Source organism: Callionymus lyra, chromosome 9, assembly GCF_982586985.1.
Source record: "Callionymus lyra chromosome 9, fCalLyr1.hap1.1, whole genome shotgun sequence".
Classification (NCBI taxonomy): Eukaryota; Metazoa; Chordata; class Actinopteri; order Syngnathiformes; family Callionymidae; genus Callionymus; species Callionymus lyra.
This window is the reverse complement of record NC_141826.1, coordinates 15620316-15678075: the sequence shown is the minus strand read 5'-3', so window position 1 is coordinate 15678075 and position 57760 is coordinate 15620316. Positions and strand designations below refer to the sequence as shown.

At 37.7% G+C, this 57760-nt stretch overlaps 1 protein-coding gene across 2 annotated transcripts; it reads right to left on the bottom strand.

Annotated features, from left to right (window-relative positions):
- Positions 1–7570: 7570 nt before the first annotated feature.
- pde6a (phosphodiesterase 6A, cGMP-specific, rod, alpha) lies at positions 7571–57524 on the bottom strand. Of its 2 annotated transcripts, none has more exons than XM_087798509.1 (23): positions 57508–57524; positions 41892–42228; positions 41685–41826; positions 32946–33098; positions 32202–32291; positions 31975–32115; positions 28858–28932; positions 28644–28708; positions 28241–28307; positions 26482–26529; positions 24330–24479; positions 23447–23590; positions 22079–22354; positions 20402–20509; positions 19510–19619; positions 18176–18263; positions 18009–18109; positions 17148–17255; positions 17019–17082; positions 12018–12092; positions 10129–10212; positions 8437–8605; positions 7571–7639 (listed from the first exon to the last, which is right to left on the bottom strand). In XM_087798509.1, exons 2-23 carry the CDS (start codon positions 42218–42220, stop codon positions 7596–7598), a joined length of 2631 nt encoding a protein of 876 aa, XP_087654635.1. In that variant the 5' UTR covers positions 42221–42228; positions 57508–57524; the 3' UTR covers positions 7571–7595. The 2 variants fall into 2 exon arrangements, with proteins under 2 accessions (XP_087654635.1, XP_087654636.1); XM_087798510.1 differs by lacking the exon at positions 57508–57524 and having other exon boundaries at positions 22079–22225; positions 22289–22354; positions 41892–42231.
- Positions 57525–57760: the final 236 nt, after the last annotated feature.

Below are 57760 nucleotides of genomic sequence, written 5' to 3'. Positions count from 1 at the left end.
CCTCAAAGAAAGTTGAAAATTCGACATTTCTCTTGACCCCGGGGGTGAAAAAATGCTGGAAAGTCAACGTCTCTGAAATCGGGCAATAATGTCTTTAAATCATAGTTTATCATCAGGCGGATCATGTGAACGCAAATAAATGTTGCCTAAATGTTAAAAATGTTGTTTTCTGAAGCCTCAAAGAAAGTTGAAAATTTGACATTTCTTGACCCCGGGGGTTGAAAAAAGTGCTAAAAGTCAACGTCTCTGAAATCGGGCAATAATGTCTTTAAATCATAGTTTATGATCAGGCGGATCATATGAACGCAAATAAATGTTGCCTAAATTTGAAAATGTTGTTTTCTGAAGCCTCAAAGAAAGTTGAAAATTTGAAATGTCTTGACCCCGGGGGTTGAAATAAGGGCTAAAAGTCAACGTCTCTGAAATTGGGCAATAATGTCTTTAAATCATAGTTTAAGATCAGGCGGATCATGTGAACGCAAATAAATGTTGCCTAAATGTTAAAAATGTTGTTTTCTGAAGCCTCAAAAAAAGTTGAAAATTTGAAATGTCTTGACCCCGGGGGTTGAAATAAGGGCTAAAAGTCAACGTCTCTGAAATTGGGCAATAATGTCTTTAAATCATAGTTTAAGATCAGGCGGATCATGTGAACGCAAATAAATGTTGCCTAAATGTTAAAAATGTTGTTTTCTGAAGCCTCAAAAAAAGTTGAAAATTTGAAATGTCTTGACCCCGGGGGTTGAAAAAAGTGCTAAAAGTCAACGTCTCTGAAATCGGGCAATAATGTCTTTAAACCATAGTTTATCATCAGGCAGATGATGTGAACGCAAATAAATGTTGCCTAAATGTAGAAAATTTTGTTTTCTGAAGCCTCAAAAAAAAGTTGAAAATTTGACATTTCTTGACCCCGGGGGTTGAAAAAAGGGCTAAAAGTCAACGTCTCTGAAATTGGGCAATAATGTCTTTAAACCATAGTTTATCATCAGGCGGATCATGTGAACGCAAATAAATGTTGCCTAAATGTTGAAAATGTTGTTTTCTGAAGCCTCAAAAAAAAGTTGAAAATTTGACATTTCTTGACCCCGGGGGTTGAAAAAAGGGCTAAAAGTCAACGTCTCTGAAATCGGGCAATAATGTCTTTAAATCATAGTTTAAGATCAGGCGGATCATGTGAACGCAAATAAATGTTGCCTAAATGTTAAAAATGTTGTTTTCTGAAGCTTCAAAAAAAAGTTGAAAATTTGACATTTCTTGACCCCGGGGGTTGAAAAAAGGGCTAAAAGTCAACGTCTCTGAAATCGGGCAATAATGTCTTTAAATCATAGTTTATCATCAGGCGGATCATGTGAACGCAAATAAATGTTGCCTAAATGTTAAAAATGTTGTTTTCTGAAGCTTCAAAAAAAAGTTGAAAATTTGACATTTCTTGACCCCGGGGGTTGAAAAAAGTGCTAAAAGTCAACGTCTCTGAAATCGGGCAATAATGTCTTTAAACCATAGTTTATCATCAGGCAGATGATGTGAACGCAAATAAATGTTGCCTAAATGTAGAAAATTTTGTTTTCTGAAGCCTCAAAAAAAAGTTGAAAATTTGACATTTCTTGACCCCGGGGGTTGAAAAAAGGGCTAAAAGTCAACGTCTCTGAAATCGGGCAATAATGTCTTTAAATCATAGTTTAAGATCAGGCGGATCATGTGAACGCAAATAAATGTTGCCCAAATGTTGAAAATGTTGTTTTCTGAAGCCTCAAAGAAAGTTGAAAATTTGAAATTTCTTGACCCTGGGGTTGAAAAAAGGGCTAAAAGTCAACGTCTCTGAAATCGGGCAATAATGTCTTTAAACTATAGTTTATCATCAGGCGGATCATGTGAACGCAAATAAATGTTGCCCAAATGTTGAAAATGTTGTTTTCTGAAGCCTCAAAGAAAGTTGAAAATTTGAAATTTCTTGACCCTGGGGTTGAAAAAAGGGCTAAAAGTCAACGTCTCTGAAATCGGGCAATAATGTCTTTAAACCATAGTTTAAGATCAGGCGGATCATGTGAAGGCAAATAAATGTTGCCTAAATGTTGAAAATGTTGTTTTCTGAAGCCTCAAAGAAAGTTGAAAATTTGAAATTTCTTGATCCCGGGGGTTGAAAAAAGGGCTAAAAGTCAACGTCTCTGAAATCGGGCAATAATGTCTTTAAACCATAGTTTATCATCAGGCGGATGATGTGAACGCAAATAAATGTTGCCTAAATGTTGAAAATGTTGTTTTCTGAAGCCTCAAAGAAAGTTGAAAATATGACATTTCTTGACCCCGGGGGTTGAAAAAAGGGCTAAAAGTCAACGTCTCTGAAATTGGGCAATAATGTCTTTAAACCATAGTTTATCATCAGGCGGATCATGTGAACGCAAATAAATGTTGCCTAAATGTTGAAAATGTTGTTTTCTGAAGCCTCAAAAAAAAGTTGAAAATTTGACATTTCTTGACCCCGGGGGTTGAAAAAAGGGCTAAAAGTCAACGTCTCTGAAATCGGGCAATAATGTCTTTAAATCATAGTTTAAGATCAGGCGGATCATGTGAACGCAAATAAATGTTGCCTAAATGTTAAAAATGTTGTTTTCTGAAGCTTCAAAAAAAAGTTGAAAATTTGACATTTCTTGACCCCGGGGGTTGAAAAAAGGGCTAAAAGTCAACGTCTCTGAAATCGGGCAATAATGTCTTTAAATCATAGTTTATCATCAGGCGGATCATGTGAACGCAAATAAATGTTGCCTAAATGTTAAAAATGTTGTTTTCTGAAGCTTCAAAAAAAAGTTGAAAATTTGACATTTCTTGACCCCGGGGGTTGAAAAAAGTGCTAAAAGTCAACGTCTCTGAAATCGGGCAATAATGTCTTTAAACCATAGTTTATCATCAGGCAGATGATGTGAACGCAAATAAATGTTGCCTAAATGTAGAAAATTTTGTTTTCTGAAGCCTCAAAAAAAAGTTGAAAATTTGACATTTCTTGACCCCGGGGGTTGAAAAAAGGGCTAAAAGTCAACGTCTCTGAAATCGGGCAATAATGTCTTTAAATCATAGTTTAAGATCAGGCGGATCATGTGAACGCAAATAAATGTTGCCCAAATGTTGAAAATGTTGTTTTCTGAAGCCTCAAAGAAAGTTGAAAATTTGAAATTTCTTGACCCTGGGGTTGAAAAAAGGGCTAAAAGTCAACGTCTCTGAAATCGGGCAATAATGTCTTTAAACTATAGTTTATCATCAGGCGGATCATGTGAACGCAAATAAATGTTGCCCAAATGTTGAAAATGTTGTTTTCTGAAGCCTCAAAGAAAGTTGAAAATTTGAAATTTCTTGACCCTGGGGTTGAAAAAAGGGCTAAAAGTCAACGTCTCTGAAATCGGGCAATAATGTCTTTAAACCATAGTTTAAGATCAGGCGGATCATGTGAAGGCAAATAAATGTTGCCTAAATGTTGAAAATGTTGTTTTCTGAAGCCTCAAAGAAAGTTGAAAATTTGACATTTCTTGCCCCCGGGGGTTGAAAAAAGGGCTAAAAGTCAACGTCTCTGAAATCAGGCAATAATGTCTTTAAATCTTAGTTTATCATCAGGCGGATCATGTGAACGCAAATAAATGTTGCATAAATGTTGCCTAAATGTTGCCTAAATGTTGAAAATGTTGTTTTCTGAAGCCTCAAAGAAAGTTCAAAATTCGACATTTCTTGACCCTGGGGGTTGAAAAAAGGGCTAAAAGTCAACATCTCTGAAATCGGGCAATAATGTCTTTAAACCATAGTTTATCATCAGGCGGATCATGTGAACGCAAATAAATGTTGCCTAAATGTGGAAAATGTTGTTTTCTGAAGCCTCAAAGAAAGTTGAAAATTTGAAATTTCTTGACCCTGGGGGTTGAAAAAAGGGCTAAAAGTCAACGTCTCTGAAATCGGGCAATAATGTCTTTAAACTATAGTTTATCATCAGGCGGATCATGTGAACGCAAATAAATGTTGCCCAAATGTTGAAAATGTTGTTTTCTGAAGCCTCAAAGAAAGTTGAAAATTTGAAATTTCTTGACCCTGGGGTTGAAAAAAGGGCTAAAAGTCAACGTCTCTGAAATCGGGCAATAATGTCTTTAAACCATAGTTTAAGATCAGGCGGATCATGTGAAGGCAAATAAATGTTGCCTAAATGTTGAAAATGTTGTTTTCTGAAGCCTCAAAGAAAGTTGAAAATTTGACATTTCTTGCCCCCGGGGGTTGAAAAAAGGGCTAAAAGTCAACGTCTCTGAAATCAGGCAATAATGTCTTTAAATCTTAGTTTATCATCAGGCGGATCATGTGAACGCAAATAAATGTTGCATAAATGTTGCCTAAATGTTGCCTAAATGTTGAAAATGTTGTTTTCTGAAGCCTCAAAGAAAGTTCAAAATTCGACATTTCTTGACCCTGGGGGTTGAAAAAAGGGCTAAAAGTCAACATCTCTGAAATCGGGCAATAATGTCTTTAAACCATAGTTTATCATCAGGCGGATCATGTGAACGCAAATAAATGTTGCCTAAATGTGGAAAATGTTGTTTTCTGAAGCCTCAAAGAAAGTTGAAAATTTGAAATTTCTTGACCCTGGGGGTTGAAAAAAGGGCTAAAAGTCAACGTCTCTGAAATCGGGCAATAATGTCTTTAAAACATAGTTTATCATCAGGCGGATGATGTGAACGCAAATAAATGTTGCCTAAATGTTAAAAATGTTGTTTTCTGAAGCCTCAAAAAAAGTTGAAAATTTGAAATTTCTTGATCCCGGGGGTTGAAAAAAGGGCTAAAAGTCAACGTCTCTGAAATCGGGCAATAATGTCTTTAAACCATAGTTTATCATCAGGCGGATCATGTGAACGCAAATAAATGTTGCCTAAATGTAGAAAATTTGGTTTTCTGAAGCCTCAAAAAAAAGTTGAAAATTTGACATTTCTTGACCCCGGGGTTGAAAAAAGGCTGGAAAGTCAACGTCTCTGAAATCGGGCAATAATGTCTTTAAACCATAGTTTATCATCAGGCGGATGATGTGAACGCAAATAAATGTTGCCTAAATGTTGAAAATGTTGTTTTCTGAAGCCTCAAAGAAAGTTGAAAATTTGACATTTCTTGACCCCAGGGGTTGAAAAAAGGGCTAAAAGTCAACATCTCTGAAATCGGGCAATAATGTCTTTAAATCATAGTTTATCATCAGGCGGATCATGTGAAGGCAAATAAATGTTGCATAAATGTTGCCTAAATGTTGCCTAAATGTTGAAAATGTTGTTTTCTGAAGCCTCAAAGAAAGTTCAAAATTCGACATTTCTTGACCCTGGGGGTTGAAAAAATGGCTAAAAGTCAACGTCTCTGAAATCGGACAATAATGTCTTTAAACCATAGTTTATCATCAGGCGGATCATGTGAACTCAAATAAATGTTGCCTAAATGTTGAAAATGTTGTTTTCTGAAGCCTCAAAGAAAGTTGAAAATTTGACATTTCTTGACCCCGGGGGTTGAAAAAATGGCTAAAAGTCGACGTCTCTGAAATCGGGCAATAATGTCTTTAAACCATAGTTTATCATCAGGCGGATCATGTGAACGCAAATAAATGTTGCCTAAATGTTGAAAATGTTGTTTTCTGAAGCCTCAAAGAAAGTGGAAAATTTGAAATTTCTTGACCCGGGGGTTGAAAAAAGTGCTAAAAGTCAACGTCTCTGAAATCGGGCAATAATGTCTTTAAACCATAGTTTATCATCAGGCAGATGATGTCAACGCAAAAAAATGTTGCCTAAATGTAGAAAATTTTGTTTTCTGAAGCCTCAAAAAAAAGTTGAAAATTTGACATTTCTTGACCCCGGGGGTTGAAAAAAGGGCTAAAAGTCAACGTCTCTGAAATCGGGCAATAATGTCTTTAAATCATAGTTTATCATCAGGCGGATCATGTGAACGCAAATAAATGTTGCCTAAATGTTGAAAATGTTGTTTGCTGAAGCCTCAAAGAAAGTTGAAAATTCGACATTTCTCTTGACCCAAGGGTTGAAAAAAGGGCTAAAAGTCAACGTCTCTGAAATCGGGCAATAATGTCTTTAAACCATAGTTTATGATCAGGCGGATCATGTGAACGCAAATAAATGTTGCCTAAATGTTGCCTAAATGTTAAAAATGTTGTTTTCTGAAGCCTCAAAAAAAAGTTGAAAATTTGACATTTCTTGACCCCGGGGGTTGAAAAAAGGGCTAAAAGTCAACGTCTCTGAAATCGGGTAATAATGTCTTTAAATCATAGTTTATCATCAGGCGGATCATGTGAACGCAAATAAATGTTGCCTATATGTTGCCTAAATGTTAAAAATGTTGTTTTCTGAAGCCTCAAAAAAAAGTTGAAAATTTGACATTTCTTGACCCCGGGGGTTGAAAAAAGGGCTAAAAGTCAACGTCTCTGAAATCGGGCAATAATGTCTTTAAATCATAGTTTATCATCAGGCGGATCATGTGAACGCAAATAAATGTTGCCTAAATGTAGAAAATGTTGTTTTCTGAAGCCTCAAAAAAAGTTCAAAATTTGACATTTCTTGACCCCGGGGGTGAAAAAAGGGCTAAAAGTCAACGTCTCTGAAATCGGGCGATAATGTCTTTAAACCATAGTTTATGATTAGGCGGATCATGTGAACGCAAATAAATGTTGCCTAAATGTAGAAAATGTTGTTTTCTGAAGCCTCAAAAAAAGTTGAAAATTTGACATTTCTTGACCCCGGGGGTGCAAAAAGGGCTAAAAGTCAACGTCTCTGAAATCGGGCGATAATGTCTTTAAACCATAGTTTATGATCAGGCGGATCATGTGAACGCAAATAAATGTTGCCTAAATGTTGAAAATGTTGTTTTCTGAAGCCTCAAAGAAAGTTAAAAAATTCAACATTTCTCTTGACCCCGGGGGTTGAAAAAAGGCTGGAAAGTCAACGTCTCTGAAATCGGGCAATAATGTCTTTAAACCATAGTTTATCATCAGGCGGATCATGTGAACGCAAATAAATGTTGCCTAAATGTTAAAAATGTTGTTTTCTGAAGCCTCAAAAGTTGAAAATTCAACATATTTTCACTACAGAAAGTAATAGTAGTTTAATTATCATATATATATATTTTTAAATTTGACATCAACTTTTGATTGAACTTATTTAACATTTGAACATGGAGAATAAGTCGATAACAAAAGTGATTGACGGCTTCAGTCTGATTAAAAGAGGCTCCCGTGACTGATTACGACGAAGACAAAGATTCGACTCACGGAAGCACGAGACACCTTTAATTAAACGCCAGGTTCTCAGATGAAGCTGAATCCAGGGGTCAAAGGTCAGCGCGAGATACACAACGGTAATATGTTTCTAATCTCACAGATCTGCTGCCACAAATGGAAAAGCGCAAGGCCTGCAGGTGAGGACGAGATCCGCTGACGTCAGCGAGTGTGTTGCCGACTACAGTGATCACGGACCACAACCGACTTCTACGAGCGTCCAGCATGTCGTCCAGCAGTCGTCCAGCAGTCGTCCAGCAGTCGTCCAGCAGTCGTCCAGCAGTCGTCCAGCAGTCGTCCAGCAGTCGTCGGTGCTCTAGCTGACAACACAAGTCTTGGACTGAGACTGAGCCGCACTCGCTGGGAACACACAAAAAAAATATTTTGCTTCATTCAATTCATCAATCAATATCAACTTTTACATGTAAGACTTTTTAATACTTATTTATTATTATGTTTCATTAATACAGCCAGTTACCTTTTTTTAATTTAAATTCTAACTTTAATTTAAGCCATCCTTGATCCTTATTCTAATTCTAAGCCTGACCTTTGACCCTAACCCTTGCCCTTGTCTGGTAGACTAGGGTTTGAAAAATGTTTTTTTTCAGGGAGGAATCAAATGAAAAAAACTATAAGAAATAAATTGTAGATAAAGATAAAGAAAATATAAAGAAGATAAAATAAAAGATAAGGTTCTGGGATCTGATTGTTGGGATTATGTTAAAAAGAAATGTATAAAATTGAGTCAAGTTGAAAAATAATATATATAAAAAAAAAATCTGATAGACGTTCAAGAGCTAGATTATTTTAAATGCATTTTAATGACAGATGTTTTTATCGTTACTGTTCATTTTACTAATATTTTTTACATTGGCTCCTGCCTTGTTAAGTGTTTTACGTTTGGACGAACGAAACCGCCAACAGTGAATCTGATTCGTACTTAAGTACTTATTTAGTACTTGCATTTTAAGTAAAATGATTTTGTTTATTTAATTAATCTGTCTGATCTAATCTGATTTGTCTTTTTTCAATTTCAATTTAAACTTGTACTTTATATATTTAATTTGATCCTAGACCTTTTTTTTTTTTTTAATTCTCGCTTCAAAGAAAACTGGGACGAACAAGCCTTGAACCCGCGACCCTCGCCCCCCACAGACCTTGACGTGCAGCCGCAACACTCTCCGCCGCCTCCTCCTTGGCCTTCTTGGCGGCCTCCAGTTCGGCCACCTTGGCCTCGTGCACTTCCTTCAGGGCGTTCCACTCCTTCCTGTTGTTGAGCAGGCGGTCCAGCATGGGCGTGATCTCCACATGGAAGCGGCTGAACTCCTGGCGACGACAAGATTAATCCACCAGACATTTCTTTCACCTAAACCACGTCGAGTCATTCTTCGTTAAGATACTAAGACGAGTGACGCTCTCTGCCTCCCTCTAGTGGTCACCATGTGAAGTGGCTCTGTTGATGACAGCGCAAGTGTTGGCTCGACTAAGATCCGAAGGACATGCGGAGACAAAGTAATTGAGGACGGATGTGGCGATGACTAAGATTGTTGGAGACGAATAAGAGATGAACCAATAATGAACGACAGAGATAAAGAATCTAAACTAGGACTTAATAGGAAATTCATCAATCGCTCCACATTAATCCCCGCTGAGAGTGTATTGTTGACTTGGAGGAGTCGTGATCTTAATCCGACATAATCTGTCGTCACCAACATTTCAGTCTTGAGTCGCAGGAAGGTTTGACGATTATTTGTCGTTTGCCAGTCAATTGTTTTAGCCACTAATGTGTTGATGAGGCCTCGTGATTGTCCTTTTAAAATAAAATTAATTAATAAAATAAATGATACAGCTTCAGCTTTTCCATGATCTCACTCTCTGCTTTAAAATATTTGGTGCTGATTTACTAATTCAATGAAACTTAGAATCATTTTCACAGAGAGGGACATCTAGTGGCCTTTCAAAACTAAGACACTGTAATATGAAACAGCTGACGCCGTATGAAGAGGCCTCATCAACCCATCACTAGTTTTCACGTCATAAGTCTTACAAAAACCAGACAAACCCGGGTCTGATCCATGGTAAACTTTGTTTTTGGTGTTTAATTAATATAAAAAAAGAAAGAAAGTAAGACGACTTAAATCAGTGACAATAATATTGAGTTTTCATTCACTTGAAATAATTGTATAACTTATTCTATTTAGATCTTTTTTTGGCAGACAATAAAACATGATGAAGAATCTTTTTTGGTGACAAAAAACAATTATTAAATGTATTAAAACTATTTATTTGACCCCCCAAAAAAAACATTTTCTTGTTTAATAAATAAAAAAAATATATATAGAGAAATAAACAAAAACAAAGTTAATGTGATTCAAATTAATATCCAAACATAATATGAAATGTAAAAATATAATAATAATTAAAAAAATGTTTATACAAAATTGCAAAATATAGGATTTTTTAAATATTAAATTAAGAAATATAATTAAAGAAATAATACTCAATAGTATTAAAACAATTTGTTTGAACAAAAAAATGGGGGCAAGAATAATATTTTCCTGTGTAAGAAATAAAAAATAAAAATAAATAAAATAGAGTTAAAGTGATTCAATTAAATATCCAAATATAATAAGAAAAGTAAAAATATAATAATAGTTAAAGATATCAGAAAATAATATATTTCTAATGATTAAATTAAGAGAAATTATTGAAAGAACAATTTAATAATATAAACTAATATTTCATTGATGTGCCAGAATTAATTTTCCTCTGTTCAACCAACGACCATCGATGTCAACGTTAACTACAAATTCATCTCAGAAGTGGTTTTACGGAGGTTGACCTCTGACCTTGTACACAAAGGTGCAGACGAAGTCGATGAAACCGCACTGGAGCTTCGGCAGATCTGCCGCCTTGTTTCTGTCCATCATGGGCTGAAGAAAAAGAAAGTAAACATCTATTAGCCATTAATGGATTTAAGTTCTGACAGAAGAAAAGTCAGTTCATATTTTGATTTCAATCAATTGTCGTTCAGGTTCAGCGTTTGAGGTTCGTCTGAAGGACGGGAGACCAGGAGCTCGGGGAGCGAGTGTCCAGCTGCCTCTGGATCACACTGACCGTTCTTTCTGTATCAGTGCTTCACATAATGCTCTCCACCCTGCCAGCTAAAACTGTCTCGTCCTTCCCTCTCCTCCATCATATCCCTTTTCAGAGGCAATTCTTTTCATTCTCGTGGCAACAAAATCCTCTTCTTCTCTCATCTTATCACAGCTCGAAAGAAGCCGAGACCGGGAAGACGATGGGAAGATTTTGGAGGGGAGAGCGAAAGGTAATTCTTCAGTCGAAGAAGATTCTTCAGGGACTAATAAAAGTCGAGACTAGTCTTTAAACATGTTAAACCATGAAACATCATCAGTGCCATCAGAATTAAACATTTACACCTTTAACTTAATATTTTAAATTGAAATGTTTTTTAAGGAATTCAATTATCGTTTTTTTTTATTTATAAAATCTGATAATTTTCCATTTTAAGGTTGAAAATATATATTTTTTAATTTAACAAAAATATTTATTTTCAAAGTCAATTATTTGATATTGAGTTTAATATTGATATACAAAAGAAATCTATATATAGTATATATATCTTCAATTAATTGCCTTTAAAATTAAATATAAAAATGTTAGTATAAAAGTGCAACTACACAATATGTAATTCAACAAGCTTCAAATTAAAAATGATTGAGTTTAGAATATATATATTTTTTATTTATATATTAGAATATCAAAATCTACGTATAATTTTTTTTTTTTTTTCACATTTTCTTTTTTTTTTATAGAATTATCAAAACCAAAAAATGGAACTTTTCGATGTAAAAATAATGAAAAAAAACGACCTTTTAATACTGATTTCTATTGAAAAGTTTTTCAAAAAAGTCAAGACTAGTCTTTATATATCTTAAACCTTTTTATAAGTATATCAGTGCCCTCAGAATATCTTGAAAATAAGATTTACAATGTTGAACTAAAGTTTTTCATTGAAATGTTGTTTTTTGCATTCATTATTTTTTGGTAAATTCATATATTTAATAATTTCAATATTGAATGCTTGAATTCGTTATCGTTTTTAAAAAATAAATAAAAAAAGGTTAATATTTAAAAATATATTTTTTTCTTTAATGTTTAGCCTTTTGAACTCAATATAAAAATGTAAGTATAACATAATATCGAATTTAATTTAAATGAATTATGAATTATATAAATTCAACTTAATTTATATGAATAATAATTAAATATATTCCCTTTTGAACCATTTCAAATATACACATTATTAAATAGAATCAAACAAATTCATCATTTCAGCTTTAATTAAATTATTTCATAAATAAATAAGTTTCAATATAAAATTCAACATTTAAAAATGTTTATTCAACCAGTAAATATTCTGATTACACCGATATCTGATAGAAGAAAAGATGTGTTGTTTAAAAATATTATACACTTCAATGACCTTGTAAACCACTATGCCGTGACCTTTAAAAAAAAAAAAAAACTCGAAATGGTCCTTGAAATTTTTACATTTACAAAAAGCTATTCTGGAAAAGACCAGAACATTTTGTCTTTCTTTTATCTGGAGGGACAGGAGAAGGTCTGACTCATCCGTCTCTCCATCCAGCCCTGACCTCCCATCTACCCATCATCCATCTTTCATGGCTTCTGAGCTCTGCCTCCGTGCACTTACAATGGGCTGCTGCTCCAGAACCGTCCTCTCCAGGTCTCCCTGCTCCCAGAACTCGGCAGCGACTGACAGCGCCACCTGAAAAATGCAGGTCGGATTAAAAGTTGATCAGCAGCGCATGCAATTTTCATGTGGGTGCTATGAACTAAGTTTACCGAAGCAAAGTTGCTGACGTAAAAGCAATATTGATGACGGTCATAATTGGAGGTTTATTCTTGGCTAACACTTTTTTGACTAACATTGATTATTTTTATTTTTACAGACTGTACTTTCTGTTTTAACTGTCAACAGGGTTTTCACATGGTTATGGAAGTTAAAACTGGTGGAACTGTTTGAGTGAATCCTGCCTGCACATCGTGACACAAAAAGCACAAGGGAATGTCTTGAGCGTTTATATATATTTTACGCTCCAAATCCCTTCCAGCCTTATTTGAGTAGCCCTGGTCAGATGCTCTGTTAAACCATGATGTTGACTGATGAAAAGGGCTGTGTATTGGCAATGAATCTGGCAACACAAAACGTATGACGTAGGATACAGAGGCAATAATACGATACACGATGAGATACTGTAGGTACAAGGATATATTTGTAGTATTGTCGAGTACTTGACTCTGGTGTTACAGAATTTAAAAGACAACATGACTCTTGTCGAAGTCGTAACTGCTTTCATTTGTTTTGAAACCAAATTGTATCCTCTCATCCTCAGTCATTGCCTGAATCTCATGGCATTTCATTGTTCCATTGGCGAGGAATTAAATAAATTAAATTCATTTTAAACACTTCATTGAAATGTAAACCATAACAGAACTATGTAGAACTGCTTATTAAATATATACTTATCGATACAAAGCTGTTGAAGATCGATATGGTATCTTGAAAAATAAATTACAATATTTAACTATCGATTTTTTTTTCTCTTCTTAAACCCCAACATATGGTGATATATGAGGAAAAATTAGGTTAGGATGAGAGGAGAAGAAGAAAGAGTACAGAAGAGCGAGTGAATACGTTTCAGGTTTCTGCTTCTTGGTTCCGTTTGTGTTTCTCAACCTTTACTGTGACACCGTTCATTGGATCTTCAGTTTATTTACTTTTATTCTCTTAAGTTTATAAACTATTAATCTTGAAAAACAATCCGTTTGCTACTCGACATCTGCACTAGATCTGCATGTGACACATGGATCCCACCTTTCTCAGGTCGTTAGCTACACCAGGGAGGATGGAATTCTCTTCACAGAAGTATGTCACCCTGGAACGATCCGTCAAAACATCAACAGCAATGATTCCCTTTAAGTTATTAACCACATTCTCCTTCCCCGATTCCAGCTGTGTGTCGACGCATTGTCAGTCCGTGCAAGCCTTAAATGGAGCAGCGCGAGACGCGATGAATAATAAGTGACTCCAGCGTTCAGCGAGGGAAGTTCCTTTTAGATTCGGCTTAGTCATCAGGCCAATTTTAGGGAACGAATTTCCGAGATTTATTCCGTGGGTCTATGAAGGCATCAGGCAGCTGAAGGCGTCGACTCTCAATCATGTTTTTCTGTTGTATTTTTGGATGAATTGTGTGCAGAAAAATCGTAAAATCTGATCGTCTTCAATCATTGTTTGACGGTGAAATACATCTCACTGACTTCTGGATCTATAAATAAACCCAGTCTTTAGGGTTCATGACGACATTTCATTGAATGCTGAAGACATGGTGGAAGATTAAAGACTGTGATTGACAACACAGACTTTAGACCAGGCCTCATTTTGCAGACGTTTTACTAAAGTTCCTACAACTGCTGAACCGTGGTCAGCCTTAACTTTTGCAGTAAATGTACATAAATGATCAGCCACATAACTTAAGTTTGCAGCTTTCAGTTAAGGATTTTGTCATTTTACAGCTCTCACAATCCCTTGTTTTTCCATCTTTAAAGGGCACGTTTATATCCTAATCTAATTTTAGAAAGTCAAACCAGTGATGGATAATAAATTATAAATCAATATAGTTTGTGTGCTTATAACCCTTCCCAACAACGTTCTTTTTTTTTTTCCAACCATATACAGAAACAAAAAAGGATGCTCATTAATTTGTGAAAAATATCGATACAAATCTATGATGTTTAAATAACCGTCTTGTACATGTATGGGATAGATATTTAACTACACAACGACTAACTTCATCAAAATTGTCCTGAAAGATGAAGAGGTGCATCGGAATTTAAGGGCCAAGGACTTTTCTTATGGCGTAACATAGGCTTATCTGCATTCACGTTTTATCTTATTTGCAAGGATTTTTGCCCTTTTTTAAAAAATGTAACCCACAACTGGTGTGAGTAAGCTGCGACACAGGGAATAATTGTCTTGCTCAGGGACACAGTCTCATCCAGTGTCGAGATTAAACCCAGAACTTCTTAGGCCACAAGCACTCTAACATCTGAGCCAAGTTGCCCTTTTTTTTATTTAAAACTTCTCTAAATGCTTTGTATATTCTTATTTTAATTAGGTTAATCAGGACCGGAAATTGTTTGAATTTGTAAAGGATTGTTGAATTAGCGGGAACCTGGAGCCTAAATATCTTTGTAGTCGTTGTCACTAGACTTTTAGGCAAGACTGCCCCACCCGAGACCGAACGAGACCACAGGGTGATCTAGACCAGGGGTTGTTTATTGCACCATGGAATCAGTGTTATGTCGGCATTATATAAACAGTAAAAAATAGTTTGTATTTGACTAATTTTCAGTAGTTTACAGATACAATAAAAAAAAAAAGAACTGAAACAAGCGTCTTGACATAACAAGAGTCACAAGCTAATTTCACTTTGGAGAAAATACTATTTTTGTCAAAACAAAACACATTTAAGACATCAATAATCAATAATACAATAGCTATTATATTCAGTGCTGCCCGGTAAGAAATACCTCACGGACTGGTACAAATGGGGGACGACTGGTCTCGACCGAGAAAAGTCTAAGATTAAGACACAATAACATAATTGAAGGTGAAGATCATTATCACCATATTAGAGTCCACTTTGATCCATTTTTCTTCAAGATTACTATCATGGCCCAGGACTCTGCAAAACAGAGAACCTGAGACAAACCAAGACAAAAAAGGTCGAGACCCAAGACCATGAATAAGTGATCTCGAGATCAACAACACATCTTGTCAGTCTTGTTGAGCTTGGCCACTTTCGTCGACTACATTTACTATTGAGAACCATGAGATGATATTTGAACATCAAAACAATGTGGTTTATAGACCATCAAAAAAAGGAGCAAAGATAAGGTCTTTCCTGTGGAGGATTCAGCTGGACCTGTCATTTACAGAATTATGTTCTCCATTTTCACTCTCCTCTTAACCACACAAGTGCTGAAGCTACCATAGAGAGACTCTGACTACCCTGCTGACTCATCAAGTGCAGACAAAGTTGACGTCAAACCTAAACTAAATCGGGATGCTTTGTGTTGTGCAGTCGAGTCGTGAAAAAACGTCTGTCTAACCGTCTCGGTTGGATTTAAGAGCATCTATTTCAGAGCGGATTACAAGCTGTTTGGGGTTCATTAACTCCACAATATTAACGAGCCGCCGCGCTCGTCGGCTGAGAGGTTTCTGGCAGCAAAGTGAGCCTCGGTTATACATCTGCGCTGTGACAGAAGATCCCCGTTGTCACCGAGAATAGACCTAAATTAGCAGGTTCAGGAAAGAAAGTTCCAAATGATGCCTCAGGTCTTCCATCACACGGCCTGCTTAGAAATGGTGACACTTTAAGAAGAGGGCGTCGAACCCATGTGTCCTTGGTCCAAGTTTGAAACAATCTTTTGTCACGATGAACGATTGTTGATGCAAGAGATTGATCGATTGTCCGTGCAAGGCTTTAGAAGGAATAATCAAAGGTGAAATGCAAATCTCTCATTATTACAGGTCCGTTGTTTATCCTGCTCGAGATTATAAAGTCACTGTGACCTTCATTTTAAAATGACACATAGAAAACTTGATTTTATGTTTAGATTAATCGCAGAGAGATTAAGGAACTTTTTTTTCTGACCAGCGAACAACATGACAGGAGAGGTGAATTTCCAAGTCCCTCTTAGAGAATCGCTAAAGTGACTCACAGCTTTCAAGTTCAATTGTCAATAAACAGATTTATTTACTTTTACTTTATTTGGAACAATTTTAATGTTGAGGCTTCAATAACAGAGGGATGTTACAGACAAGGTTTTTGGCTGTTTTAAGGGGTCTTTTTGGACGAATATAAAGACAAAGACCACTGAGCTCTAGTCTGCCTTTAACTCAAAAAAGGAACCAATAATCTGAAAATAATCCCAACCGTTAGTCGATATGAGGGCAAGTATAAAATGAGTAAAATTAGAAATTTGGCTGAACTATTACTTTAAATAAACATCAACGTTTTCCATTCATCAAGTCCTCTTTTATAACTTGAGAAATACATTAGTGAGAGCAGACGTATACCTAAAGAAAAACATGGATATTTCGATCCCACATCGATGTGCTGAAGTAGGTAATTGTGGCGTGACAAAAAACACAGTCTGTAATAGGAATCATTACTGGAAGTGTTAATAAAACTACCACCGATGATGTTCCTGCAACAAATATGGAGCCGGACGAGCCTCCATATATAAATGACAATCTGTGCGAGAGGCTGAGGGACACATTACGAGGAAGGAAACATACATCCACAGCCTATTGCCGACACTCGGGCGGCGCCTGTTGAATGGATAGAGATGTGTATTTTATACTTTGGAGAAATAAGATGCTGCGGCTGCCAGGCGGTGATGAGGGGAATGAAAAGCAGCAGGTTGCCTTTGATGCATGAGCCCTTCAGGAATCACTGCCGAACGCTTCTGAGAGAAATGGCAAGGCTGACAAAATGTCACTCCCTTTTTATTTTATCATCTGTGCCCTTCTCAGAGAGGAGAGTTGTGTTCAAGTATGTGTTTTATCAAGGGCCAACAGCTGCGTGAGGGATAGGAAAGGGTGGCGACTAGATCACAGGGGTACCTTGCTTTGGATCTCCCAGGGTTTGGCGATGGCCGACAGATCACAGGCGGTCATCATCATGGCCCTGCAACACGAACGACACCTTGATTACGTGAGCGACTATAATCTTGAAAGTGTGGCGGCACCTACATGACGATCTCTTTGCGAGTGGTCTCCAACATCATGTACTTAGTCCAGTCGTTCCAGTTCTCGTAGGTCTTTGATTGATCCACGATCTTCTGGAACATTGTTCTCTTCCTGCACGCACAAAAACATGTTTGTGATGCTTCAGTGTGTGTATTTTTGTGTTGAAATTCTCGGGAAATTAACATTGTGTGTTGTTAGAGGGAGGCAACATAGCAATGAAAAAGACACCGGCTCTGAAAGCGACTTGTAGACCAAGTTGTCCATTATTAACCCTGGGTCAAGGTGAACGACCTCCACCACTGAATATGTATTTTTGGAAGCCAGGGAGGTCATTGACCTCGACCCAGAGATAGCACAAGGGACACTACGCGCACATTTGTTTACGGGCCCTTGGGGTCACCTTGACCCGGAGATAACAAAAGGGTTAAAGGTACAGAAATTAACATAATTATCTGAACATTACATCTCGACCAACAACCCCTGTCCTAGTAACAGTAACCAGACAATCTTCCATTATTCTTTGCCGCCCAGCTAACCAATCATAGCCATTGATCACTTTTGACAAAGCAACAAATAAGATTCAGGATTTAAGCGAACAAAATAGATGCCTGTGAAGAAAGGCATCATGGGAGTTCTCTGTTTTGTTGGCACTAAAACAAAGGAGGTTGCGGTAAATGTGTGCCTCCCACTAAGTGCTGTACTTGTGTTGAAGTTTATCTGCCGTTACAATAAATCATCCGTTTCTAACTGTGAGGACAAAGACAAGTACTGTGTATAAAATAAGTAAATTCTGTGAAGCAGCGAGACCGTGGAAGGTGAACCCGCGATGTTGGCAAGGGACCAATGTACATTCGTCATACTGACTTGAAGTAGAGCGCGAGGTCGGTCGCGATGATAGCGATGTCCATCAGGTGGATCACGAGGTCGTGCTGCCGGCGGTTCAGGTTCTGGTAAATATTCAGCGCCTGGGAAACAAAGAGACATAAACGCTCTCAGAGACAGAGTATCTTTCAAAAGACAAAAAAGCATACCTCATCCCGCAGAAGAGTCTTGCCGAACTCCAGGTGGTGCCTTTCCAAGATGGAGGAGCCGTGCAGCTTGGCCAGAGGATTACCAGACCTGGAACCAAGAAGCACGGATGAAGCTGGGATGTTCTGTGACGATACGTCACGCATATTAAGCTGGATGAGTTTCTGCTATTAGCTCATCCATCAGCAGTTCAGCGCAGCCTGAGAGCTTCATCTGGTCAATACCAGCTCATTATTGTTGCCGCTACACCTTCACCTGCATGACAAAGGTCAGCGCAGAGTGAGTGATGACCCTCACCTCGACTGCAATGTGATATTAGAGATAAATATTATTGAAAGTAAAACTCCTTTACAGATATTTATTTTGGTAGAAATCTGAGATTCACTTCGTTCTTGAATCACAGCCTACATAGTGCCCCCTGTTGGGCCCTAACATCAACACATCTACAAAATTGAATGTATTTAATTGATAGAATTAGCATTTTTAAAAGGAATTATCTTGATTACAATTAATGAGAACACACACAGACACACACACTTACAAATTGCCTTGAAAAACACACAAACAAAAAAAATCTAAACAAAAGCAAAAAATGAAACGCATAAAGTAATAGAAAAGAACATTAAATAACAGGAATAATGACAAGACGAGTCAAACAAGCGTATAAACACGCAACAAATAAAAACAAAAAAACGGGAAAGGGAAAAAGGCAATAGCGCTAAAATACATTGAGAAACACATACAGAGCCGAGACAAATATTCATGTTAATTAATAAAAAGACAAACACAAAATAATTCAAACACACTCCCTTTAAAGACCTCTCAGCCACAAACACACAAATAATCAATAAGCAAACCCACAAAGAGAGACTCTTCAGAGACCTACAACCACAAAAAGATGCACACACCAATATATGCACACAAAAAAAGTCATGACTAGTACATGTTATACAAATGAAAACTATATAAACACACAATCCAAAAACCACAAGTTGTCGAGGGGGTGCAAACACACATGAAGAACACACAAAAATGTGTGTTTATACACAATAAAGGTTTATTTTACAATACCAAACAAAAACAAAGTAAATGATCCAGAAACAAAGAAATGACAGACGCACACACCAGCCACGCAAACAACACACATAAAATGCTGACTAGGTTAAAATATCTATTTCCAAACGACCCATGGTGTCATGTTTCCACCTGAGAGAGCGGATCTCGACTCGGGATTCAAACATTTGGGGTTTCAATTTCTCACTAACCTGGAGGAGGCCAGAAGGAAAATGTAACACCTGATTAAACGCGCATCTCTCCGGGGCTCCGAGTGACTCACTTCATCTGGTACAGGTTGTTGGTCCCCCTGTGGTCAATGTCGTGACAGAAGCCAGCTGTCACCATCGCCATGCACTCCAGGTCTGTGTAGTACCTTTTCAGGTCGCCTGTCTGAGGTACAAACACGACTCAATGTCGACACACGGCGAGTAGACGAAGACCCAAAATACTTTTTTTTTGTAGCAGAAACTTTGTCTTTTGTAAAGTGTTAGCGGTGCTGTGTTGAAATAGTTAAACCCGGCCAACAATATGAGCGACTCATGTCCACTTGGAATCTCTAAAACGTCCTAATGTTCCAGATGATCCACAAAGCACAACTTTCTGTTGAAATGAATCTTTAGTGCGTTTAATTTTGAAGAGTCCTAACCACTTCCTGTATTGAATCCCGACACACATAATCACAAAAAGTAGATTTGTTTTGAATGCTCGTCTATGTAGCTACAACTTGTGCTGATTTAGCATAAACGGAGAGTTAGTTTCAGGAGAGAGAAAACGATCCTAAATGTGTTTTTAATGGACGTGTAAAAAATGCAGCTCAAACATATTCATCCTGACTAAACCATGTCCTGACGTCCTCCAACGATGTTTAATCCTGAATAAATGTGTTTCCTCCTCGACGTCGTGTAAGTGGAAGCGCATTAAAGTTCGGAATTGACTTCCTTCTCACGGCGGCATTTTAAACTTCGCAGCACTTTCAAACAATTAGTGCCTGTCAGGTCGGCGAGGTCGATGGATGATGCACAATGATGTGTCAGCAATTTCTTTTTTTTTTTTTTGTAAAAGAGGTAACCGAAATTAATCACAGCCGAGCGGAGCGTGGTGCTTTAATACAGCCTTGTTTCCAAAGGGCGCTCATGAATGCATGATGTCGACGCGCGAGAGTGAAGTCGTACCATGAGCAGAGTGAACATGGTCTGACCAACGTTGAATCCATGTCTCCAGTTGTGGTACGTGATCTTCCTGTAGCCTTTACTCAGCGAGTACATGAACCTCACCAGAGCCTGGAACACACACACGGGCACAGAAACTTTTAAGACAAAATGGGAAATAGACCTGAAAAAACACACACACTAAGTACATAGACATGTACACAAACGCATAGACACGTAAAAAACCAACACACAATAAACACAAACACACACTAAACCGCAAATACACCAAACATGCACGAGGAAATGCAAAAAGACAAGACAATACAATAAGAAAAGAAAGACCTTTCAAAGACACAAGATAAACAAACTCACAAAGATAAGACGCTACACAATATACAACAACATTGGACCATTAAAACTGTATAGCCTGAAAACACACACAAAAACACCTTCACACCTAACATCCAAATAAAGTTTAAAAGTATTAATAAAAAGAAATGAAAAAGGCACACAAAAAAATACACACTCATAGCATGCCTCAAACATGGCAGACATAAATTAAAGTGGCTGACTCACAAACAACAACAGAAACACAAAAAAGCTTGTTCGGAAAATACACAAAGAAGAAGTATTAACAGTAATAAAGAAACACACACAGCATACAAAAGATACACACTGACAATACACACTGACAACATCCACTCTAAAAAGGATTGAAGGAAAAAATAAACGCTCATGCATACACAAGCGCCAAAACAAACACAAAGAGCATGCATACACACATGACACGCACAAAAGACCAGTCGGTGACTTACAAAATACAGAATGAAAATGAGAATGAAAAAACAACAATATTGATTAACAAAAAAGACATACAAACAGAAATAAGTAAGATAACGATACAAATTCACAATCTTAGCTCACTTTTTTTTTGTACCACACATTACGAAAACTACAAATAATGAACCTTCTGTTTGTGAAACACAAACTAACCAACAAATACACTGTAACAACACAATGATGAGTCTAAGATCAAAAAACACTAAACAAAAAACAACACATGGTTGACAGAACAGGATTTAAAGGAAACAAAAATAAAACACACATTCATGCATACACAAAAATACAAATTGACACCAATTAAAATCATTATTTTAAACACACACATGTATTTTTTTTAGCAGCTCTTCTCTTGGTCGAACATGAATCCTACCAAACTTCTACACTCAACACAAAGAGAAGACAGTTTGGGCAAAAACTTTAAAGAACTTTGAAGAGGAAACTGAAGCTTCTTCATCATCATTAAGCAGATCCTGCATCCGAGCGCTCGCTGCACCTCCATCACGAAAACCCTCGCAGTGACGTCTCTCTTCGGGGGATAGAACGCTTGAGCAATCGTGGACTATTAATGCCTCGCTTCAGAGACGCTGGTCCAGGTCCACAGTTTTTATTTTTTTATTTTTGTCAAAGCATCAGTTAAAGTGGGCCAATTATTTTGTTCCGAGTTTGACACGCGAGTCGACCGTGGACGATAGAAAAATGTGGAAAGTTGACATTGATTCTGGACAACAGCTCTCATGATTCAGACGTGGGTGTCACAGCGTGTCAGGCCCGCCAGAGTTGGCGTGGACGGGTTGTAGTCAAATATAGACCCACACACACACACACACACACACACACACACACACAATCACTCACCTCTCTGGGGATGTGGAACTTGTCCACAACTTTGAGCTCATAGTACATCTTGATGCCACATTTCACCAGGTCCAGCTCGCTGTGCTCAAAATCACAGAAGTGGAACTCCAGGATCTCAGACTTTTTGGAGTTTGGTAGAACTTCGGCCTGTGGAAGAGACGCGGTTCCTATGAGTCGTGAAGGCGCCGTCATCGTTCGCCCGTCACCTACCAGAATCTCCTGGAGCTCCTCCTCCTCGCACTCGTCCGGCTCCTTCCCCCACCGCTCTCTGGTGTTCTGGAACATACAGTAGATATCACGCCAACATCAATTCAGATTTGAGGGTCAACTGAGGTCGTCTGCTTCCATTATCTTTACCATCAATCGCCTCACTGACGGATTACCTTGTCCCGAATCTGACAGCTTATCTCACCTTGTAAACGATATTCTGCCCGTCAACCAAACCGGATCAGACTAGTTTGTGGCAGATGTTGGCTGAAAATGTGTTTGTGGTGAACGAGTCTTGATGAATGACTTGTCTCTGGGAGTGATTCATTTGGCCAGTGGGTGAATGGTCATGTCATGAACGACTCTCAGCTTTCTGTTGAGCTACTCCTCTACCCTAACCGCCTTTCACACCTTCACCTTTGAGCCACAGATCTCATTTAATTATCTTCTTCTTCTTCTTCTTCTTCTTACAGCATATTATTCCAAACTGTCTCTTCACACGTCCAGATCATCCATCCTCCCTAACCATGTTTCTCGATGGCATTTTTCTATGGCACATTTCTCCGGAATTCTTCCCTGGGATACTTCCCTAGAATGTTTCCTCGGTATGTTGAATTGCGTCTATTGCATGTTTCACATTTGTGTTTGTTCTGCAAATTTCCCTGGCATTTTTCTACGGCATGTTTCTCCAGTTTGTTTCAGTGGCATATTTCTTTTAACTGACATTTTTCTGTGGAATATTACTGTGGCATGTTTTCTGGCACATTTAATCAACATGTTTCTGTGGCATATTTCTACAGCATCTTAACCCTGAACATTTTACCGACTTTTTTTCTGTGCCATGTTTTTACAGCATGTCACCCGAGGCTACTTTACTGACTTGTTTCAGTGGCATATTTCTATGGCATGTATTCCTAACACATTTTACTGACATTTTTATGTTTAATATTTCTCTCGTATATTTTTATGGCATGTTTTTCCGGCAGGCTTTGATGGTATGATTCTTCAGCACGTTTTCCGCAGCCTTCTTCCCTAACATGTTTCTCTGTCATGTTTCTTCAAGAAAGTACCTCCTTATGTTTCTTGTATCAAACAAGGTTCTCTACAGCCATAAAGCACATCATCCAGTTTAATAAAGAAGTGATATTTGGATTTACAAACCAGTACGTTCTGAATTTCATCCTTGCGACACTTCACGTGATACAACACCATGTCCTGGAAAATGTCCTTCCGGTTCTCCAGCTTGTTCATCTTATCGTAGGTGTCGGTGTTCAGTACCGACCAGCCTAGGAACTGCGTCAGAGACTGGTGGATGGGAGAGAGACAAGGATTTCAATAAATAGAAACTCCTTTACCATACAAACATTGTGCTTTCAGATGTGTTATTGAGTGTATTGAGGTAAAAACATGAAGGAGCTAAATGTTAATTTATCAGGTTTTGTATGGATGGATATATAGATGATGATGTGAGGAAGAGGATCAGCTTTTCAATGTAAATAATCATGAATCTCAGGATGGAATTGGATTTGGAAAAGAAATCTTGTTCCAAGTGGAGTTCAAGTATCTTGTTCACGAAAAGAAAAGCAGAGGGAAGGAGCAGAGCAACAAGTCAAAGCTCTCCATTGACAGAAGGATTTCTACTCTCCTTTATGATCACCAGCTTTCAAGAAAAATCCCAATTGCTGCAGTTCTGATATTGACTTTATCTTGTTGCTCAGCCGTCCAACAGAGACTCAAAGTAGCACCGCCTCTACTACAGCCTGCTAAGATGACTTTCGTCTGGTTGTGGAGGCGCCTTTGGTATTTTTCCTAAATGAATACGACTTTAACTGAATATTAAAGTTAATTGTTTCATCTCCAGGGTCACCCAAACAAACTAAAACGTGAAATGAAAGTCGTGGGCTTGAAGGCAGAGTGGAGCAGCGAGGTGGTAACTTCAGCAGAGAGCCTCCAGGCCTGATGATAAATAATGCAGATGCTCTCAATGGCCGAGGGTATTTTTAAACCAATGACTCATTGTTGACACACACAAACACACACACACCTCCATCAGTGTTTCATCCATTTCATCAAAGGGTTTCCCGTCTTTCCTGTTATAGAAAGTGGCCACGCCCACGATCTCCTCTTTCTTGTTGACGATTGGCATGGACAGGACGTTCTTAATGGTCCAGCCGGAGTCGTCCAGGGGTTCTTTCTGCAGACACACAAACAGAAAAGCTTAGAGGAAATGGTCAGTCGTGGTCCAAACTTATCATACATGGCTCTGCGAACGAAGCAAAGATCACTCTGCAGGACCACTGTTACACATGGAAAGTGTAGCAGGATCGATGATGATCAGCCGAGAGAATAATGCTGGAATAAAACAGGAATCCTGACGTCTGTAAAAAATAGTCGAAAGTACCTCTCGAAAGTACAAGTTGTTCTCGTATTTCCTTTCTGTATTATTTTCAACTTAAACACATCAAGCTTGTTAAAATTGGTATTTTCAAAAAAGGATCGGCTAGGAGTCGTAATCTAAGTGAAGGTATCAGTATCAGTACCGATATTAAAAATTATCGATCGATACCCTGCCTTATTCAAACAATCAATGATAAAAGTCAGGTCAAGGGGGAAACGGCCAAAGAAAAGAAAAAAGGTAAACAGTGACACTTTGCTCGAGGGCACTACTATAAAATGTACGTCAAACAAATAATAATTAAGCAACATGGTGGAATGTGGAAAGACAAACTTTTATTTGTCTTTTTTGGCAGAATCAAAAAGAGCACAGGTCAGGATCGTCATTTGGAAATACATCTCTGCCTTTTAGTCCAAAAAGACACAGATTACTCAATTAATCTCAACCCCCGAGTCGACATCATTGAGAGTAGAACATTTTTGGTGAACCATCATTTTAAGGAGAATTTTTCTTCAACCACCTGGCAATAGAATATAATAACATGATATATACATACAGTTAAATAAGATGAATTGATAAATACATTTTTAGCTAGTTTAAAAAAAGATTTTTACATATTCATATTTAAACTGTTTTCCCTTCTTTTTTTTGGGGGGGTTGTTCCCAAAAAACATAGTTTTAGTGGCCCCTTCGTAAATGTATTTACCAATCTTGCTTAAGCAAGCGAGTGAACCCAAATATGTGACTCGGACACAAATAAAAAGTTCATAAACAACTAGAAGAAACTGGACCTGGGAGGGAAACTTTCACAGGTAGTCATAACGTTACAGTCCATTCGTATCCGGACATCATGTTCTCATTTTGGAATCCCAGATGAAGAGATACAGTCGTCGGGATATAAATCTCATCTCCGAATTCATGCCAAACAGGCATCAGTTCCTGAGCTACGGTTTACCGTCCGCAGCCAGCGGGATCGATGTGGGCGCAGCGTCAGTCTCCACCAATCAGGAAACGGCTACAATAAAGACGAGCATAATGGAATCTGCACGGCTCTCTGGAAACCAATTTGAAATAAAGAGAGCATGTGATGAAGAGACGTTTGACTACATTCACTCAGGACAATACGCGAGCTGCTGGATCTCATATTCTCATTATGTAAGCGCTGTACAACATTATCTGCACACATTCTCTTCACCTCCGAGAGACTCATGAATAAATTCCCGTCTCACTGCCCTGTAATAAAAGCATGGTGATGTCTCTTATAGAACATACATGAAAAAGCATTTTAACAGCATTAGCAAGGACAAGCTAACAACGTGGAGCGAACAGGCTCCGGCGGAACACTTGTATTATTCAACAGAGAATTAGGTCATTAGCGGAGACAGAAATACAAGAATTCTTAAGTACTTTGGGTCGGAACTGAACTTCTGACTCAACAACCTTGTGACATGAGAACATAAGGAGAAGCTAAATGAAGCTAAACGTAACATAAGAACTCTTTTTTTTCGGCAGCTGTATTTTCCGGGTCTTTTTGTCCCTTCTTGGTGTTTTTTTTGTGCAATTTTTTGGCAAAGGCCAAAGGCCCAATGCTGGATTCCCTGAGTATTTTTTTAACGGATTATTGCCGTTCTACTTCATTTATTTAGTTGCCGATATATTTTGATTTATTGAATTATTTATTTATTGATCTGTGGTATGAGAAAGGTCTTCACCACAAGAAGATCTCCTCATGTCATGGATAACCGATAAATGAATGAGTGAATCGATCACAGGCTGCTGAGAGAAGTTGAAACCAGCTGACCTGGAAGGCGAAGAATTCATCCTGGGCCGCGTTCATGATGTTGCAGATCTGTAGAACAAACAGAAATAATTCTCAACAATCTACAATAAATACAAGGAAACATGCAGAGTAAAGGTGTAACTTCCAGCCTCCCCGACACTAAATCCCTTTAAAACCGCGGGTGTCGTATCACGAACCATTACTGTCAATCCGCCCTGACTTTTCCCTCACAATTTATGACGGCAGTTGAGAGCAGAAATGAAGTTTTCACCTTCCGAAAGGAGGCGGGAGAGGAAGGAAAAATGGCAGCAGGAGAGATGATGTGGGGCTGAAAAATGACGGGCGATGAAAGGCCGGGACAAGAGGAGGACAGGAGGGGATGGATGGATACATGGACGAGGCAGACTTTTTCTTTCGGGCTCCGTGATTAATTATAAAGACTCCAGAGAAGTACAATTATACATCACGGCGGCGAGTGCTTGAGTGCATCTCATTTCCACGCCGACGTGCTCTCTGACAACTGTGTAATAAGGTCTAATGGTGTTCTGCTCATCTGATCGCAGAGTTTTTTCACTTAACACTTCTTAGGCTGGAATCTGGATACTGCTGCAGATTCAAGAGAAAAATGCTGATTCATATATAAATCTGCTTTTTAGATGGAATCTTAAAATACAGCGGAAACTTTGGGATAAAATCATGAAATTGTTTTTTTATGGTAAAACATTTCTACTTCAAATAGAACAACCATTAAGAAACATGTTTTACTTCAAATTGAGTCTAAAAAAGTAAGTATTTGTCGATAAATAAACTATTTGTTCATTGTAAAGCGGTTATTTAATTATTTAAGTTTTTCTAAACTCAGCTATAAATATCAGCAGCAGTGACGCAGTTTGGAAATAAATATAGGAAGAAATTATGTACAAATGGGCATAAATAAATGTGAGAAATAAACATTTTTACTCATAATTACTAAATTAAGGCACTAGGCGGAAGGTTACCTATCTCATCCATGCATAATAAATAAAATAAAAATAAACAAAACAAAAAATCTATGTATAAACAATAAACCTGAGTATCATTTTTATTATTCAATTATACTAAACTTAAAATTGTATTTAAAAAAAAAAAGAAAAGGTAATTAGAAAAAGGAAATGTACTTTCACCATTAATACAGTTCAGTTTTCTTCACCAAAATTAATAATAAATAAACTGTCATTTTTAAAACAAAAATTTAATAAGTTTAATTGCATTCAAAATGTTTAAATGTGTAAGAGGCAGCAAACAAGGTAAACCCCCCAATGTTTGATGTAAAATCATAAAATTGAAATAAATAAAAGTATTTACGAAGAAACTATGACATCCTGATCATTAAAACGTTAAAAAAAACCATTTAATTACCAAAATCACCAACATGTATTGTGTCAAAGTGCAGATAAAAGAAATGTAAGTTATAAAAAAAAAAACCCAATCAAATTCAAGAATGTAATATAATCAAACAATGTTTTTTAAAAGAAGCTTAAAGAAAGCTAAAAAAAAATAATAATAAAACAAACTGAAAATCAAAACAATTCTAAAATATATATTGTAGTTTTATAATTACCTAAAGATCCTGAATTAAAAATTGTAGGCCCTAAAAAAAGGATAAATACCCCTTTTTTTGTGTCGATTCAGCTTTTGAAGAGGACCTTGTCCTGGTTAGCAATCTCACGTTAACTAAGCTGTTTCAACACTAACTTCATGTCCAATCATCATTTTGACACAGAAAAAACGAGACACTGACCAGTCCTGTCTCCGCCACATACGTCGGCAGCCCGCTGATCAGAGCCCAGTGATCCGCCGGAGGGGTTCTGTGAAATGAAAGAACCGTCAGCGGTGGAACCGTCATTTTTATTTTGATGTCCTGAGAACAAGATAATAACGTGGCTTTTATCCTGCCAAGTGTTCAAACGAGTTTGACAATGTTTATCATCACCAAAACCCCAATCACGCCGTCACTCTCTCCCCACGTCCAGAGAAATGTTTGGACAGTGGTAATTAATGTTTACTGGAGGAGCAGACAACATGAGATTGTCATCGAAAGTGAAGTCATCGTCAGCGACGGGCCCGAAATTAATCACATGAGCGATGCAGTTTCTAGGAAGAGATGATATCGCGGCGTTATTAAACAGTTGAACCAGACTCACGGAATGACTTTGATGTCCTCTTTCCCGTGTAGGATGTAGTCGATGAGCTTGTAGAAGATGATTTCCTGGAAATACACACATGAACGATTCATTAAATATTAACTTTTATCTTTGGAACATATGTGACCATCTTCCTGTCCTCTCTATGAACCGCTCTGGTTTATTACAATTCCCCCCCCTCCCCTTTCATTTCTCATCTTATCCATGAACTCACTCTGCCATCAGGTGTTTTGGGTCCATCGTACGGTGGAACTTCTCCCATTTGAACCGGCCAAAGGTCAAAGAACTCCTGGAAAACATGGAAATGTGCAGAGTTAGAAGAAGTTTTATGAAATACTTATTTAGCAGGTGAAAATCAAACAGAAAAGGACAGCGGTCCCCAACCGTTACCTGTACCTATGGAATTTAATACCGGTTCGCACAAGAGAGAAAATAAACAATTTAATTTATTTTGTATTGATTATTACTGTCTGGAATAAAAAAAGAGATTTCCTCGTATTAATTTTCTCTAAAGTCATATTAGCATGTTACTCTTGACATGTTAAAAAAGACTTCTTCGGTCAAGTTTACTCAAAAAATAAGTAGAGTAAAAAAAAATATCTATATATTGGCCCAACGTTTGGTTGTTGCAGTTCATGCTTTTTTATTGTTGTTGTTCTTTACCAAAATTCCAGTCTGTGAAAATAATAGTGACAATAAACCAGAACGTAATAAAACGGTTTGCTATTCTAAACCAAAAATAAATAATTTATAAATTAAAAGAATCATTAAAAAAATATATTATAATAATGTAAAAATATATGATACAGTATAATGTCCTTTTTTTAAGGGATTTTTTTCGTCTTTCTTTTTGCTTGACGGTCCCTAACAACATTCACAGAATTTAATGTGGCCCTTGTAGAATTTTGATTGCCCACCCCTGCACTAGGGATTAATAGGAAAAACTGACTCACAAGAGACTCTTTAAATTTCCATCCAACGTTATTATATTTATTAGCAATTTAAGTGTAAACTGAATACTTTATTCAAAACACATTCATCCTATTGATTTAAACCGTCCTTTTGTTTTTATTATTCTGTTTGTGTAAAGGATTTGTTTATTTAAAACCTGATTACAATGAAAGGAACAACACAATGATCCATCTTGCATAAATGTTAATATAAATATATTTTTTCATCAATAATACTTTTAAATAATATTTGTGGAAAATCATTGTACATAGTTTGAAAATGCTGATCATGTAGATGCATTTCTGGATATTAAACACCCTCAATCAATATTTACCATCATGATAGACATGCTTAATAAACATATATTTGGCTTATTCTGGGATGAAATCTCTATTAAATTGATTTTAAATGAATATACTGTTTTTTTGGTTGTTTGTGGAAGTTGTTCAGTTACTTCACTGCCATGCAAAGTCCAGATCTGTCAACTTCCGCTCACTCTGGTAACTACAAATTCAAAAATAATCAAGAGCTGAAAACCTCTTGAAAAATGAAGCATGATGCATATTTGCCCATGAAAAACAATTTGTCAAGTGAGAATGTTAATTTTGGCAGAACGCTGCGATGATCTTTGGGGATCATTTGACATTTTTCACTTCCTGTGTACGTTTCCTAAAAATGCAAAAGCGAACCCCTCAGGACGGAGAAAGATTTCCTGCAGAGCCACAAGTTTGTTTGTTGCATTAGAAAAAGAACTCCGAGGGGATTCATACCAACACCGCGGCATTGTTACCCGGCAACCATCTGCGCGCGGCAGACAACATGTGTTTGTGTCGTGATAGCAGGTGTTGGCCGCCGCCCAGCAGCTGCGTGTAATTACGCCACAGACGAGGCCAACGAGATGTATTAATGACAGAAAGTGCGGTTGTGCGGCATAAATGGAGATGATGCCGTGGAGATCAAGGGTCCGACTCATCGACTCGGAAGATGAAAGTGAAAATGCATTGACATCAAACAGAGGGAAATGTGTGCAAATGATGTGACGCCCAGAGGACTTTCTGAAAATAACTTTTTCTCTCAGGAACGAGGAGTGAACACAAAGACAAAAAGGATAATGAAGATCAAGTGGTTTTTTTGGATTACTGAAAATCATTTGAGGAAATTAACCATTTTACTCATCAATTAACATTAAGATTTTATGTTAATCCATCCTACCCGAGGCTAAGGTTTGGCAAAATTGATTGGATTGTCTGTTTGGTTTCTAAACTACGATCTGTCGGGAGATCATTCCAGAACCACTGGGTGACTATTGCTTTCTTTTTTTCATGTTTGAAAATGTCATCGTTCCTTTTTTTCGTTTCGGAATAAAAGTAATAAATAAGAAAAGGAGTTATCATCCGTTTTGTTTGTATAATGTCTTAGATGTGACTCTGAGCTAAAGTTCGTTGGCAACACAGCTAAGACTATGAAGTCAATGGCTCGGTTTCCGAGATTGCTTAAGAAGCTCTTATGTACTACGATCTTCTTAGGAGCGCTCTTAAGAATGCTATGAAAGACGGATGTGTTCAACAGAGTCGCTATTAGCTTGAAAATATGTTTTACTAAGAAGGAAACGTAAGATAGAGCAGACCCACTCTGAACCCTTGTGTAACCTCAGGGTCAATGTGACCGGAAACAAATGTGTTTGTGGTATCTCTCATGTTGCCTTTTGTTTAAGGTGAACAACCACTGCCTGTGTTTTTCTCGGTGTTATCTTGAATTATTTTAGTGTATATATATATATACTTTTTTTTTTTTTTTGATTGTTGAATGGTCAGGCTCCTCGTTAGATCACTGATCTGATCCAGCCTTACACCCCAGCTCGGGCTCTGAGGTCTGTGGATCAGAATCTACTTATGGTTCCACGCACATGGTTCAGCACCAGAGGAGAGAAATCTTTTCAGGCTGTTGCTCCTAAGCTTTGGAACGATCTTCCTCTCTCTTTGCGCTTGATGGAGTCTACTAACTCCTTTAAGAAGTATTGTTTTGATTGTTTAAGCGCTTTGTGACCCTGGTCTCGAAAAGCGCTATATAAATAAATATTATTTACTTACTTACTTACTTTGTGACCCTAGTCTAAAAAAGCGCTCTATAAATATAAATGACTTACTTACTTACTTATATGCATATCGGGTCACATTGACCCTCAGATAACGCTAGGTTAAATAACCTACTTTGCTATCAAATGCGCAGTGATCAACGTCAGGAAATTTATAACCTCAACTCTAACGAAATAATAAATCAACCCGATAACGAACTTGCCGACTAGAAATTGTAATGCTGTGATAAAGACTACAACAAGTCTGTACAATATTTCATGCTCCGATTTTACGTGTTCCCCCACCTTAGTCTTGGTCATGTCCAGCAGTCCCACAGAGTAGCGGTCGCAGTTGAGGAAAGCTCTGACGGTGTACAAGGCCTTGTGGAACTGTCTCTCGATGTCCGTCAGCTCCTCGAAGACTTTGCTGGCCGACCACAGAAGCACCTTCGACGAAAGACAAAAGCCCGAGTGAATAAAGCGCAAAGGTACTCACTGTAAAGGCTGTAAAAATGGGATCTGGATCAGGTCACCTGGCCTCTCCTGGTCTCACAGTTGTGCAGATAGCTCAGATGGAAGACTCTCAGGATGAGGTTGCCGAAGTTCAGGTACTTATTCAGGGTCTGGGGGAAACAAAATACTTGCCCTTATGTAGGTGTGGAGTAACTGTACAGTGTAGATTTCCAACACCTAATACAGCCATGAATTCAGAACTTTCACTTTATTTATCACTTTATTCATGTGGCCCAAGTGAGGTCAAACAGAAACTATAAAACAAACTATCAGTATGTTGAAGAAAGAGCTGAGCCAAAGGGCAAAGCCATTATTTAACGACCCATGTATGATCCTTATCTCCGAAAGAACAAGATCGCAGATACAATCTTCCAAAAAGTATTTTACTTAGCAGGGTTTCAGGAGTCTTTCTCTGAGCGATAAGGCGAGGAGCTCAGTCGTCAGGGAGATTCTCAAGATAGAACAGCTCCTTCTAAAACTAAGGGAAAGCCACTTAAAGGCGCTTATTTTTGGATGGCTATCCATTGTAAAAAAAACCTTCGTATGTTGGTCAGGGGGCGTCTACATTTAGTTAAGAGACCCAGATAGATACATAAATCAAAAAGATGTCATCATGGTCGTCCACCTCACTAGTGGGTCATCCGGGGAGGAATCCTGACAAGATCATGAACTCAGTCTCTCGTTAAAGACCGAGTCAAAGGAGATCTTTTGTCTTCTGGCTCAGCTCTATTTTCTTTGACGAAGATCGCTACGTATGGAATTACCTCCTCATCCTTGGCCGTGAAGTGCGGCCCGTCCAGCTTGTTGACCGCCATCAGCACCGCCACCATGTCTTTACCGTTCATGATGGGCACGGCCAGGACGCACTTGGTCTTGTAGTCGGTCAGCTCATCCACGAAGGCGCTGTAATGAGGACTCTGACGAGAGAAGAGAGAGACAGCCAACGCGAGTGAGGTTTTCTTTGCCCACCAGACCTCTCAAAACATCCGGACGGTGATGAACAAATGAGCTGCCAGCAAAGGTTTTCCATTAACCACGAGCTCGGGAGTCTACCTCTGCCCCGCACCGCTGCTCCTCCTGTACAGCAGGGGTCATCAATTGTGTCCCTCCAGGGGTGAAATAGAAGAAGAGTGGCTCATTACTTGTTAGGTTGGAACAGAGCGAGGAACAGAGAGTGCCTCGCCGGGGAGCTCGGCTGGTGGAAATGGTGTGGTTCGGATAAAAAGCTCTAAGAATGCAGCGCAAGGTCTTACATCTCTGTTGAAATAAAAGGAAATGAATCACAGTTTTGATGCAGTGTGAGGACAGATCCATGATCAAATCATCACCTGGACAGAATTATTTTAAATGTCCTTTTGACCCATTTTGTAGAAGATTCTCAAATGTATCTACTTTTTTGTTAGAGTGAACTATTTTTTTTCTTCCTCCCAATGGTCTTTTATGATTTTGTCAGGGTTTTTCCATCCAATCAAACACCTTTGCCACAGTTTCCTTTTTCTTTGATTGATATTACTGTGAATGTACTTTTTTACGTTTGACTTGAAATCTTTTATTCCCCATATTTGTATTTTACTTTTTTCAGGTAATAAACTACTTTCTTCAGAGTAAATTGTTGATGTATTTCCTGATCAATCTTTTACATACAGTTAACTCTTTTTTTCCTGCGCCAAGCTTTTTCTAAGACTCTATTACGCCTTCTATCCATTAACTTGTATGTAGAGTAAATACTGTACACTTTTTTCTGCTCAGCTTTTACGTACAGTTGGATCTATTATTCTTTTCTTTGTTCAACTTGTACGTATAGTTCGTTAATCTATTTTATGTTTTGAAATTGGATGTTTTTTCTTGGTCTATATTTCACGAAAAGTCTTTTTTTTATTATTTCTACGTCAATCTTTTTTCCCCAGTTACATTTTTAAGGTTAAGTTTGAATTAACATTTTTTTCTCCTTATTTCTTAGTGGTATTTTGGGTGTGGAGTTTTTTTTCCATGTTTATCTTTCACGTTAACACTTTTTTTTTGTGTTCAGGTATAGCAGGTTGGTAATTTTCCGTTTCAAGTACAGTTATAAATTCCTATGCACATCTTTTTGGTCGTCAACTGCTTTTTTTAAATGATCGCAATACTTTTTTTCAAAGTGAATTGATTACTGTTTTTTTTTCTTCCATCTTTTACATACAGCTTTTTAATGGATCCATTATGCCTTCTCTCAGTCAGAGTACATCGATTTCTTTGGGAGTTTTTTTTTTCATATATTTTTTCTAGGTCTATCTTTTAGGAAAAGTTGATTTCTGCATCAAACTTTTTTTTCTCCAACTTTTTACAGAAACGTTTTCAAGCACTTTTACTCTTTTACCTTTTTTTCTTTACCCTTTAACATCTTTTTCTACGTTCACGTTTACAAAAACTATAATCCCCGCCACTTGACATCATGTTTTAGCCTTCATATGTTTTAGCCTTCATGTTTTACGACATCTTCTTCTGTGCACTTTAAAAATATTCCACCACTCTGTATCCTCTACTTCTTAATGAGCGTGTGCACTCAGAAAACATGGTAGCTGGGAACATATTTCTGCTGATGCCACTGTTATTAATCCTTCCACGTACCGAATCAAAAATCTGAAATCTAAATCCCCAGCCTTGGCAACAGACCTGCGCTGAAGAACCACAGAAATAGAAGGTTGAACATTGTTCTCGGGAGGTACGTGGAAATAATATAATACTCAGCTAAGATTAGAATTCAAGATAAGTTAGTGTAATGTGAACAACCAAATGAGCTACCGAGGCATGAGGTGGAAAGACCGCGGCGTACCAAAACTCCCCGGTGGAGAAATTTAATCCAAGACCGCCCGATGACGTTAGCGGGAGTGTAGTTTGGGCTTTGGAGTCTCCAGTGTCCGGATCAAACCTCGACCTTCCAAACACACCAGGATGAGACTTCCTCACATGTCCCATCTGAATCAGTTCTTATAGAGTTACTCATATAGGAGTGGAAATGATCAATTTGAGAGCTCAGATTAACACAGGAAAGGAAATCTGAACTAAGAGTTTACTTCAATAGAAATGCAATATGAATCATAGTTGAACTATTTGTGAGCATCCCTGCTTCTTCCTAGTTAATAATTATGTCTCCAAACCAAAGACGTCACTTGATCCTCGCGTTGTCATCTTCGCATCATTAGCACCTCTGACCATCCCTTGCACCACAATCCTCATTTACTGCCTGGTCACAGTCCACATCGACTACTAATGGCGAGGAATCGCTCCATTAAACACGTCACTGCCGTCCTCCAGCACCTCCACTCCAGTTGAGCACCGGATCAGCTACAAGTAATCAACTCCATCACTTCTGCACAGTCACTCCACTGATTTATCTCGTCGTTCACCCTGAAGATATTTGACAACGCTTTTCATTACTCTTTACTTAGAGTTAACTTTTTCTTAATCACTTTTTTTTTTACATTCGACAACTACAACAGTTAGTCTGTTTTATGTTCATCTGTATGTAGAGTTGATCAAAACCACTAATTAAAATGTGTTGCTGGTAGAGTCTCTACATTGGGGGCCGGTGGGACCGGGCCCCAACAGATGGCGCTGTTGAGGACTAATTACCCGAAGGAAATGCTCCAGAGGGGGGATTACTAAAGTTTATCTATACAGGCTCAAATCAGAATAATATTTTTTTTTTTTTTGACTATGTTGTAAACACAACACTGGATTTTTTTGTGGTGGCATTACGCAATAAGAACATTAAATAACATGTATGAAGTGAAAAGAGATTAATAAACTAAAATTCAATATATTTAAACACAATAAGAGACACATAAATAATAAATAATAATAAATAAATGAAAAACAATATATTAATTAAAAAAAAATGCATTTGAGAATAGAATGCATCTCGTTAATAGAGCAATAATCTATAACAAATATTTCATTAAATACCAAACATTGAACAAGAAAATGTCTTTATAATTATTTATGCATAATACAGCTTTGCTCTCAACACACCGGAAACACACCTGGCCCCAAAATAAACACAGACCTGCTAAAATAAGAGTGCCCCTGTCCAAAACTGCTCTTTACAGACAGCCGGAAGGCAGAGATATACTAAATTTGAAATTAAATATGTAAAGACGTAATAAACATTCCGCTTTGGCAGAAGGCAGCAGGTTATGAGCGAGTAATAAAAAACTATTTAACTTGCTACCATTACTCAAGACGTACAAGAACATCGACAATGTGGTTTCTTTGATAAAGGCTTTTCCATCTAAGCAAAAGAAAATTGAAGAAATTAAACGCTTGCGACCTGGTGAGTGGCATTTTCTGGAAATCTTTTAAAGGTTTAAATAATTTGTAAGGCTATGAATAAAAATATTTTGTGTTCCTTCATTGAATTGCAGTACCGGCCATCATGGCTGGTGCTTTTTAGAATCTATAATTGTTATTTTTATTGTCATTTGGACAGACAAAGCTTGATTACATTTAAATTAAATTTAAAATTGATTAAAGAACAGTTTTGCAGTTTGAAAAATAACATTGACAAAATGACAAATTATTATTTTCTACTGAAGGTCGATATTTAATTCATGCTGCACACATCTTTAACCTCTCATTTGTTTACAGTAAATATTAATTGCTTAGAGAAAGTGACTGCTCTACTCATTTATCTTGTTCTTTGTAGGAGGTTTGTGTCATTGAAACAGGAATGCTGAAGCATAGCTGCTACTGTTGGATGGTGAAATGAGCCCTTTTCAATTCTTGCAATGTTAAATCGTACAGTGGAGGCAGTGCCTCACCTGCCATGACCCTCACCACTCTTTTGCCCCACTCAACTTTTCACACTAGAGATGGTCAGGACCCAGTTTTCTTGAATCGATCACAGAGTTAATCATTACCAACTTTAATGGATTGGATTAATCTGTTTTTATATTTTTTTTTACGAAAAGTGTTAATTATTAAGTAAGAGTTGATCATTAGCTTTCAATGAGAGTGAACCCTCTAGGACCCTACGATCCTTAAACTCAGATCTATTAGTTATACCACAAATCTCTAAATGTAGATTTGGAGCCAGGGCCTTCAGTTTTCAAGCACCTCTGCTGTGGAACCAACTACCAGCTTCAGTCCGGAAGGCAGACACCCTCTCTATGTTTAAAAGCAATCTTGAAACCTTACTTTTTGATAAAGCCTATACTTAACCTAACTGTTTATTTTAGCTGCTATAGGCTGAGAATGCTGGAGGAGTTTTAGACACAGAGCTCTGTATATCCTTCTTTCTGCATTACATTCATCACCTGTGCAGTTTAAACCCACACCTCTTTATTTCTCTCTCGGAGCCCCTGGGCTCCACCTCAAGAGCTGCTGCTGGTCCAGGATCTTCACCACATCATCACATCCCGAGTTCTCTCCAGCACCTCCATGGACTCTCCCATACTCTGCTTTTTTTCCTCACTATATCCTCAGTTCCACTCGAGGTTTCTGCCTTCTAAAAGGAAGTTTTTTCTCGCCATACCTCACTTCACAGTGTTTCCCATTGCTCATTGTTGAATTTCTGGGATCTGTTTTTCCTTAATCAACTATAGTCTTACTTCAACTGTAAAGTGTCTTGAGATAACTTTGTTATGATAAGACACTTTAAATTAAAATTGAATTGAAATTGAATTGAATTACTTATTTCACAGATATCTAAAATGTAGATTTGTTATGCCCTTGATCTTTTTAGAAGTTCCCTTCCATCTTTGACAAAGATACATTTTCTTTTTTCAGCTCCATCTTTTACAAAGAGTGCATTATCCGTGTGGATTTTGACCTTTTATACAGTGTCAATGACTTGCTTTGGCCTCGATCTTTAACAATGAATTGTTTTCTTTATAATTATGTTTTTAACAAAGAACGTATTTCCTTTTTAATCAATTATCTTTTACGATGACTCTCCTAGTTTGTCCGTTACAAAGAGTCCATTACCTTTTTTTGGCATTTTTTCCTTCAGAGTCTTTTATATATTTCCGTAGAAATCCAATTGTCCTTTCAATATATAGATTGAATGCTGTCGTTACGTTGTGCTACACAAAACTTATTGGCATCCAACCATTTTTCCATCCAGAAAGCAGTGAGGAACGCTGGAGCCAATCCCAGCTGCCGTTGAGCATGACGCCGCCGGTCGGGGTTGACTGCCCATGTGACCACACCAACACTCATATTCACCCGGGAGGCAATTTACAGTTTCAAATTAACATGGAAGCTTTGGACTGTGAAAGGAGTTTACGTTCTTGTGCTGAGTGTGTAAAAAAAAGGCTCCACCGGGCCCGCGTGACCTCTGGGACTAATCTGGACTCGCTCTAATTCAGAGCAGATTAACCGGCTTCATCTGCCGCCTCCCCCCCCCCCACACACCAAACACACTTTACACGGGTGGGCACACACCTCAATCATGATGTCTGTAAATGATTTGATTACCAAGTTCACTTTGAAGGTGGGAAGGATAGAGGAGAGGAGCGAGCATGTTGTCAGCGGCGCGTAATCCCGCTGAAATATAATCTCCACAGTCCACTGCTGAAGCCGCCCGAGTTGGATCGGCCCGTGATGGAAATAGAACGGCCAGAGACAGTGATTCCCAGTACTCTCTGAAAGGCCATCTTCGGAGCATTAGCATCATAAAGCCGACCAATTATAAGGAAACATTAGCCGCTCCTTTCGCCGGGACTGGAGGGGCTAAAGCTTGACGGATTTTATTTTGTTCCACTTGCCACATTCCCATCACGCAGCTCGTCGTGACTCGTGACTCAGAGGATTTGCAAGCACAACGTCGACTACAACGACGGTCCACGCGCAGTCGTCGCAACAAAGAGTCCATCACGCCTCGCCGTTTAATTTGGAACTGAAAACGCGGCAGAAGATTGTTACTTGTAATCTATTGGTGGAGGAGTGGGCGGCCGCCGTTGTGTAAATGTCACGGCAACAGAGGCAGAAAAAAGTATTGGCCACTTATTGTTTTCATCTGCAGGAGTGGAGTGGACGAAATTGGACCGTAGAAACACAGTGTCCCACTATTTGAAATGCCAAAGGTATTGGCTCTAATGAGATTGTGCGGACGTTGGCAGGGAGGATTTGGGGGAAGGAGAGTGAGGTAACATCGCTCTCTGGTGGTCATCAGAAGCCTCTGCATGCTACTTGAATTATATTCCTTTAAATCAGGGGTCTTGAATTTAACACTACATAAAATTCAATGTGAATTTTGGCCATTTTTGTCTCGTTTTAGGTAAAAAAAACTATAAATCTATTTAAATCTGATAAATCTTAACTAAATAATGAAACTCTATATATGATAAAATTTTTACATGATGATCTTTGGTCCCTAACCATTTGATGTTTGGCAAAAAGGGGAGTCCCTTGCTGTGCCTGCACATGAAACATACAATAAATGGAGGACTCTAAAATATCAATTCACAGATTGCAAGTTTTACTCCTCCTGGCTCAAATGCAGGATGTCCCATGAAAAAATATTGTAATAAAACGTGTAAGAAATGTATTATAACTGCAGGAGGAAATGCGTTTTATGTATTCAAATTCCCCAAGGTGAAATTGTGCTAAATTTGGTGCAGCCATCTTTTTAATGTAACTGCACATTATGCTTTTAAAATAAACTGAAACTGAATTTAAATGTTATTTTTCTTTTCACAAACAAGTGCCATTTTTACCTGGAATTTGTCAGATTGAACATTTCACAGTAAGTTTTATTTCTTGTGGCTTTCTAGTCACACCAATATGGTTATCTCAAAGATATTCATATTTTCTGGACGCCTTGTACACAGGGATTTTGTTAATATATGGAATTTAAAATGTTTTGACAATCGTTTAAAAATACACATCCAGAACAAATTTTGAGATTAAGCTTGATGAATCAAAATTCATCTCTCAAATCTAACCAAAGATCCCACAACAGAAAAAAGTACATGGATCCACATCGATATTCTAAGACCGACCACAAAAACTTATCTCAACATTCAAATACAGACCATGTCCGTAGAAAAAAAAGCTAAGAAACAACATCTATTTTTCCTGAGTCTCCTCATCCTCCTTGACCTCTGTACACCTCCATCCACAGTGTATCATTTACTCTTAACATCACTGCCCTCCACTTAAGTCTTTCAGCATTTTTGTCTGTTCATCGTCTGCAATGGTTCCATCACTAACTCCTTCTCACCGTCTTTTAAACGTTTGTCATTAACCACTAGACGTCGCCCATATTAACCCCTCGTTATATCAGACCTGGACTACGTCTGGTAATTTGACCCCATTTATGCGTTTACCATGAGGTTCCAGAAATCTAAAGTGACCAATATAAGTTAATGATTACTAACTAAAGACAATCAACTAATCATAACAAGTTCAATTACAAATAATAAAACTCATTATCTTCATGTTGTGAGCTTTATTTGATTTTTTTTTTAGTTTTTTTATAATCCCAAATCCACATTTATTTCAGGGTTTATAGTTAAATGAACATTATACAAATATAAATGTTATCTTACTTTTAGAGTGTGCTCTTTTTTCAGTTTTGTCTTTCTTACTTTAGCGTTTTGTTTTACCCTTCTCATCGGGTGTGTTTATTTTATTTTTATGCATTTCATTGATTGACAGCTCCTCCCAAACATATATAAAGGGGTGGAAAATGGAAATTTCAAAGTTACGATGATGGTAAAAAATAAATATCTGCTAATGCATGGATGAGTTCACTGAGAGGGAGTGAGATGTTTGAGAGTTGAGATGAGAGTCTGAAAGTGATTTTATTTAAATTAGATGATTAGTTGCTCAGTGTTGTTTCACATGTTTTCGTCAAAACTATCATAAAGAAATATAAGTTTAGTTTCAGTTCAGGATTGTTTCTCGTCCAGCAGCTAAAAACTCCTGGACACCGACTTAAGTAAAAAATGTAGCTCTAAGAGTGACAGTTTGTGTTTGTAAATATGTCAAATAGCTCAAAGTTATCCTCTATGTTTGATTAATAATGACCGTTATAGTTTTAATAAATAAATCATCCTTTAAATCTCTTACATTGTTAAATAACTTTCAATAAAGGTTCTTATCTTGGTTAAAGGGATTCAAATTCTCATTTATAGCTCTTTTATTAAACATTTCTGCAGCCATAAAATACAAAGAAATCCATCTGACCTAGATATAATAGTAGTACACACACCACTCCTGGAACTGTACAGACTGACAAGAATGTTTTCAGAACCAGGATAGTAACGCGGGTTGAATGCAGAATAAGAAGCTTCAAAGGATCAAAGAATGAAACCTCACGGATGCACCTCAGCGTCTGCCTCTTTTGTCAAAATCCCACACAGTAGATAACTTGAAGTTGCCAACCACTCTCCTCTTTACCTTCACATCAGGATGATCTTCTCAGAGCTGACAAAACTGTTGCAAAAAGGCGACATCGATCTTCTGTTAAATTGCAAAGCATCTACCTTCCGTTTACAACCGAAGTTTACTCGGATTACCTCTGGAGCGTTAGGGATGTTGACCATCTTCTTGCTAGAGGCCACGTGGCCCACGATGCCCATGTCCAGCGGGTAAACGATCTCACTGTCCGGTGGCACCAGACAGTCGTCATAAGCCGCATCTTTGTGGACGTTAAACAACCTGGAAGAAGAAATACATGTTTAAAAATTGTATTAAAAACAGAAAAAATAGGCGTCTTTCTTTACCTGGTCGCCAGCTCCGCCACGCCGTTCCTCTGTCGGTACATGAACAGGCTCATGCGGTCGGCTCTCAACATGAAGCTCAGGTGTCTCATCAGGTTGAAGATGGACTTCTCCATCTGCAGGTTGTCCTGGATGTCACGCACCAGGTCGAAGAGGATCTCGCTCTCGTCCACCGATGTCAGCTCGTGGAACCGGCTGGTGTCCACCGCCGTCTTGCGGTTGTTGTCCAGCAGGTCCGACACCACTTTAGGTCGGAAGTTGACGTCGTAGTACTGCTTGGCGAACTGCGGGTTGGCGTCCAGGAACTGCTCGGCGACTGCTGCGTCAACCATGGCTGCACCTGGAGAAATATATGATTAAAAAATTGTCAAAAGTAAGGAAATATGACAGGACAAGAAAATGTAGTCATTAGCTCTGCTATTAGCATTATACAGTTTTACCTTTTCACACTGACTTACAACGTACACAGTTATATTATTTTTAATGAACTCACACCATCTCACACTACAAAAACAACAAAAAAATATTACTTTTGGCTTGCATATAATATTTTAAGTGTTATAGTTATTTTATGGTTTGTAATTCAATAAACCCAAAATAAAACAATTAATATTGTAAACATTTACAATTCAAATGTAATATAATAAATGCATCCTTCGCAGATAAAGGAACATTTAAATCCAGCGAGATCCAGGGATGACTGAGGACGAGAGAATACACTCAATTCCAGCCACTTTTAAACCTGATTTTTAGACATATTTTGGTTTTGAAACAAATGAAAGAAATTACAAATTTGTCAAGAGTCGACTGGTCTGTAAATTCTGTAACACCAGAGTCAAGTACTCGACAATACTACAAACATATTCTTGTTCCTACAGTATCACTGTATATCGTATCGTTGCATCGGTATCATGATATGTATCAAATTGCTAGATGCTTGTCAATACACACAATCTCAATCTTTTTACTTTCTAATGCACTTCTTGAATTTTTGACCGACACACTCTCTCAATCTCTTGTGCACCTCTTCTTTTCTACAATTTTCCTTCACACCCGCACTATCAGAACGAACTTTCACTAACTTACATTCTGATTCACACTAGTTGTGCAGGAGGCACCACAACGTCTATGCACTCTGGAACACACTTTCCAATTCACCTTTTCCAGTGACAAACTCCGTGTCTCATTCAAACACATTCACTCTCTGCAACGCAGTAGTTAGATTTTTAAGAGTGAAAATTTGAATTAATATTCAAAGTAAGATTTTGAACTAAAAAAATACATATCCTCAACTATAAAATTAGATCAGAAACATTGTTTTTCAAGTCGACAAAACACTGGCATCTAGTGGTTCATAATGGCAACTCCATCTTTTTTAAATATAATTTTACACAGAATTTCTTATATTTGAAACAAATGAAAGAGAGAGAAAGAAAGTCATTGTTAGTTCTGGCTGCATGAGAATGACTAAAATGTTCTGAATAAGTGACTGAGAGAAGCGACAGGGATAGTGCAGATCAACATGATAAACATGGATTAAATGACAATAAAACGTTCAACAAATGCAAGAATTAGACCCATGTTGAGACTCAAGAAGCTGTTGAGCATAAGAATAATAAATGAAAATGAATATTTAGTCACTTTGAAGGGCAAATATGGTATCTTTCCAACATAGAGATGTCTATTCATAATTTAAATAAGAGGTGAAATGTTACATATTATACAGAATTTAACCATCATGTAGAAGCCAGAGGAAATACTCCTTTAGACTCACACACAGAACCAACCGAAATCCTCCTACCTGGCTTGTATTGTCTTCAGTAAGGTGTGTAATCCCTCCTCTGCTAGTGTGTCAGAAGAGAATGTCAGATTACCGGGATGGTTTTAAATGTGCGGACATAAGCTTGCATCCAATTACAATCTGGGGATTATGATTCCAGCTAAAGGTTGGTGACACATCCAGGATCCCTCTCCGTGTTCATTGTATACGCATTTTAGGATATAAACTATTGTGTTGTTCGGTGTCGGGCGTCCGTTTGGCACCCGAGCCTTCAACAGGATCTTCTTGACTCGATAAACCTCTTTACGCCTACACTGTTGCGTCAGAACTGTAGAAACATTCAATGCAACATGATATCACACAAAACAAGGAGTTATATTGGAAAACAAAAGAAGCCTTGGATGGAAAAACATATGTCTTGACAAAAAACTTTTACTTTAACATGAATGAAATCAAATTTTAACTAAAAGTTTGATACATTCATACTGTGGTAGTTATGGTTAGTTAATACTGTGAATATGACTACATATTTTACATATATAAATAATAACCATTCATTTACAGGTTCGTGAAAAACATCCATTAATTTATACTACTACTATCACTACAGCATTGATTTATAGTAGAAATTGAAATAAACAAAGATACTCGACATGTACCAGATGAAATCATCTTCTCTTTAAGAAAAAAACAAAAGCGTTTATCTTTTATAGACATTTTAATTCAGCAGGTTTGCAAACCGATCAAGCAGTCAGAGGATGTAAAATACTAGCTTCACAGTGACACCTAGAGGTTGCATGTGGGAATAGAGAAACAATCAGAATCCTGGGGAGCAGAGATGAAACATATTATCAATATTTTAAAAAAAAAATGCAATGATCTTTACTTAATATATTTACTGAGGTGCTAAATTGCATTTCCGCATTCATATTTTTTACATAATTTTGTTAATATTATATATTGTTAAAGAATATATTTTACATTTAGAAGGTTTGCTGATGTTCATGTCATTCAGCAGAGTTTTTAAATATAAGTTTAAAAACTGTAATACACAGGAACACCCACCAGATGTCAGTAAAGACTTTCTGTATGAATTTTCTGTATCGGAACTAAAACACATTGCTCCGTGGAAAACCATGTGTATCGACCTCTTAATGGTTTACAAACAAAATACATAAAGTGTTATTCAAGGTTTTCAGGTAAATAAAATGTTATTTTGTCATTAAAAAGATGTATGCAATTGCAAACAAATATGATGCATTTTCAAATACCAGAAATTTAAGAACACAATAATACACACATAATGACATGAACTTGTGACGCATATATAGTGAAGTGATTTTTTTATTTGTGGTCTTATAGCGCCATTATACAGTATTTCAGAGGCGAAAACAACACGTAATTGCAGCTTGGAACGAGTGACCAGTCTTCTCAGACTTGGTTAAATGGTCATTTTTGGACGGTTGACAAACAAGTTTGAATTTTTTTCATCAGTTTACCTTCTGTCACAACACCCTGTGAAACTCATGTCTATTTTGTCTCGGCGATGATTCAGTCTGTACTTTGTCCAATTTGTTATAGTCAATAATACAATTGAATGAATGACTTTGTTTCATTTAACCCATGAGTCTGAACTATATCCTGCTGCGTGACACATTTAAATAATAATAATGGAGAACCTCTTTACCAAAGTCACATTGTAACATTCTAGAAGTCGTCAACGAAATCCAATTGTTCATCCTGTCGTGTACCAAGTTGCCATGAAAATAAGGTTTCATGACTACAACATCTTATAAGGTTTATTGATAGTGTTTTAAAAAAAATATTTTTGAGATGACATTGACGTTAAAATAAGGACAGTGTGTCATGAAGCCTCGAAAAAACATTACTATAAAATATGTGGAGGGTGTGTAAGTTCCTACGTAGTAAAGACACAACTGGCTCTCATAACCAGAGAAAAATCAAATGATAAAGTCTTGGAACCAATTTGGAAATAAATACATTGAACAAGGTCACAGTAACAGGAAAACAACATGAAATAAAAATATGTTAAAGTACATTAAACATAAAACAAACAGTAATTAATCATAGTTATGGAAACAAATGCTGAAATAAACAAAAAAGGTCACAGATAGTAATGCTCTAGTGAGGCTTCATGAAGCTTCATGAAACACAGTCCTCGTTTCATCTCTAGATGGCAATCTTTGCCGAATAACCTTTTGCTTTGAGCGTCTTCTTCAATGAACATCCCATTATTTTCAAGTTTGAGTGTCTTCTAGAATGTCCTGGGAGTGATGACGGGGACAGGGAACAAAGGCTTAGAATAAAATGACATTTTACAAGAAGATGTCGAAATCTGAGGCAGACTTTTCCACATCTCTTTAAAAAAAACCTGGTCCCACGACACACCGTCATCTTTGCACAGAACCACATGAGGTTTGACGAGCGGCAAACGCAGGCGTGTAAAGTACGTGTTCCAAATATCGCCAGGAAGCAGCAGGTAAACACGATCAATCAAAAGAGATTTCTCCATGTGTTGATATTCTCTCTGCTCACAACCTGCAGGCGTTACAATGACGTTGCTTTCTCGGGGATGAAAGTGGCCGAGAATGAAAACCAGTCGTCGGTTTGGGTGGTCCTGGAGTCAGGACGCAACAGATGCTGTCACAGCAATTTGAAGCAGACGTGTGGAGAAGGCTCAGTGGAGCTGGACAGCTCGTGGGTCAGATCGTCTGTTTCTCCAGTTGTTGTTATTTGCCACAAACGCTGCCGTTTCTGTCTGTTTCATCAGCTCAACAGCTGCACTTTCTTATCTTCTCAGATCCAATTTGACTGGCAGGAGAAGCCGACGAGACCGTCTTTAGATCTCCGGCGACTCAAACATTCGAAGTGAAAGTACATCTAACAATGTTTGCTGCTCTGACGGTGAGTCAGAGGTTTCTGCCGGTGGAACTGTGGGATCTGCTGACACGGCAACTTGTTGGAGTCGATTCACAGGAAGGGCAGAGTGTGTGAACGCCATTGTGTTTTAGATTTGTCTACATCATAAATAAAGCTGATTGTGTTGAATTTTTTGGGTACAACTTTTTGTGTTTGTGTAGGTTTGTGATGACGTGCTTTGTACTTGTATATATCTTTTTCACAACTATGTGTGTTTAAACAACCAAGTATACTCTTTTACAGGTTTGTGTGAATGCCTTTTGTATTTAATGCATCTCTCCACCCTACATTTATTTGTGTGTTGTTGTACAAATGTGTGTGTTTTGCTTACTTTCTTTAACTGGCTATATATGTGTGAATGGGTTTTGTGTACACCATCATTTTTCATCTACTTCTGTGTGTGTCAGTACCAAAAATGGTTTGGTTTGTATTGCATTTGTGTGTATTGTGGTACATCTTTTTGCAAGTGGGTTTTGTACCTTGTTTGTTTATTTTGTGTGTTGGTACCCGTGTTCACTTTTGTGTGGGTGCTACATGTCCTGTGGTGGTTTGAAGCCGCACAAGTGATTGAAAAAACCTTTAAATCTTCATCCAGATGAAACTCCTTGTGACATTTCCTGAAAACTTAAATATTTTTTTTGTTGTTGTTCCTTTGGTGAGAATCAAACGAAAATGGTGTTATTAACGCTGCCATACCAAGAAAGTTATATAAACAACTCCTCGCGATAAAGTTAGCAACCTGATATTAACGCAACTTGAAGATCATTGAAGTTTTGAGTTCAGTTGTGAGAAACGGGCTACAATCCATTTCGTGCAACTTTACACTTCTGGGATTTCTTGTTAACACCCGATGACCAATAACGAGTGTATAATTAAACGTGTGTTGACACCTCATTGCTTTTCCAATCCCAATCTGGCCATAAATGTCGATGCGACCGACTCCCTGTTGAGTGTGTGTTGCTTTAAGGGTCAGTCTGGCTTTGAACTGTGATAATTGCACACATGACCAACGCTTCAAAGTGTGAACATTTTTTTTTTTAGATACATCTATAATAAATAAATAAGAATTGTGGAAAGAAAGTGTTTCAGGTAAACATGCCCATAGAAAAAAAAACAAATCACAAGGACATACTGCAGCACAAACACTGAGTTGCCTGATTTAGGCTTATTAAAGGGAAATTTCAGCTGAAATTCAAAGTTTTCAAAGTATGTCCATGCAAATAGGACAGTAGTGACTAGTGTTCTCTTGTCCTCCTCTTCCTCTTTGTCTAAAAAGACAAACTTGAAAAATGCCCCTTAACAAGACTTAACCCTTGTGTTATATTAGGGTCAAGGTGACCTGGAGACCTGAAACGTGAATGACCTCCCTGGCTTCCAGAAATACATATGCAGTGGTGTAGGTCATTCATCTTGATCCAGAGGCAACACAAGGGTTAAAGACGCTAAAACGTGTTTTAAAAATCGTCGAAAATATATATTTTTGATTTGGGAAATGAAGCATCTGGTTGCATGTCTGGTTATTACAGTTTACATCTGGACCAGTGTCAACATGATCCAGAATATTGGTTCCTATCCTGAATGGATCTTTAATCCAGGATTTGCAGAAGCGTAATTCACAACTAAAGTGGAAGCTGCTAGAGCTTCTGTAGGTCTGAATCGCCTTAAACATATAGTCAACGTTCTTCAGAGCCGAACACAGCAAACAATACAGCATGAAAGGGTTGGTGTAGAAAAATCTTGATTCTCATTATAAGCCCTTTTTCACTGGGGAGAAAGTGAGTCGGCGCCGAGTAAAAATGCACAGTGGAAAAGATGACAAAAAGGCACGAAAATGAGAATGGAAAAATGTCTTCAGGTAACAATAAGAAGATAAGTGATCCGCTGCTGTTCAAACCAAGTGATCCATTTAATGACATGGTTGTGTGACTGTTGTGTGTTGTGCCACAGCTTTGGAAATACTCTCCAGATAATAAGACTCGGAAGCCGAAGACAAGTGAGGCTTCAAAGATCTCTTGCAAACAATGGTCCGAGTGATGAGCCCTGAGGTGCACCATTTTCAGTATTTAAATTGAAATTCCACTTTTCTGTTGGTTCCTGCTTCTAAATGCCACAGAGTGAGGTAAAGGGATTAAATCTCAATCAATCATTTCGGAATGGAATTTCCTAAAAAACCGGCCATATAAGAAGTAACTACTAAAGAAGAAAACCCAACATTACAAAAGTTGGCAAAATTGCATTTTGAGTTTATATTCTGCCCACAAACAAAAATGAACTTAGTAAGGGGTACATACATTCCCTTAGGGAGCCGTAGATCATTTCATTGGCCATTAGACTCCAGGAATGATGGCCTTGGGACAGTATGCGGTGTGAAATCATTACGGCCGGTAACAGTCGGAAAATTGTGACACCTATCACTGTGCATCGGGACGGAATAAATAGAGAATGTGAGGAAATAGTTCCTGACAAAACTTTCCAAACAAGCACCCGAAGTTTTTTGTAAACTATTTTAACAAACTCGACAAAAATGTACAAGCCCAAAATAACTTATGTGAGGAAATGTGTGACAATAGTACTATATTTATATTTACTTCATACTTGTTTCTGGCTCTATTTGCTACCTAGATAGAGGCAAGGAAACAAACCGTTCATGAACCTTTTCTACAACCAGAGAAGATCAAGAAAATGTCATTTTTTTCTGCTTTGAGGTATCGGGATGAACCATTCCGAAGCACTTGAACATCTGTCCAACACGTTAACGAGACATTCTGAGATTTATGATGTCTTTTTTTTTTTCGGTCAGATGCTTCCACGAACGACTTCAACAGGTCCTTAAGTTAGCCACATTTAATGTTTCCTTGTCTAAGAAAAAACCTTGATGGCAATTTCATACTTAAAAGACATATAAAAGAAGGGCAGGAAGATGTCAGGAGAAAGGAATTAAGCAGAATGTTAGATGATTTCTTTTCCAGTTTCATTCTTGCCGACTATTTTTTATGTTTATTTCCAAAAATTTTCCTTGAGGTCAACAAGTAAATATCATTAAAATGAAAATAGATTTTTAATATCAAACTAAAATCACATTCCGACTGAAAATCAATATTTCCTTCTACTTTCTCCCTATTTTTTTTTTTTCAAAACAAAAAAAAAAATGTGTCACTATATATTTTTTAATCTACTTATACTGTTTTTCTTTGTTTTTTATTTTTATATGCATACGTGTACTGTACTGTATACGTTCTGCTATATTTTGATCTACATTTCAATTCAATTTCAATTTTTATCTGATGTCTTAGATTCTGGTGAAAACTCCCTAAAACAGTTATTTTTAGTAGACTTAAAATACATTTTTCTTGATTAAAGTTCAGGTGTGATTTAATTTTAATTTCAGATTTTTATTTTTATTTTTTTTTACAGATTTACAGAACACTTCAAATGCAAAACATTAACAATATCCTACCAATTTGAGTTGTGGATCAGGACTTTCTATGGATTTCTATACAATTAGAACCGCATATCCGTCACACATCTTCCGTAGCTTTCTTGGAAAATTGTTTTCCAAGGTTCATAAGCCACACCAAAGCATCACAGTCGTTTAAAGAGGAACATCCTCAGCCGTGGTGCAGCAGAGACCCGGGTGCCATCAGCCATATCGAGCCAGCCCTGATAAAAAGAAACAGCCACAGCAGCACAACACAATTACCTGAGAAGCCATTTGTTGCAACATCCCTCTGGGACATGCCATTATCTACTCTGTCAAGATATACGCAGCTGGGACTGCACTATTACTTTCCCGGCCATGACAGCCTCACGTCCGCTCACAGCAGTAGATTATTGTGGGTTTCAGAGCCTATCTACGGTTGTGTCGCTCTGCTCTGACTTTACATCATCCGTTAAAATCAGTGTTTTATTAACTAATGTTGTGTGGCTCAACCTCAGATTGCACTTGATTCACTAAGATTCCTTCAGTTCTATCCAAAAGAAGTCAGTTGCATATCTGTAGGACTTTTCTCAACACAAACATCTTTAGAAACTTGATAAAATATATTCTTTGAACCTGGTCCCAGAGCTGACACATTTGAAAACGCAGGTTTCCGCTCCTATCTCTTTGCAACTATAAGGCATTAAAACATTATGACTCATGCAAGGACCAGATCTCATTTCCTCTCTACCTCATTAAAAACAAGACTTCCTATCTTTTCCCCCTTGCTGGCTGACCTCTACACACATCAGATAAATCTGACATCCTGCTTCAGCGATTTGGATTCCATACATCCAGGTATAAGCAGGCTTTTATCAGAACGTCAAAGGATCCTGATTTAATGTGATGTTCCAACATCAACAACGGCTCTATGACTCAAGAGATCTGTCTTGGCCATAGGTAGAAAAATAAATATTCCCAGTGTTTATTAAAGGGATAGGTTTTTACATTTTTTAATTTCACTCACTTTTTGTAGTTACAGGCAGAAATGTATACGTTTATATGACGGTCACGACAACGCTCGTTTCCTTCGTTCTGTCCGTGTAGATTATTAGCCTTTTAGCTTGTGCTACAAACAAGCCTAAAAAATACCTTTTTCAGGACATTTTCTCAAATTCAATACAAGCGGGACATTACAAACGAGCAGTATGAACGTACGTGGATGTCGTCTGGGGTGTCTTTTTTAACAAAGAAAATGTAGCTCCGTCACAACATGATCTGGAGCTTGTAATCCATGCATTTGTGTCTTCCCGTCTGGTCTATTGCAACAGTTTGTTTTCATGTCTTAACAAGAGGGAACTGTCTCGTCTGCACTTGATACAAAACTCTGCAGCGAGAATTCTGAGCCACTCTAGTAGAAGAACTCACATTTCTCAAATCCTTAAATCTCTTCAATGGCTGCCAGTTTCTTTCAGGATCAACTTTAAAATTCTGGTTCTTACTTTCAGATCTACTCATGGTCAGACTCCTCCTTACATCACTGATCTGATCCAGCCTTACAACCCAGCTCGGGGCTCTGAGGTCTGTGGATCAGAACCGACGATTCCTGGCACACGGTTCAGGACCAGAGAAGAGAAATCCTTCCAGGCAGTTGCTCCTGAGCTTTTGAACGATCTTCGTCTCTCTCTGCACTTGATGGATCTACTGACTCCTTCAAGAAACATCTTTTTTTATTCATGCAGGCTTTTCCCTGATTTTCTGTGTTGTTTTCGGTGTTATCTTGACCTTTTAAGTATATATTTTATTGGCTATTGTTTTGATTGTTTAAGCGCTTTGTGGCCCTGGTCTGGAAAAGCGCTCTATAAATATAAATTACTTACTTACCTATAGTTGGTTAGAAGTGAGTAGAGAATAAGATAAATTAGAATTTTAGTGGGACTATTGTGTATTTAGAATGGATTTTTGTGTCACACTTTATTTTCGAGGCGAAGAAGAGAGTGCAAACAGGGTGGATGAGCTTTGCACACATGGAAAAGAGAGACTCTGACCTTTGTTGATAAAGACAAGGAAGACACATTGAAGTTAATGAGGAGCATAGAGGTGTGAAGAAAGAAAAAAGAAGTTTAACTAACTATAACCCCCGATTTAGTTCCTGGACGTTCTCTCTCCTCCACTACCAGTGTTGCTTTGCCGCTGTCGGTTTGTGACTAATGCAGCGATCACTTTTAATTCTGTCCTTATTATGTGAGCAATGAGATGAGGAAGTGCTCCTAATGAGATCAACCGCGAACACAACCCGACAGGATGCAAGTTGTTCATTAACTCACCCTCAGTAAGATATCACACGCTTTTTCAACGAATCCCTTTTAATGCATTTTCCAGTCAGAAAGTGTTCTGGCTATTAGAAGTTCCCCTGGTTATCCACCACTGTTCATGTCAAGTGGAATGAAACAGTTATATGTTAGAAACTAAATTGACTTGTTATCCAACAGACTGTTCACCGAGGTGTTGGTAACAAGGGCAGTTTTTGCTAACACTTTTCCCGGCTTACATGTTCCAGTTTGTCTAATTTTACTGATAGTTCACCCAAAATTCAAATATCGCGAGCTCTTCCATCGTACAACTGTAGACTGTATTCTCGTTTAAAGCGGTCGCAACATTTAGCTGGAGTACTTTCGTAGTGCTTCCGGTTCATAGCGCCGTTGTCTTTCAACATCCGTCACAAACAAGCATAAAATATAGACTGTTTATTTTTTTCGGGAACAATTCTTCTTGTCGAAGTGCTCTTCAGAGTTGCGCTTCTTGTGAGTTGCGAGTTCCGTCGACTCTTTTGGCAGTCTTTGTATGTTCCTTTTTTGGTTTTCGCTTTCATGGCAGTCATGTTTTTGTCTGAGGAAAAGGTTTTACCCCTCTTTTATCACAGCATGAGACTCCATAGTTGTTCTTAGCGCCTTTTACTTGTTTTAGTTGGTATTGTATTATCTTTGTGTTTTTAACTGTGCTTAACTTAGTGATTTTTTATGTTCTTGTTCAGCACTTTGTATCAGCTGCTGTTCTTTTAAAGTGCTATATAAATAAAGTGGAGTGGAATTGAGTCAACAAACGCATTTGGAATAACTGAAAGTATATCATAGTTTCTTCAAAGTAGCCACTTTTCTTCAAATTACTGCTTTGCATCCTTTTAGCTATTTCTTGATGAATTCAATAGGTGGTCAAATGACATGGTTTTCAGTTGTGTTGTGTAGAATTCTGGTTCAAACACAGCCAACAGCCTTATTGGACGACTGGTAGAATTCATCTGAAGACGAGAACCAATCAGCTTAATAAAGAGTAATGAGTTACCATCAAACAAAGGTTAGCCTGACCTTTTGGCCTGTACTGGATGTTCGTAAACTAGTTAAGTAAGTAATTTATATTTGTAAAAGGGCATTTCGCAGACCATGGTTACAAAGCGCTTAAACAACAGAACAATACACAGTTAAAAATACATATAGATTTAAAAACTGAAATTGAATGCTGAACGATTAATTGCGATTGAAAAAATTGTTATTATTATATCGCAAGGGTTGCAATTTCACGTCATTTTAAGTTTCATTTTCGAGCCGTCATGTAGTCACGTGACTTACAAGAGGCGTGCGCTCATGGCTTGTCTGTCTGCGTGTGTTTGCTAATCTAAAGTTAACTACCTTGTACAATCACACAATTTAAAGTGTATACATTGTTATACATTAATGAATGAATATAGTCATTTTTATCCCGGGAGATGCACTTATATATGAGAAGTGAAGACCAGTGTTTGCACTTTTCTTTAGTCTACACTGAAGTTTGTGCGATTTATTATTAAAAATATAAATGTTTACACCACACCTTCTAGCAGGTTTTTTCAGGAGTTCTAAAGTATTTCCAGTGAATATTTACAAGGCTTCAAGTTATACTTTATTTTTGTTCACAACTGTAATAAAAGTAACAAAATGAACCTTAATTGTTTATTTCAACGTATGCTTAATTTGCCTTTATCGTAAAATACCTTCATAACTTTATCTTAACAATCACAAACATTTTACCGTGAATTGCAGTAGGAAAAAATGCATGAAAATGGAGGAAGAGCCAGGGCAGACCAAGGACATGCTGTTCTGCTAAACTATAAAACAAAACAAAAAAAAGCTGCAACTGAGATACACATTTGTCACGCTTGATGTAATTAAACTGGAAACTGGAATAAGATTTGACTGAGATTTGTTTGGTTGTTTTTGTTTCTCGTCCCTTCCAAAACCGCGAGCTGGGCTTCCATCCTGACAACTTAACATGTACACAACTTGTTCTGCTGTTGTTTATGAGTCCCCAGTTGTTCCCCGCTAAGACAGTTTATTCCACGGCGCGTAATAAAATACATAAGCTAGCTTTTCCACCGTCTCTGTGGTCATCTTAGTGTAACATAGGCAGACGACTGTCCATCAAGAAGAACCTTCAAAAAGTATTCATGTCCGCATTTTTTATAAAACCTCTCGCTTGTATTCTTCAGTGTATAAAAACCCGACTACCACGCTCGCTACCAGACCATTGGTTCCTGAAGTTTGTTTGTGCTAGAAGATTTAATTTGTGCCATTCACATCCAGCCACTGCCAACTCAGCTTCCACTCAAAAAGCCTGGCAGAGCTTCAACACCCACACACAGGCCTTCCGAAATGTCATCTGACCGAACAAGCACATGACTTCACGCTCACAACAGGTTCCTCCTCATTGTTCCTTTTCACCTGCAGATTAGACCCGAAATGTCAGACATGCACGGCGCGATCATGTTTTCCTACGCTCCTGAACTACACGGAGAGAGACAGAACAGACGGCGTTAATATATTTAACCTGCTGTTTGTTGAAGGAGGATTTTTACTTCCAGACCAGATGTGTTTTTTTCTTTCTTGGATGATGTTACTGCATGATTCGTGGAGGCTCAGAGAGGATCAGTGTTTGACTCGTTCAAGTTTCAAGATTTTTTCTTTTAAAACACATGATGACAGTCATGGCGTCCCAAACTACTTTGTCTCTATATCAGAGGTGGGCCGTGCATTCCACACTTAGTAGGCATGTGTGTACTTTCCTCTTCCTGGTTATCGATAATACCGATGACGTAGAAGACACGTCATAGTTTCTGTGGAATATTGACATTTCCAGATTGGTCGAGTATACATGCCACAAATTGCAGACAACTTTTGACAATTCTTCACTCGACAAAACTCCCTCGCAAAACCTCTTAGCCGAGTAAAATATTCTTTGGAACCTCCCTTATATATATACAAGTATATATTTACCTGCAAGTCTGCCAAATATCTTCTAAAGTGATCGATTCACACATTTTTTTGGACCCGCCCATTTCCTGGTCAAGCCATGGTGGATGGCTAGACAGCTCTTGTATGACTTTAAACATTGAAAAGACTGTAACCATGTTCTTTATAACAGGAGAAAACTTAGAGATTGTCCTGAAATCTTAGTAAATGGGGAAAAAATAAAAAATGTGGATGAATTCAAATACTAGTGTTACCCTTGATCAAATTCTTCATTTTAAAAATCATGTTAAAAAGCTGAACTGTAATCTTAGAACCTACAGACCCATAAGAAACTATCTTTCTGTTGAAGCATCACGTACATATTTAAATGCAGTGATTCTCCCACATTTTCTCTATTGCATGACAAGTTGGCTTAAAAACCACTTGAATCATTATATAAAAGTGCCCTTAAGATTCTTCACAAAAAACACTTCAGTATCACCACTGTCATAGGATCACAAAATGCAGTATTTTAAATCTTGAAAGTCTGATAATGAATACAAATGTATGCCTCCTGTTTAAAATTATTCATGATGCTACTGCACCTCCTTTGAAAATAACGGTCACACTCTGCTCAGAAAAAAAACAAGAGCTACACGATCTGTTACCAGGGGAGAGTGCAGTACACCTGAACGCAGGACTTCATTTGGTAAATAATCTTTTTCTTTTGTTGCCACAAATCAATGGAACACACTTCCAACAGAGCAGTTATTATATGTGCGGATTGTAAAACATTCTCATGCCACAGCAAACTTGCAGACATTTGTGAGTCAGTGTGTAATGTAATGATGTGGGAATGGGGGTATTGTTAACCTTGTAATTGAAATGCATTTTGTAATTGTTTCTTATTTATTGTATGTACCAATTTGCTAGAACCTGGTGCAATGCAGCTCTCCTTGTTCATTCAGGGTTAATGTTTTATTGTGCGCCGTCCCTGTTCAAATAAAGAAATAAAAGAAACTGACATTTTCCGTCATATCCAATTGTTATTTCAAAATGTTATCAATTAAAGAACAAATAATACACCATTACTATGTTTCGTGTTTCCATTACTGTATATTTAAACAACTTGTGTATGTTCAATCTGGGCTATTCATTTGTTCTTTCTATGCATATTTTTTTTATTTTTATGCGTTTTCTACTTGACCGTTTATTTATCTATTCATTTAAAATGTCTAACATAATTAACATCTTTATCTGTTTCTTTGTTAAGCAAGCTTTCCAATGATTCATTCATTCATTCATTGTCTACCGCTTTATCCCTTACTGGGGTCACGTGGGGAGACTGGAGTCTATCCGAGTATCATAGGGCGAGAGGCAGGGGACACCCTGGACAGGACGCCAGTCTGTCGCAGGGCACACACAAAGACAGACAAGCATTCACACACACACTCATACTTATGGACAATTTTTCCAAAAGTTCTCAATCAACCTCTGTATGTTTTTGGACTGTGGGAGGAAACCGGAGTGCCCGGAGTAAACCCACACAACACGGGGAGAACATACAAACTCAACACAGAAAGGTTGGCTCGGCTTTCCAATGATGCTTTTTAAAATTGAGCAAAAAATTAGCAAGTTATAGCATTTTCAAAGTCGGGTTTCAACACCTAAAATATTTATCCCCATTGATTAGAATGGAGGAATTTGACCATGAATGCATTTTCAGTGGTTATTATAGTCCATAACTTTCTTAATATTTATCGCAGAAAAAATATACTTGTATCACATGAATTGTCTTTACAAGACATTTTATATGATACTGGTTTCATAAAAATCAATTCATATTTAAAATTGTACACACATATCTACACATAGGCCTTCAGTGGCGCTGGTTTGAATGAATCCACATCTCAATAACTACTTTAAGGTTATTTATTCACCACGTAGATCCGATCCGTGAACTGTTATAGGTCAATAAGAAGTTATTATCAGAAGATCATTGTTCAAATAAGAACAACATCACTGAAAATATCACTCCGACTATGAATGCGTGTGGTTTCCATGGCAACAACACACGTTCCTTGCTTCTAAAGTTAGTAAAGACAACACTTAAAACGAAACACTAGAGTAACAACCACAGCCAGAGTTCCAGCAGAAGATACGTCACATTGAAAGTCAAATAAAAGCGCAAAATTATTTAGGAAAATTGAATTTACTCACGTAGTTCTTGGACTTTAAAGTTGCTTGTGCCAGACTCGCCTGAGTTGCCATAACTTTCTCAACCATGTCCAGCTTTTCTTGAAAATAGTTTCGATGGTAAATCTGCAACCGAGTTAATTTCTTCAACTCCTTCAGCCATTGTGAGTTGTAAACAAACACAAATACGCGACATTTCAGTTCGTTCTGCTAGCAAACAAGCTAGTGGCTCTAGCTAGTTAGCGCGCTCTGTGATTAGCCAATCAAAGAACGGGAG

Bases quoted from the DNA above. Each gene is read 5' to 3' on its own strand.
- pde6a (XM_087798509.1), bottom strand. From the start codon at position 42,220: ATGGTTGACGCAGCAGTCGCCGAGCAGTTCCTGGACGCCAACCCGCAG. The intron at 24,480-26,481 runs GTCAGCTGGTTT...GTGTGTCTGCAG, and splicing joins ATGAATTCTTCGCCTTCCAG to AAAGAACCCCTGGACGACTC. The intron at 19,620-20,401 runs GTACGACTTCAC...TTTGTACCTCAG, and splicing joins CCATGTTCACTCTGCTCATG to ACAGGCGACCTGAAAAGGTA.